General features: G+C 36.4%; 2 protein-coding genes across 3 annotated transcripts; one reads left to right on the top strand and one right to left on the bottom strand.

The window, feature by feature from the left end:
* Positions 1-10,682: 10,682 nt before the first annotated feature.
* LOC122274471 (uncharacterized mitochondrial protein AtMg00810-like) lies at positions 10,683-12,030 on the top strand. Its single transcript, XM_043083507.1, has 2 exons — positions 10,683-11,152; positions 11,331-12,030. Exons 1-2 carry the CDS (start codon positions 10,683-10,685, stop codon positions 12,028-12,030), a joined length of 1,170 nt encoding a protein of 389 aa, XP_042939441.1.
* Positions 12,031-26,983: 14,953 nt separating this feature from the next.
* Positions 26,984-27,700, bottom strand: LOC122319363. 2 transcript variants are annotated; one of them, XM_043137402.1, is made up of 2 exons: positions 27,462-27,700; positions 26,984-27,368 (listed from the first exon to the last, which is right to left on the bottom strand). In XM_043137402.1, the coding sequence occupies exons 1-2, from the start codon at positions 27,646-27,648 to the stop codon at positions 27,055-27,057; spliced, it is 501 nt and encodes a 166-aa protein (XP_042993336.1). In that variant the 5' UTR covers positions 27,649-27,700; the 3' UTR covers positions 26,984-27,054. The 2 variants fall into 2 exon arrangements, with proteins under 2 accessions (XP_042993336.1, XP_042993337.1); XM_043137403.1 differs by having other exon boundaries at positions 27,504-27,700.
* Positions 27,701-57,110: the final 29,410 nt, after the last annotated feature.

The following is a 57,110-nucleotide window of genomic DNA, read 5'->3' as shown; positions in this document are numbered from 1 at the left end:
TGAGCCTTGCAGAATTTCATTTGTGGTTTGGCTCAACTTGTGATTCAACTCAATGGGTGTAGAGACTATTTTGGTGCCAAGTAACCTTGCATCTCCCAAGATTTCAAGGGTATACTTTCTTTGACAGATATTGATTCTGGAAGATGACCTTGCAACCTCTAATCCTAAGAAATATTTGAGGGGTCCTAGGTATTTGATTTTGAATTTGTTCTAAAGGTAAGTTTTGAGTGAATCAACTTCTTCTTGAGAGTTACTTCCTACTATGATATCATCCACATACACTAAGTGTGTTGTGAACCCTTTTTGACTAACTTTAGTGAATAAAGAATAATGAAAGTGAGTGAATTAGAAAACTTTGAAAACCATTGCCCTGATGCTTGTTTAAGTCCATAGAAGGACTTACTTAATTTGCATACTAATTTCTCCCCTTCAATCTACTCTCTGTGGAGGTGGTATCCTAGTGGCAGCTCCATATAAAGTTCCTCATTAAGATCTCCATGTAAAAAGGCATTATGGATATCCATTTGAGACAAAAACCAATTGTGAATAGATGCTAAGGCAAGAAATATATGAACCGTGATGAGTTTAGCAACTGGACTAAATATTTCTTGTAAGTCAAAATCCTTCTCTTTGAGCGTAGCCCTTAGCTACAAGTCTAGCTTTGTGTCTTTCAAAAGAACTAGTAGATTTGATTTTCACTTTGTAGATGTATTTACAACCAATGACTGTTTTTTGGGGGGAAGGGAAGTAACTATCCAAGTGTGATTTTCCTTTAAGGCATTGAGTTCAACTTGCATGGCATCATGCCAATGCTTAAATGTCACAACTTCACTATAGGAGCTAGGTTCAGAGAATAATGAGAGGGAAACTAAAAAAGATTCATGAGATGGAGAGAGATGTCTGTAGGTCAGGTGATGATTGAGTGGATGAAGTGTGGAGGATGGAGAGGATGTATTAAAGGGTAGGGATTCTGCTATCTGGCAGTGGTATTGATGGAGATAGGCAAGTTGATGTTTGATAAGGAAGAATCTTCTTCTGATTATTTCTGATTTGTTATCATGTATATATCTTTTATTTCCTAGTTTATAGGATATTCTCAACTGTGTCAAATATGTGATACCCCATTTTTACGTGTATTTTCACTGAAGTAGTATTTTAATTTAATTAAAATATTAGTTCTTTTATTTCAAATTATTGTATTTTAATTGGTTTTATTTAGTTGTGATATTTGTTTTGTAGAGCTTTCTTAATATTAATTATCGTTTTAAGTTTAAATTGCTGTGTAATTTATTTTAGTTTGTTTTTGGATTTAAAATTATGTTGTTAGTTTTTACTAGTTATTTATTATATTTTAGCTTGATGTGGTGTTTAAATTACTTTAGTCGTTTTATAACTTTTAAATTTGTTTTCGTCGGATCAGTTTTTGGATTCCAAAGGTGAGGATTGGACCTCATTTCTTTTCCCCATCTTTTCTTTTTCTCTTTTCTATTTCTTTTTCTTTTCCATCTTTTCTTTTTCTCTTTTCTATTTCTTTTTCTTTTCCATCTTTTCTTTTTCCTTCCCTTTTTTTCTTTCTTCCCCGTCGTTCTTCTTCTACCGGGCGGTACGTTCTCTCTCTCTCCTCTATCGCCGTTTTGCTTCTCAGCCCAGACCGCCGCCATTCGGCCACCGTGGCCTATACCACCCACCCAGTTCTCTTCCCCTCCAACCGGTGAACCTCCCCACCAAGTTTCACTTCCATCTGAGCCGCCGTTAGCCGCCGCAAGCTCCTCTAAGCTGCACAGTTTTTGTGCATTTTTGCCACCGTCGTTCTATCTCCAGCCACCATCTCCTCACCACTTCATCACCTACCTCTTGCCGTCCTAAACCACCCATTTCCAGCTCCGATCCGTTGCCGGAGTAGCTCCCATGAGCTCATCCTTGTTTTTGCCATTTTTCACTTCCACCGCCACCCACGGCCAACTCTCACTTCCATTAGCTTTATAAACACCTCTAGGCCATTCCCTATCAATCCCAAATCTTGGTTTGTCCCCGTTCGAAAGTGGGTATTTTACAACCCACGGCCACAGTGTATTTTACACTGTTATGTTGCTTTTTCTCCGCCGTTTGCAGCTCCTTGATCCTTCGAAAATTATCATATAGCGCTGTAAGTATTTTCCAAACTCTATTTTAGATTTAAATATATTATTACTTTTACAATAATTTCATTGACTGGTTGGTTATTCCGGACTGAGTCCCAGGAGTCGGGGGTCGGATGAATTTGAGGACGGAGCTGTTTGGTTATTATTGATGTTGAGATTTGTTGGATAAATTGTGTCTTGAGGTGTGCATTGCTTGGTGCATTCATGTGCATGTATGAAATTGAGAAAAACTGGTTTTATCAGTGTAAATGGATTTTTGGGTGCGTGTGTATCACGACCCCAAACCGAGATGGGGTATTATCTCGGTGGAGCTCCTCTGGTCACTTGGCAGTGTAATATACTAAATGACATCCCATAAGTTGTCGCTGGACGACAACGAGAGCGGGCGGGATGGTAACGCTCTCGTACAGACTCCATGGCCCCTCTGCTGGCGAGGGCTAGAGGATGATTGGCTATGTACGCGTGGGGCGCGGAACTGGGCATCGCTCGTTATGAAGTCACGCGCATGGTCGTTACTTGTGGCGTGATGATGGGAGTCAGGGTGTGCGGATGACCCCTAGGGGAGGTCATGGTACATTCAGATTAATTGGATATTGTTTTGAAATTGGATTTGGGCCAAATGTGACTTTTGGCGTGAGTTGGAAGGTAATATGTTTTTGGGGCCAAATGGGATTTTTGGCATGCGTGGAAAAAATGTGGATTTATGGGATATGCGCATTTGACATTCTTTCATGCATATTATTGAGTTTAATTTGTTTTTATCTTGTGGCGTTTGGATCTTTACTTACCTATGGCACTATTTTGGTACCATAAATTTTGATGCAGATGTCGAGAAGGAGGAGGAGGTTGAGCCCGAGGAGGCGGCTCTGCCAGAGTTTTGATTTGGAGTTTTTATGCTTTGTAGTTTGGTTTTGAAATGATATTTGTGACTTATAATATTTATTATGTATGGTTTAAACGAATTTGTATCCGAACAAAAATTCTGGTACTTAGTTACAAGACTTTTATTATCTGTTGCATATTTTTATTGTACACTTGTTGCAAGTACATACACTTGGCACTTGGCAATAGGATGTGTGACCCGTATTGTCATCATCCCAACGCTTCGATTTCCACGTGTCCATACGTGGGAATTGGGGGCATCACAAGTGGTATCAGAGCAGTTTGGTTCTGGGTAAAACCACAGGTTCTGTAGGCGCAGTACCAGAAAGTTTTTAAAGTTGTGATTTGAAATTTATTTTATTTAAAGTTTGCTATTTGATATGTTTTATTTTATTTGAATTTATTTGAGTTAGCTTGTTTGTATTTATCTATTTAGTTATGTTATTGTATGCTAGTATATTTTATTTTCTTATTATGTTTTTGGTTTTGGTTTTATGTTGTTTGTTTTATTTGATATTTAAATGGGGTCAAAGGTTGTGTTGTGGCAGGAAGATGGTAAGGCCAAGAAAGCCTACTCAAGAGCCTCGGGATGATTTGCCGAGGGACAATGTCATAGCTCAAGCGTTAAGACAAATGACTGATTTTCTATAGCAAAATTTTAGGCCACAACAAGGAGAGCCTAGTAGAGCGGTGCAAGCTAGATGCACCTATGAGCGCTTTCTAGCGCATAGAACCCCATCTTTCATGGGAGAAGAGGATCCACTTTGGGCTGGAAAGTGAATTAGGGATTTAGAAAAGATATTTGAAGTCTGTGATTGCACTGAGGCGCAACAAGTGCTTTATGCTAGTTATTTGTTACAAGGTACAGCTTCTGAATGGTGGGATACAAAAAGAGTAATGTTAGAGTCAGAATTTGGGTCTTTTGTCGCTGTGTCCTAGCAGTGCTTCAAGAAAGAATTTAATGATCATTTCTTTCTCATTTCTGTGAGGCGGCAAAAAGCAAGAGAGTTTACAAGCTTGGTCCAAGGAAGTATGACCGTGAAACAGTACGCCCGAAGATTTATAGAGCTTGGGCGATTTGCTACCCATCTCATTGCCACAGAGGAGATGCAGGCCGAGCGCTTCCAGGATGGTCTACATCCTGATATACGCAGAATGGTAGTCTGCCACCAGATTACCACTTTTCAGGATTTAGTTGACTTGGCCACTCTTGCAGAGCAAGAAATTAATTTGAGTATGGGCTCTCCTCTAGGACAAAAGAGGCAAAGTTTTACTGGCGAAGGAAGTAGTTCTGGTTCACCTCAGAAGTTTGTTCAATGGACCGGGGCTCTACCACAAGCAGCCTCGGGAGTGTGTATGGGAGGACGGGTGCCAGTTTGTGGAAGGTGTAATAGAGCCCATGAGGGTGAGTGTCGGCTAAGTGGTAGAACCCATTGTTACCGTTGTGGCCAAGAGGGACATTTCGCTCGTGAGTGACCTGTTAAAGTTCAAGGAAGCCGTGGAGGTCGACGTGGTGGAAGAGCTAATCAAAGGCAAGTAGTGCAGGCTCGGGTATATGCTGTTACACCCGGAGAAGTTGATGATGAGGCACCAGAGACCCACGATGCTGGAGTGATTACAAGTATGAATCCAATTTTATTTTGGATTTGATATTTGGTGCGATTTGGTTTCTTCTTATTTTGGATTTCATTGGTAAATGTGATTGGTTCAGGAAGAGTCCATTTATATGAATTTTATGCTTGCACTTTGTTTGATTCAGGTGCATCTCAGTCGTTTGTATCTTCCACTTTCGCATGGATATGCAATTTGGTTACGGGACCCTTGCCAAAATCATTAGTAGTGACTCTCCCAAATGGTGAAGTGGTGTGGTGTTCCAAAGTTGCATTGGGTTGTCCTTTGAATTTTGGTGGAAGGTTTCTGGATGCAGATTTGGTTGTATTTAAGCTGCTGGGATTTGATATTATCCTTGGGATGGATTGGCTATATCGATATTCTACGAGTATTAATTATAGAAGTCGAGTAATTAGCTTTCAGCTCCCAGAGGATGATTATTTGGAATTTGCGGGAAGTAAACTAAAAGAAAAGCCGGTAGTTATATCAACAATTCAAGCGAGAAGAGAGATTGCTTGTGGAGCGGATACCTTTTTAGTCCAAATAATGTCTACGCCGTCTGAGAAGAAGTCATTGGTAGATATCTCAGTTGTGGAAGAATTTCCTGACGTGTTTGTGGATGACTTGTCTGGGCTACCCCCTGTTCGTGAATTGGAGTTTGTTATTGACTTGGAACCTGGAGCGGCCCCTATGCATAAAGCCCCTTACCGTATGGCACTAGCTAAATTAAAAGAGTTAAAGGTTCAGTTGCAAGAATGGGTAGATAAGGGGTTTATTCAACCAAGTACTTCGCCCTGGGGTGCGCCAGTAATGTTTGTTAAAAAGAAAGATGATACTCTCAGAATGTGTATTGATTATCGAGAACTCAATAAGGTAACCATCAAGAATAAGTATTCTCTTCCACGGATCGACGATTTATTTGATCAGCTTCAAGGAGTAACTGTATTCTCGAAGATTGATTTGAGATCAGGATACTACCAGTTGCGGATAAGAGATAAGGATATACCCAAAACTGCTTTTAGATCGAGATATGGGTATTATGAATTTAAGGTGATGCCTTTTGGGTTAGCCAATGCCCCTGCAGCTTTTATGGATTTAATGAATCGGGTATTTCAACCTTATTTGGATTCCTTTGTGGTGGTTTTCATTGATGATATTTTAATTTATTCCCGAGATTTTGAAGAGCATGCTTATCATCTTTGTCTAGTACTTGAGAAATTAAGAGAACACCAGTTGTATGCAAAACTCAGCAAGTGTGAATTTTGGTTGGAGGAAGTCAAATTTCTTGGGCATGTGATTTCCCGAGATGAGGTGGCTGTTGATCCTAGCAAGGTGGAAGCTATTTTGTCATGGCAGTGTCATATGACCGTGCGTGAGATTCGAAATTTCTTGGGATTGCCGGATATTACCGAAGATTTGTGTGGAGGGATTTTCTCTTTTATCTGGACCTCTCACTGCTTTGATTAGAAAGAATGTAGAATTTATTTGATCAGACAAGTGTGAGAGAAGTTTTCAAGAATTGAAGAAGAGATTGACAACTGCACCAGTATTGGCACTTCCAGAACCGCATAAGCCATTTGTATTTTTCAACAATGCGTCTAAATTTGAATTGGGATGTGTTCTTATGCAGGAGGGATGGGTTGTTCCTTATGCATCTCGTCAGCTAAAAGATCATGAGAAGAATTTTCCAACACATGATTTAGAATTGGCAATGACCGTGTTTGCTCTTAAGATTTGGCGGCACTATTTGTATGGAGAAGTTTGCGAAGTCTACACCGATCATAAGAGTTTGAAGCACTTGTTTTCTCAGAAGAATCTCAACACGAGGCAGAGGCGATGGCTAGAGTTAATCAATGATTACTAGTGCGACATCAAGTGTCATCCAGGGAAGGCAAATATAGTTGCAGATGCTTTGAGTCGAAAGTCACACTTGGGAGATGAAGCTGAATCGTCAGGATTGGATTCTTTACTTTGCGAGATGAGAAGACTTCTTATTAAAAGTTCACAACAAGAGAAAGTGTTATCTTCAATTCTTGATATTCAAATAGTTGATTTTGAGGAATTGAAGACTCTCCAAAGGAATGACTCGAAGTTGTTAGATATTAGAAAAAGAGTTAGAAAATCTGGAGGGCCATTGCATTATAGTATGGATAAGGATAGAATTCTTTGGTTCCGAGATCGTAGAGTAATCCCCAAAGATTTGGACTTCAAAGAGCGAATTATGGCAGAAGCTCATGCGGCCCCTTATTCAGTTCATCCTGGTAGTACGAAGATGTATCGGGATTTGAAGAAAAATTATTGGCGGGAAGGGATGAAGAAGGACATCGCCTTGTATATTGAGAGATGTCACACATGCCGTCAAGTCAAGGCCGAACATCAAAGACTTACTGGTATGCTCCAACCCCTCCCTATTCTTGAGTGGAAATAGGATGATATTACGATGGATTTTGTAGTGGGCTTACTGAGGACTCCTAGTGGAAAGAACTCAGTTTGGGTGATTGTTGACCGGTTAACTAAAAGTGCTCATTTCTTGCCTGTTAATAACACTGATTCTTTGGGTAAGTTGACTCGCTTGTACGTAAAAGAGATAGTGCGGTTACACAGTATACCGAAGAGTATTATATCAGATCGGGACCTAAGGTTCACATCTTAGTTTTGGAAAAGTTTGCAGGCAGCATTGGGTACTAAGTTGAAGTTTAGTACTGCATATCACCCTCAGACGGACGGCAAATCAGAGCGCACAATTCAGACCCTTGAAGATATGTTGTGAGCATGTGTTATGAAATTTCAAGGAAGTTGGGAAAATCACTTGCCGCTCATAGAATTTGCTTATAATAATAGCTTCCATGCATCCATCCAGATGGCTCCTTATGAAGCTCTTTATGAGAGAAAGTGCAAATCGCCATTGTGTTGGGATGAAGTCGGGGAGAATAAAATAGTTGGGCCCGAAATAATTCAAGAGATGCAAAGTGTGATACCCCTTTTTATGTATATTTTCACTGAAGGTGTTTTTAATTTAATTAATATATTAGCTCTTTTATTTTAATTTAGTGTATTTTAAATTAGTTTTATTTTATTTGATATGGTGTTTAATTTATTTTAGTCGTTTTATGTTTTTTAAAATCGTTTTCGTCGGATCAATCTTTGGTTTCCGGAAGTGAGGATTGGACCTCATTTTCTTTCTCCATCTCTTCTTTTCTCTTTTTTTTTTTTTCCCTTTTTCCTCTTTTTTTTTTCTTTTTCCTTTTCTTCTTTTCTTCTTTCTTTCTTTTCTTCTTCTTCTTTTTCCTCCTTCCTCCCGCGCACGAGCTCTCTCTCCTCTCTCCCGTTGCTGATCGGTCCTCAGCCCAGAACCACCACCGCCGGCTGACGTGGCCAACACAGCCACCACCGTTTGACTCCCCTCTGGCGGCGCACCACCCCACCAATTTCCAGCTCCATCCGTGCCGCCGATCACCCCCTACAACCCATCTAAGCTGCACGGTTTTGAGCCATTTCTAGCGCCGTCGCTCCACCTCCGGCCACCATCTCTTCACCACTTCATCCCCTACATCTTGCCATCCTAACCCACCCATTTCCGGCCCCGATCCGTTGTGGGAGCAGCTCCCACGAGCTCAACTCCGATCAGCTCCTTTTTGCACTTCCACCGTCACCCACGGCCAAAGCTCACTTCCTTTAACTTCATAAACATCTCAAGGCCATTCCCTATCAATTTCGTGTCTTGGTTTGTCCCCATTCGAAAGTGGATAATTTACTACCCACGGCCACAGTGTAAAATATACTGTTATGTTACTTTTTCTCCGCCGTTTGCAACATCGTGAGCTTTCAAAAAATACCTTATAGCGCTGTAAGTATTTTCCAAACTTCACTTTAGATTTAAATATATTTTTGCTCTTACAATAAATTATTTTACTGGTTGGTTGATTCCGAACTGAGTCCGAGGAGTTCGGGGGTCGGATGGATTGAGGACGGAGCTGCTTGGTTTTGTTATTTTGTGATTGGTTGGTTATTTGTGCCTTGAGACGTGCATTACATGGTGCATTCACGTGCATTTTATTTAAATTGAGAAAATCCTGTTTTATTTGTGTAAATGGATTTTCGGGTGCATGTGTGTCACGACCCCAAGCCGGGATGGGGTATTATCTCGGTGGAGCTCCTCTGGTCATTCGGGAGCATAATATACTGAATGACGTCCCCTAAGTTGTCGCTAGGCAACAACGGGAGTAGGCGGGATGGTAACACTCTCGTACCGACTTCGTGGCCCCTCTGCTGGTGGGGGTTAGAGGATGCTTGGCTACGTACACGCGGGGCGCAGAACTGGGCATCACTCGTTACGAAGTCACACGCATGGTCGTTACTTGTGGTGTGATGATGGGAGCCAGGGTGTGCGGATGACCCCTAGGGGAGGTCATGGTACATTCGTATTAATTGGATATTGTTTTGAAATTGGATTTGGGCCAAATGTGACTTTTGGCGTGAGTTGGAAGGTAATATGTTTTTGGGGTCAAATGAAATTTTTGGCGTGCATGGAAAAAATGTGGATTTATGGAATATGCGCATTTGGCATTCTTTCATGCATATTATTGAGTTTAATTTGTTTTTATCTTGTGGCGTTTGGATCTTTACTTACCTGCGGCATCATTTTGGTACCATAGATTTTGATGCAGATGTCGAGGAGGAGGAGGAGGCTGATCTCGAGGAGGCTGCTCTGCCAGAGTTTTGATTTGGAATTTTTATGCCTTGTAGTTTGGTTCTGAAATGATATTTGTGACTTATAATATTTATTATGTATGGTTTAAACGAGTTTGTATTCGGACAAAAATTCTGGTATTTAGTTATAAAACTTTTATTATCCACTACGTGTTTTTATTGTACACTTGTTACATGTACACACACTTGGCACTTGGCAATGGGATGTGTGACCCGTGTTGTCATCATCTCAACGCTTCGATTTCCACATGTCTGTACGTGGGAATTGGGGGCGTCACAAATACATTTATCTATTTCTTATTATATAGGATCTTCCAGCTGTACATGCATTCTATATACTGAGAATAGATCACCTTCATATTCTTTGAGAATTCTAGCCATATTATACACAGGTCATTAAACTTTCATATGGTATTAGAGCCAGGTTCATGTGTTGGATGTACCATTGGCAAGAGCCATCGTTTACCCTTTTCTCCTATTCAGTTGGTTTTTCCCATTAAAACACAAATCTGATTTTTTAGATACTTTTACCAATTTTCAACGTTATGTTGAAACTCAATTTTCTTCCAAAATTAAGTCTTTCCAATGTGATGGTGGAACTGAATTTACAAATAATAAATTTCGCTCTCACCTCACATCTTTTGGTATTTTGCTGTGCATTGCTTACCCTTATACACCGAGTCAAAATGGGATTGTTGAATGTAAACATCGACATGTTACTGAAATGGGTCTCACCATTATATTTCATTTGTGTTCCATTGCATCTTTGGGTTGAGGCCTTCTCGACAGTTGTTTATCTCATCGATTGACTTCCCTCGCAAACTCTTGATTGCAAATCTCCCTACGAGCTCCTATTTGGTAAACAACCCAACTACTCTATGCTTCACACATTTGGATCTTTATGCTTTCCTTATTTTTGAGATTATGCTCCTAACAAATTATCTCCCAAATCCTCTCCTTGTATCTTTTTAGGTTATAGCCCCCTTCACAAGGGATTTCATTGTTTTGACCGCAAGGCACAATGTCTTTATGTCTCTCGACATGTCCAATTTTATGAAACTATCTTCCCTTATGCGGGTGATGATATACAACCACTTCCCAGCTCAACACCTTATAATACTTTCTCTTATTTTTTGGACTCTAATAATAATGTGTCTCCTGCTTCTCTTATTTGTTGTTATCTTTTCCTGTTTCAAGTCCTATTTGTTTGCCATGCAATGATGGTCTTAGTGAATCCTTCCCTTGGACATCTCCTGTTGTGTTTACCGTCCCTTATCCTATCCTAGTCTGCCTCTACCCTTTATTTCCATACTGACGACTTCTACCAACACTCACCTAATGGTTGCTAAAAGGAAAGCTGGTATATTTAAATCTAAGGCCTATCATGCATTGATGATTTCACCTTCTTCTAAGTTTTTTCATGTCCTTCTTGCCCTACAAGAGCCTCGGTGTTTCAAGTTTGTTGCCAAACATCCTGAATCGATCTTGGCTATGGATGATGAAATACAAGCTTTGAAGAAGAATGATACTTGGGATCTTCTACCTCGCCCTCTAAATCATAATATGGTTGGTTGTCGTTGGATCTTTAAGACCAAACTCCATGTTGATGGTTCCATTGAGCATCATAAGGCTCGTCTTGTGGCCAAGGGCTTCTCTCAGATTCCTGGCCTTGATTTTGAAGATATGTTTAGCCCTGTGGTGCATCCTGCTACTGTTCAGATTATCCTATCCATTGCAGTCACTTCTAGATGGCCCTTACATCAATTAGATGTTAAGAATGCCTTTCTCCATAGTCATATTCTGGAAAAGTATACATGGATTAATCACCTGGCTACACTGATCCACAGTTTCCTCAACATGTGTGTCATTTGAAGCGTGCTCTTCATGGACTCAAACAAGCCCCTCGTGCTTGGTTCCAAAGCTTTAGCTCTTTCTTTTTCTTTTTCTTCTTTTTTTTTTTTTTATGAAACTTGGTTTTCTTCTTAGTCAGGCTGATTCCTCTCTGTTTGTCCATTATACCATGTCAAGCACAATTTATCTCTTGCTATATGTCGATAATATGGTGCTTACTGGCAACAATACTGCTTTGATAAAGACTCTTATCACACGACTGTTCAAAGAACTTGCTATGAAAGATTTGGGTTCTCTACACTATTTCCTTAGTGTCGAAGTCCAACCTAATTCTCACGGCTTATTTCTTAGCCAAACCAAGTATGCTCTTGATCTCCAACAACGTGCTGACATGGTTAAGGCCAAACCCATTACCACTCCCTTTGTAGTTGGTCAACATCTCTCAATCGAAGGGAAGCTATTTTTGGATCCCACCCTTTTTTGGTCTCTTGCCGGAGCTCTAAAGTATTTGACCATTACTCAGCCTGATCTCTCATTTAGTGTCAATTCCATTTGCCAGTACATGCATGATCCAACTAAAGATCATTTTTTAGTACTCAAAGGCGCAGTCCATCATGGTCTTCAACTTCACCGCACCCTTTCCCATGAGTTGCTTGCTTATTCTTATGTTGATTGGGCGAGTTGTCCTGATACACATTTATTTACCACCAGCTATGTTATATTCTTGGGTGCTAATCTTGTTTCTTGGTGCTCTAAGAAACAATCCACTATTTCTCGCTCCAGTGCTGAAACTGAGTATAGGTCCTTAGCCGTTGCTACTGCTGAAGTTGCTTAGATTGTTCAACTACTCTGTGATCTATGTCTTCTATTATCTTCCCCTCTGAAAATATTATGCAACAACAAAAGTGCTATTTTTATGGCGGTCAATCCTGTCACTCAGCCTCGATCTAAACATATTGTGATTGACTACCATTTTGTTCATGAATTGATTGCAAATGGTTCCTTAAAAGTCACCTTTGTTCCCTCACATCTCCAGCCTGCTGATTCTTTTACCATGGGAGTCACCAAGTCTCAGTTCCTACTTTTCTGTAACAAGCTTCTCGTGATTCTTTTTGCCACGCTTAGCTTGAGGGGGGTTATCATGTATATATCTTTTCTTTCCTAGTTTATAGGATATTCTCAACTATATCAAATATGTTTATTTGTTTCTTATTATATAGGATCTTCCAATTGTGCATACATTCTATATAATGAGAATCGATCACCTCAATATTCATTGAGGATTCCAGCCATATTATACATAGGTCATTAAACCTTGATAATGTCTATCTCTAGTGGACCTTCGAAGAGGGAGGGTGGCATGCAATTCATCAGGATGGGTTGAAAGATGAATTGAATCAGAAGGGGTAGCAGGCAGGGATGTTTCAGGATGAGGCGATTCAAATTGGGAATCATGATTGGATGTGTCAGATTGGAAAACAGGAGAGGGTGTGAAGGAGTCATCTGGCGGTGCAGGAGGTAAAACTAGATTTTGAGGAAAGGAGTAATGAATGTCTAAAAAGGGATGAGAGGAGAGACTAGAGGTAGAGGTGGAGGAGTGGAATGGAAAGACAGATTCATGGAAGATTATGTTCCTAGAAATGAAGGTAGAATGAGGCCCTGTTTAGTTACAAAAATGAGATGAGATGAGATGAGATGCTTTAAATAGTAATGAATAAAATATTGTTATAATACAATTTTTTAATATTAATTTTGTATTGAGATTTGAAAAAAATTAAATTGTTTATTATATTTTGTATGTAGATTTGGAAAAGTTGTAATGATGAGTTGAGATCAGATGAGATGTTTTAGGTTTTGATAACCAATTGGGGCCTGAGTCTCTATGACAAAGCTTGTAGCCTTTGATATTTGCAAGGTATCCTAGGAAAACGCAAGGTCTAGCTTGAGGTTCATACTGGTTTTGTGGTGCTTAGGAGTGCTAGCATAACTTAGGTAGCCAAAGACACAAAGATGAGCATAAAAAGGTGGTGATGAAAAGAGCATTTCATGGGGAGATTTATTAGAAAGGAGCGATGTAGGGATCCTATTTATGAGGTATGCTACGGTTAAGATGGCATCTCCCCAAAAAGGGGTAGGCAATGCAACTTGAAAGAGGAGTGCTCGGGTAACATTCAAAAGGTGTTGGTGTTTCCTCTCAACAACACCATTTTGTTGAGGGGTATACACACACGATTTTTTGTGAATGATGTCATGGTACTTATAAAAATCATCCATATCGAGTTCAAGGCCATTGTCAATTCTAATCTTCTTAACTTCGCTATTGAATTGAGTGTTTATGAGGTGAAAGAATGATTGTAAGATAGTTCTTGTATCTGATTTTAGTTTCATTAGAAAAACCCAATTGACTCTTGAATAATCATCTACAATATTTAAGAAGTAATGAAAGCCTTGAATTGATGCTTGAGAATATGGCCCCATACATCACAATGTATTAAGTCAAAAGGAAATGAACTAGTAGATACACTTGAAGGAAAGGCAAGATGTTTCTACTTGGCCAAATGGCAGATTTTTTCAATGAGATTGGTCCTTAGACTTTACATTAGCAATATGAGAATGAATTAAATTCATCCCTTTGTGAAGATAAATTTCCTAATCTAAAGTGTCACATATCAAAATCTTGTTGTATGGCTGCTTGATTGACTCGAGTTTGATTAGAGAGAGTTGAAAAAGAATTGATGTTGCTGTCTTGAGAAGAAGGCAGTAGATAATACAGGCCAGCATGAACCTTAGCAAATCCAATCTTCATCCATGAAGAGAGGACCTGAATGAAGCATAGATTTTTTTAAGAAAAACATACATGTATCTGGTCTTTGAGTGAGCTTACTAACTGAGATGAGATTGAAGGTGAATGAAGGCACACATTGGACATCAGTTAGAAATAGTGAGTTTGATAATTTAACAGTGCCTGTGTGTGACTTGAGCTTTTGTACCATTTGGGAGTCTTTCAAAGGCTTGTATGCAAGGAGAGGGTTTATCAAGAAAAGAGGTGGAGCACATCATATGATCAGTGGCGCCTGTGTCCATGATCCATGGTGTGCTATAAACATCAGAGTGCTTAGACTGAGAGGATGAGTTGTGTTTGTAAGGATTCACAGTATTGAAATGAGAATAATTAGTAGTTATGGAAAGAGTGGAGAGACAGTGATGGTTACCTGCTAGGTTTGAGTAAGGTGTGGTAGAGGAATTTGGTTCTGAAGTTGCTGGTTTGATAGGATCAGGAGTAGGCAGTATAGGCTTGGTCTATCCCAAGTTTAGTTGGAGAAATTGAGCATTGAGAAGATCCATAAGGTGTTATGCTTGTGCCTGAGAGAGGTTCAATTGAGAGACACTTGGAGTAGGTTCTTCATGAGGTGAAGTAGTGATCTGAGCAATAACCTGATTTGCAAAATAAGGTACAGCAGAGGTTCCTCCAAGTTTGGGTTTGTTAAACTTGAAGTTTGGTGGGAATCCTACCGACTTGTAGCATTTATCTTTTGTTGTCCAATCTTGCCACAGTGGTGGCAACAACTTTGACTTACCCATTTTCTTTGAGAAATTTTGGTAGGCAAGTAAGGCAAAAGGTTCTGAGGTGGGTAAGGTTGTATTTCTTGCTTGCCTTTGTCTTTCCTCTTGTAAAATTAGTGAAACGTTTTTATCCAATGAAGGAAGGGGACTTAGCAAAATGATCTGTCCCCTTACAACATCATAATTGTTGTTTAAGCCCATTAAAAACTTAAACATATAATCTCCTTATTGGACTTCACCAATATTTTTCAAGGCATCACAAGTACACTTTCCACAAGAACAACATGGAAGAGGTCTATAGCTATGTAACTCTTCCCATATAGCATTAAGTAGTGTGAAGTAATCACTTACAGAGAGGTGTCCTTATACAATGCTACTAAGCTTGTGTAGAGGTGATACATTCAAGCTTCATGAGGTTGTTCAAAACGTTCCTTAAGTTTGTCCTAAACCTATTTAATTGAAGTCATGAAATACATTAAATGCAATGTCTTTTGAGACAAAATTCAAAATCCATGCAAGGAGGATGTTATTGCATCTTAGCCATGAAACATAGGAAGGGTCTGACAAATCAAGAGTGGTGATGGTGCCATCCAGTAAGCCTAACTTGTTCTTGATGGGAATGAAAGTAGAAATGATCTACTCCAAGAAATGTAGGTTGAACCAATTAATGGAAGTGAGACAATGACAGTGTTAGCATTGTCACTATGATGTAAAAAAAAAAAAAAAACCAGACTATTTGGATCCTCAACAAGGGAAGGAGGAGAAGAAGAAGAGGAGGATGTCATGATTTATGAGATGAAGTTTGTATGCAAAGTAAGGAAACACAACAAGAGAAATTTCCTTCTTAGATAACATGTTAAAAGAAGAATAAACACTCGAAATGGAGAAGTGATGTGGAGAAAAATCTCATTCTAATTAATTGTTAAATGATAAAAAGACTATTGATATATACATTACAAAAAGCAGGAAAGAAAGAGTCCTAAAATTAACTTTTGATCTTCTATTGAGTTACAAGTAATAATTTGTAGCTATATGGACAACATGGATAGGTAGTGCTTTACATCAAGTTTCATGACATTTTTGCTATTGTGCATTCCGTGTAGCCATGTATTTTACAATTAATGTCTTGCTTTTTTGTGCCAGTGCTTTTCTTCTTTTGGCTGCTGCCTTCTATTCCTTGTGTGTTGCAATGTGCTTTATATCTACTTTTGTTGTTGCATGTATTTCTTTTGTACTGTAGTTTTGTTGGTTAGTGTCCCCATGTCCTTTTTTCTTGTAATCGTTCTCATCATATTTTATTTCATGAGAGTTTCAGTTAGTGTACGTGATGCAGAGGGGCTGTGTTGGGTACTGGTTGCATGGTGATATGTGAATGGGACAGGAGAAGGTGGCTAGGCCTCAGTACAATTGTCACTAGCATGAATGGTGATATGTGAATGGGACAGGAGAAGGTGGCTAGGCCTCAGTACAATTGTCACTAGCGTGTAACAGTGGCTTAATGGGTGGTGCAATGGTGGGGCTATATGGTTGCTCTATTTTGGTGAGTGTAAAACAAAGAATGTGGTGGCTTGATGTGTTGCATTTGATTGGGGAACATTCAACAACTCATAAGCTAGCTAAATTAGAGTGTTCTAGAAGTGCCTAAGGTTTATGAATTAAATGAATAACTTTCTTCACTTCTGGAATTTTATTTTATTTTTTATTTTTATTTTTATTTTTTTTATTTTTTGCTTTCAATATCAACTATGGGTTTACTTCCATCAAGCTAGTCAGCTATTCAAATCTTCAATGTTCAAGACTCCATTCAAATCTCCTCAAAATCTCTCTAGAGTTTTAACTTTTAATTTCTCAAGTGCCCATTTGGACTTGTGGCACCCTTGATCACCAACAGAAATCCTCCATAATGTTATTAAAGTCAACAGAAATCCTCCATATTGCTATTAAAGTCATCTAGCTGATCAAAATAAGAATAAAAGTAAATCTCTCAACCACAATGGACAATAAATCCCAAGTCATCACTCTTCAGGTGGGGTCAGTCCATCATGCTCAAACTTGTCCTCTGCATCGAAGTCTACGGTTTATTTTCATGAAACCGTAGGTAGAAACACCACAATGAGATCTTATAATCTCAGCAAGTGAAACCATAGATCACAACCAAGAATTTTAAATATGATGCATACAACGTACAAGGACAACAATTGTGAGAAAAGACCAAATTACCCCTTATTTGTAATTTTTACACAAATGCTACATCATTTGACCCATTCATGCCAAAATCTCATTACCATTTTGAAAGCATTCATTTAATTACGGTGTGCGTCATGGTCTCCCCTTGGGACCATCCGCACACTCTGGCTCCTTTCGTCACATCATGGATAACAATCATATGTGTGGTTTCGTAACAAAGATTTCCAACTCCCTACCCAGTGCGTATATAACCAAATATCCTCTAATCCCCACCAGTAGAGGGGTCACGAAGTCATACTAAGAGCATTATTTTCTTAGCCAAGCCTGCTATCGCCTAGCGACAGCTAAATGGACGTCACTCAGTTTTACATGCTCTAGAGTGGCTAGAGAAACTCCACTGATAATACCTCATCTAGACTTAGGGTCGTGATACACACGCACCCTTAAAATACGCTTTTAATCATTTGTCCCCAAAATAGTTTTATCGGCTTCAAATACAACATAGCACAGAGCACAATTAATAAAACCATGGCAAGCCATAACAGATTAAAAATGCAAATGCACGACAGGCAGGTATCAGATGGCATGGTATAATACAATCAAACAACATACAGTTCATCATATAGACATCATAGTTATCACAATTCCAACAATTTCACAATTTCTAACAACACTTGATTCCCAACACTCCATCTAGCCATTGGCTAACAAATCTAACACCAACTACGATGTTAAAACCCAACACTTTGCAAGGCCCTCTGCCACCAGCAAAACACAACCAGACTTCATCAAAACACAATTTTTTTAGTGTTAAAAAATTGAGATTAGTCTAGAGTTGTACTTACTATATGGATTGAAAATTCTAGATGATCGCGCATATCGTCCAAGAGGTCTTGTGAGTGGAAAAATCTATGAATAATTAATAATGGTTACAAAAAGGAAATAAAGCAACATAGGGTCACTTGGCTTACAAGGGTGGCAATGGTGGCGCGGAGGAGGCAGGGGATCTAGTCAAACTAGAGAGATCTACAACTAGGCAAAATCACTGGAGATAGATTCTACTTTGACAAAGGGTGGAGGAGGGGGGATGCTCGTGGTGGAGGGTGGCGGAGCTCGGTAGGGCAGTGGCCAAAAGTGGGCCTTAGCCCACAAGTTAGGTTATTTTGAGGGATGAGGAGGTCGATAATGGGAAGGGGAAGGTTAGGGGGTGGTTGAATGACCACAGGAACGTCGTTGAAGGCGGTGCTAGGGAAAAAGTCCTCCTAAGGCTACAGAAAGGGAGATTCAAGGGTGAGGAATGCGATGGGACTACGAGTAGAGGGAGGAGAAGGTGTTTGAGGGGTGATTTGGGGGTGAAGAGTCTTGGCCTATTTATAGGTCGAGGGCTAAGGGTTGGAGATCACAACCGTGGCTACGATTGGTCGTGGGGGACGGTGCGTGCTTCATAAGCATTGCACACGTGGCAAGAGACGTGTGGTGGGCAACGGCGATGAGCAACTGCCATGGCCGAAGGCCTCGCGGGTTGTAGAAAATGGAAAGGCGTGGGTTAGGCTAGCTCACAATGGCCGCAGACACAAGAGAAGAGCTTTGCCCCATGAACATGTGGAGGTGGTCAGCTGGTGGTGAGGGGGGCATTACAAGCCACAGGCGATGGCACATGAAGAAGAAAAAGGAAAAAGAAAGAAGGAGAGGGGCGGTTCATGCGGCACAGACAGGAGAAAAGGGGAGAGAAAAACAAAGGTTTCAAAGTACACAGGTTAGGCCCTCATTTTCACCCAATTTAGTTCAACTCGGCCCAAAACCCTCCAAACAGTGGCGGAGCCACGTTGGGGCCTGGGGCAAATTTAAAAAAAAAAATAGATATATATATGTTAATTTTTTTGATTTAATAAAATAATATTAATTTATCATGTACTGGCCCCTCATCTAAAAATTATTTTGGCTCATCCATAAAATTTAATCTGATATAAAAATAAAATAAATAAAACACGCATCTCATATAAAATAAAATACATAATTTTTATTATAAAAAAAAATTCTAACAATAACTAGTAGTATTTCTAACCTATTTCTATTTTCTATATTGAAAGAGAAATAGTTAAGAATTTTTATTTAGATTCAATACTTAATAATTTTATTTGTTTAAAAGAACGTAAGTTACAATTTTAGACACTTTGTATTTTTTTATTTAATATATTTGTATGAATATTTTTATATTATTTAAATGATAAATTGTTCTTGACATATCAAATATTTTTTTAATACATAAGTTGTATTAAATATATTTTTTTTACTGTAAATCTTCCTCTCAGATTATTATATATCATAAAAAAAATTATATAAAAATAGAACAAAAAATATTTTATATATACTGTTCTAGTACTTTTATTTGGCCTCCCTTAAATAAATTCCTGGTTCGCCACTACCTCTAGAAAATAAAAACCCATTATCCTTAAATTCTAAACGTACTAGAAATAATGTGAATTAAAATTTATATAAGATAATTCGTTAGCGTAAGTAAGCTAGCACTTTATCATAAATAATGTAAATCGATCTCATATTATATAACTATGATCTCATGCATGCCACTTGAGTTACAGATCATGAAAAATATTTTTATTTTTTTCCAATTATGCATGTATCATTTTTTACACTATTTGTGCTTTTCATGAGGAATATATATAGATCAACGGCTGATTCATTAATTACTTAGTTGATCACTTCATTGATCATGAAATCATGTGTCTCATGATTTATTTGTTAAATTGGAATTGTGAACAAAGCTAGTTTTACGTACATACATTTCTCCATCTGCAGTACGTACAAGCATCAGTAGTACTCTATCTATGCATGCTTCTTAGTTTTGTGAACACACAGACAATAATGCCAAAGAGTTCCTTGTCTGTATCGTCGGGCAACGCATGTGTCCATGACGGCCTCATTAGGAAATTTACCTAGCAAATACGACAAGTACGTAATAGATTGGAAACAAGCGATCGAGGTCGATCCCTTGTGTTCTATTATGTCTTTCCGTTGTTTTTGTTTTGTCTTCTGGATTAAGGCATTTCTGCACGTGCTGATGATCTCCTCCTATCTTCTTCTAACCACACACCCTACCAGAATATATATATATATATATATATATATAGGCGACCGACAATTTCTCCGGCCCATGTTTCACACTTCGCTGCTACAATTTTGCATAAAGTTGGTCACAGTACTCTCTCACATAGTCGCATTTTTTTTCGAAAAGTCACATCTTACACACACTTATATAAAGAACTAGTAAGAGGTTACATACAGAGCACGTGTCCGGTGGGGCTAAAGACATTATTCCGAATTTACAAACAATGATGTTTTCAAAACACCACGAGAGGCTATTCCTGCCCATCGGGTGAGTAGAGTGTTCACACCCAAGGTGAGCAGAGATTGCTAGAATGTTGGGACGAGTGAAGAGTGCTCGAACCACAGGGAAAAATATTACCGTTAACCAGAGTGAGTAAAGAGTGCTCTGTACCCCAAGCGCGTAGAAGTGATCGCCCCGACTATATGGACACTTCCACAAGACCCTATAGGATGGCATGCCGCAAGTTTCTTCATCACCTCTAATTCCTAGAGGACCCTATGTAGAAGATCTCTTCAATACATCATAAGATAGAGCTCTATTTATTGACCCTTCCTCATATGACTTTGAATCAAGGTATTCATGTGGGGGCAAAGTCATGACTTGTTCTTTATATTTATCAATCTTCAATTTTTGATTCTCCAGCATGCATGTAGTGTTCGTCCAAAAGAAAAACAAAATCCAAGCAAAATATGCTAGAAGCTCAGGGCTGAGCAAAGTGTGTTTGAAGCTCGAGGAGAAAAGAGTGTTGGAACCTAAAGCAAAGCAAACGGTGCTGATGAGAGGAATGGTTCTCAAACCCCGAAGTGAAAGGAGTGCTCACATCCTATAGTAAAATGGCAACACTGCTCGCACCCCGCTAGGGAAACCCGAGCACATCAATTTGTGCTAGAGCCCAAGTCCAACCAAAAAGTACGCGTACCCATGCAAGTGAGAAAAATTACTCTGACTACAATCCGTTGCCGCCAGTTGCAAATATTTTTAGAAGAGTTTTGTTACATATAAGTACAGTTGCGCACTAATCTATATATCAATATTAATTTATTTATATTTAAAATTTAAATTAATACTGCTTTTAATAAAATCTACTTTTTGACCAATTACATCATATTGATGTACAGATTAATGTACAACTATGATTGCAACTATATTTTTTCTTTTAAAAAAGTTGAGCTCCTAAACAGTACTGTCATGGGTTAATGGTTCTAATAAATAGTTCCTATGACGGCACCAGAGGTAGGTCAGGGATAATCAATTCAATCTGGTCCTTTTTCTCTCTTTTTTCTGATTCTTGAAACGTTTCTATAAAGTTGAAGTGATAACTTCTCCCAGTAGCATTTCTATTTTTTTTAGATAGATTTGTAGGCTTGTGTCCGTTTTATGATTGATTGAGATCTGAGATGGAGATCTGTGGTGGTCGATTGGCTTTTATGACACCTCCAACCTCCTCCGCTCGCTTGAGATGGAATGGAGATTTTTAAACTCAGTCTGCTTATCAAATTCTCCTCAATTTATTTCATCTTATTATTACACTTTTTTAAAATTTCTATACATTTTTTCAAATTTCTATATAAAATATAATAAAAATTTTAACTTTTTTAAATCTCAACACACTCATAATATTTAAAACGAATATTCTAATAATAATTTATTCAACTCAACCCAACATCCACACCCAACCTTAGAGTGTCGGTATATGCAACAAAAAGTTACATATCCCCATTAATGATAATTAATATATATATATATATGATGTATCCTAAAATACAACTAACAATACGCAATAATAATAGCGAAAAATGAGTGACTAAATAATACTTATGCTAGAATAAACTAAAACGTCACAATATAATTAATAACTATCATAAGTTCAAATCATAAGCATATCCTTAATACAAATACTTTTAATTAAGGGTGTAAATCGGTCCAGTCCGATTCGGGGAGGTGATCGACCGAAATTTTCTGCCTATCATTTTCACTAAACAGACCATCCATAGGGATGGGACCAGTTCAGTCGGGTCCAATTGGTCTAATCTAATTATTTTTTTAATTTTTTTCTTCTTTTTTTCAACAAATAAATTAATAAAAAATTATTTAAATTACTAAATTAAAAAATTAAGTAAGTTATTAATGTAAATTATGTAACTAACTCATTAAAAAATTATTTTATATGATCGATAATAATAAATTAGATGAAAATTATATCATTAACTTATATAATTACTATATAAAAATAATATATTAAATTATCAAAAATATTTTTAAAATGTATATAGGAGTTTAGTCTGGTCCAGTCTGGTCCAAAATTAATAGACCCTAGGACCAGACCAAATGGTTTAGATCCACAATTTATAAGACCAAGACCTACTGATTGGTTCTTCCTATCTGGACCAATCGGCTTACACCCCTACTTTTAATAATAAATCTTCACGATTTTATCAACTGCTTCATGTGCTCGAAATCACAAAGGGTTAGAGTTATGAATATAAAAATAACACCTAATCTTTTGTTGAGATTCAGATCCTCTTCAATCAGTCGGATTCATTAGTCCATTTGGTCCGTCCTCATCGAATCCTAACACAACTTCTATCATTCCATATCATTCCGACTGGAATGATAGTGGGTTCACAAGGGTGAGATTTACTTGAAATCTCAGTAAGTTACACAAACAGCGTGCACAAAGATAAATTATGTATGACGAATGATAAATATAAAACGCATGCTATGCAGAAAATCAATATTTGTCTCTCATCCAAATTTCTCAACATTTTTAAAAAAACTTAGCTCAATATTTTCTTACAAAAAACATTTTTCAATGCAACTTTTAAAAACATAACATTTCATCCTCGTTAAGTATTATTATCAATAAATCACATTTATACTTAACATCACAATATATTGTATCATCACAGTTCCTCATATGCATTGTGAGTACCTGCTAATGACCGTAGTACAACTCACGTTGAAATTACATTGTCTGCAGACTCATTCTCAATACATTGGTAACATAACATAACATAATATCATCATAACATCATAACATATACACCCACCAGCTTTAGGTGTCATAACCATTGACTTCACTCCGGTGTTCTTTAAAAGGAACCCATTCGAATCCCATTGATTATTATTTGTCAACTCAGTGGTTACCACTCCATTTTTAATCACTCTAAAGTGGACGGAAGAATTCCACTAGGAAAATTCTTCATCCTAACCTTTGGGGTTGTGACAAAAATCTCTTTTCATGTAAGGTTTTTAAAATATTTTCATGACATTTGTTTGTGTGCTTCTTGTGAAAGATGAAAGTTTTGTATAACATGCTCAAATGATGAAGAAAAATTACATATGTCATGTAGGCAAGTAGTCATGTACTCATTATATCATATAACATGATGTTTCATACTCAAAATGACAATTATAATATAAATGTGACATTTATCGATAAATCATAAATAACTTATTAAGATGTCAGTTAGAGGCCAATTTACAAATTATATGAGTTTGAAAAATCATAGCAGCTGTAGACAAGGTTATACTAAGTTAGGAATTGAGTTTCTAAGGAAGAGGTTCATAATCAAAAGGGTTCAAATATAAGTATTTACAAAAAGACCCCTAAACTTTCCAAAATTGCCACTAAAGCTCTAAATTTTCACTATTTATAAATAAGCCTCAAATTTAACCAAACTTCATAAACCGCATATTTTCCATATTCTAAAACCATCTATGCCTTTAGAATTTTAAAAATCATAGTGCAACTATGTTAATTACACTCAAACCGTTGTATGAAATCCACAAATTATGTTAATCACACTCAACCCATGGCATGAAATCCACAAATGAACCCCCATGGTGCATGTGTACTCAAATCATCAAGTGTCACTAATAAGTACAACCTTAATGATAAATTAAAAACTTAGGTTCAAATCCTACAAGTTTTTCCTAACACTTAAACATGCCTCAATACTTTAATCACCACTAAATCATCCATTAAGCATAAATGATGTTTCTAGTCTTCTTCGCCAAGAAATGTTTCAAAAACTAAATTAAATCATGCATTTCCTTTTATCCAAAAGGTTTTCTTAATACTGATTCCTCAAGCCTAGGTAGAAAGTAATCAAAACTTTCATGATTTAACTTAAACTAGTCAAAACCGATGAATGATAAATGATCAACACAAGTTAGAATTAAAATCTATTATGGCATACTTCTAATTTCAAAACTAACCCTTCAATTAGAAGTGTAAAATGGAAGACAAGGCTTTTGGGCCTTGTTGTGCCTGAGGGGCCTTGTTGTGCTTGAGGGGCCTTTTGTGTAAATTTCATTGATGTAGGCTTTTGGTTGTGCGGTATGGAGTGGGCCTTAAGTCCATATTTGAGGGCGCAAAAAAGGCTTCAATGGCCAACTAAGATTGGGCCCACAAAGCATGTTTTTTCTTTTCAAGGTTGGGCCTAAAATCTTTACTACCACTAAGTTAGGCCCAAAGGTTTCAAGTCCTTCTCATACTTGGGCCTTATTCCTAAGACTCTTCAAGAAAGGCCTATTATACCATATATCCTAATGGGTCTAGGCTTTTAAGGTTTGTAACACACTCGCCTAATAAGCTCCTTAGGCCATGACCTTAGAGCATTGGCATTGGCTTCATCAAAAGCCAAGCCAAATGTATAAAATAATGAATATACGTAAATCGGAGCTACATTGGATTAGTCAAACATATTAATGAGGAGTTTTGAGCTACAGTGTTTCTTAGTTTTCCTTCAAATTTGAAGGGCTACTATACACTCATCAACTGGTTATTTTATTACACTTTAATTGCCAATGGCTCTTCTTTTGTACTTCCCTCTCACATTTTTCCTCCCCGCATTTTCTCTCCCCCTCTCTCTTTTTCATTTTTTACAATGCACCGAAATATTGCTTTCGAATTCTTCACACAGAAACCATAATCATCATGGAACATTGGTGTCTAGAATCAAAGTTTCGCACGAGCTTCTTCTCCAAAGGCACCTCGTATGTTTTCTCTCCCCCTTTCTCTCTTTCTCTCATTTTTAAGCTCTGCAATGATTCTTCCTTCCTTCAATTCTTCACGCAAAATCATTCTTGGCTTTTGTCTAGGTTAGCTCAGATCAAATTCGCACGTTGGGTCATATAACACCCCCAACTTCCACCTACAGACATGTGAAAATCGATGCGTCGGGATGATGACAACATGGGTTGCTCTCTTTTTCATTTTTCGCAATGCACTGAAACATTGCTTTCGGATTCTTCACATAGAAACCATAATCATCAGAGAACATTGGTGTCTGCAATCAAAGTTTCGCGCGAGCTTCTTCTCCAAAGGCACCCCGTATGTTTTCTCTCCCCATTTCTCTCTTTCTCTCATTTTCAAGCTCTGCACTGATTCTTCCTTCCTTCGATTTTTCACACAAAATCATTCTTGGATTTTGTCTAGGTTGGTTCAGATCAAATTCGCGTGTTGGGTCATGTAACGTCCCCAACTCCCACGTACGGACACGTGAAAATCGAGGAGTCATGCATCCCATCGCCAAATGCCAAATGTGTATATATGCAACACATGTACAATAAAAATAATGTAGCGGGTAATAAAAATCAATCTACTAAGTACCAAAATTTTATGATTATAGGTCAAATAAAGAAAACCCATGAAACTTTGGTTTACACCAATATTATGATTATAATGTGAAAAAAATGATGGCCCCAAACATGGCTGGAATATGTCCTATCCATAATGGACAATTTTGATATTTGGAAGATGCATACACTCTAGCCTTCAAAACAGCCTACCTTTAAACAGAAAATATATCAAATGTCTTTAATTTGTAGCTAAATTCTAACTAGCTTATCAAAAAAAAAATCTAACTAGAAGTTTATACAAACGGATGGCAATGCCAAGAGATTTTACCAAAAAGTTTTTATTTTAGCCAATATTTTAGTTTGTAGAAACCAACTCAATGACTTCACATTTTAAAGTTTTGGTGCATTTGTCATCACTACCAAAGTGGTCAGCTTGGATTTTGGCCCTTTTTTCCTTTTAATGATAGGCCTTAAAGGTATCTTTTCTTCTTAGAGTCACGACAAAGAGGTAGACAGTTGTAAGATATCAAAGACAACTCAATTTGCAAGATCATTTTTATACTGTTTTTGTGTCTTTGATCTGTATTTTTTTTTCAATTGCAGGCATCTATTTATCCTTAGTTGAGTCAGAACTGTAGGAAGAATTGTTTTCTTCCTCTATGGCAGCAACTTTCTTCCTTCTACATAAAGTGTTTTGTGAATTGAGTTTAATGCACAGATTCATATACAACCTGCTATATATGCTAATCTTAAAAGTTGAATTGTATTGCATTGTTTATTGTGCTGCCTTGTATGTGCCACTTTGTCTGACAACTTTATAATTACAATTCTTAAAGGATGGACAATCCATTAAAGGAGGACCCATTCTTCACCACTCTCTTACAAAATTGAGGAGAATGTTCTAATATCACTCCAATATTCACGCAACATTCTAATGTTGTAGTCAAAGCAACCACCCTTCATGGTGAAAAGAGGCCTCCAGTAAAAAAAGTTTAAAGAGGTGTATTTTTCACTATAGAGGAGGATAATGTACTTGTTTCTGGTTGGCTATACATTAGTATTGATGCCATTTGAGGAACTAATCAAAAATCCACTCAAATGTGGGAGAGGATCTCTGATTTTTATCACAAATATAAAAAACTAAATATTGTGAACCGTTCGGTAGAATCAATCATTGGTCCATGATCCAGAAATGCACAAATAAGTTTTGTGCATATCTAGCACAAGTAGAGTCATTGCATCCGAGTGGTGCAACTGAACAAGACAAGGTATGTACCATTTTCCTTTAATAATGTATTTATTTATGTAACAGGCAACAGCTTTCAAAATAATAGTTTGTTCATTTATATGACCAGAATACATACCTTTCCAAGCACTAGGACAATTCTTTCATTTCTAGTGCATGCAATCAATGCTACCCAACATTCCTAAAATCCCACGCCTTTGTCCAACTTCTAGTAACCTCACTATATCATTTCTGGTTGTAGACCTCAAGTACTCACCCCCAAAGATTGACACGATCGCCTTTACAAATTTCTTCATATTCAATCGTGTAATGCTTTCTCCAATTCTTACATACTCATGCATAAGATCTGCTGTTACCCTATATGCGAGCATTCTAATTACCATGGTCATCTTTTGAAGGGAAGACAATCCAAGCCTCCCACTAGCGTCTCTCTTTTGGACAAAATAATCATCATGAGTCTCAACTGCAAAATGTATGCATAAAAAAGGATCACAATTCATTCGAAATCGCCTTCTAAAAACATTTGACAGATATATTGGCAGTTGAGCAAAGTAACCCTTCCAAAGGCTTTCATGTGGATTGCATTGGATGAACATACGAGGTTGAGAATTAGGACAACGTGAAGAAAATGCTCCCTCGGCTGCATGTGGTTGTATATGTAGGGCCATTGCTTCTATCATAAGATCCTCATGATCAACATAATCTTCATCTAACATATGAAGAGTATTGAGAAAGGGATCCATTGGGAACTTAGAGAAAAAAAAAAGTGAAAAATTGGAAGAAGAAATATTAGTTTTTGATGAGTGGGAAGTAGTTAAATGATGGATATATTTATAAAGCTTAATCCAAGACTATGAGCTACACCTAAAAATCTTGGCAAAAGAAGGACGGTTAGCTACATCTACAAGTTGGTTTGAAGAATTACAGATATGAAAGTTGGGTATTGTGCATGGTGGAATGAATGTGTTTGACCAAGGATAGAATTGTAGATGTAAAGTTTGGGTAGAGAAGAAGGGTGGTTTGTGGAAGTGTTTGTTAGTTTCAAGAATTGTATATATGAATATTGGTTAGAAGCAATATAGGCATAATATAATTGTTGGATGAACAAATTGTAGATGTGCTTGTTGGTTCCATAAATTATTATATATATGATTGTTAGGTAGAAGAAGGGTTGGCAAAATGTGTTTGTTGGTAATTAGGTTGAGGAAAAGAATTAGTTGGAAATAAATAATTTAAGTATCAAATTAAATTATTAATGTACATATAGTTAGTTTAATTGCAAAATATGAAAAAAAAATTAATATTATTATTAAAAAAATAATATTATATTATTATTTTGATGAATCCAATGGCTAATCTAATGTGGGATTATGGATAGGAAGGTTTTAGATTTATGAAAAACTTACACTTTTCATCAAATTTTGAAGATGGCTTTGATGAAGCCAATGTGGATGCTCTTAGTAGCCTTAATCCTAGTTAATTAGGAGTTGGGCTATTTGAGAATAAGAACATTTTTGGATTTTTGAGTTGGAAAGAGGGTTGTATACTTTGGGTTTAGTCCGAATTATTAAGATTCTAGTGCAATATTGGCTTTGAGGAAAAATGAAGATCTTTGGATCTTGATTGGTTTAGTAGTATTGTTTTGGCGAGTTTTTAGTACTTAATTAATTTTGAAGAAATTTGACAAGAGGCCAATGTTAGAATGACAAATGGGATATTGAAGATTTTGCCACTTTATTGGACTAAGTAATTTGGGTTAATTTTTTATGGAATCAGGAAGGCCCAAGAGATTGGTTTATTAAGGGCCCAAGCTTTTTGGGTATAAAGGCTTATGAGAGACAAAAGCCTTAGGCCCAACTTGATGGACATAAGACATTAGACCCTACTTGATGGACATAAGAATTTAGGCCTCTAATTCACTAAATGTGATGGGCTAAAAATAGGTACCAAAAGCTTAGACCAATTTGAGAGTTATAAGTATATAGGCATTTCTTGTAGAACCTTAGAAATTAAGCCCAATGTTAAGAAGGCTTGAAGCCTTTGGGCCTAACTTGGTGAGAATGAAGGCCTTTGGCTCAACCTTAGAAAGACTTGTCATTTGGACCCAAACTTGGTAGGCCTTTGAGGCCTTAGTTGAGCCCTCAAATCAGCACATAAGGTCCACTCAATAATCCACACCAAAAGCCCACACCCAAGAGACTTACACAAATTGCCCTACAAGCCTATCAAGCCCCAAAAGCCTTCTATTCCATTTTTACACTTCTAATTCAAGTCCACATATGCCATACCATTATTCTCCCTCAAGCTCAAGAAGTGCCACACGCCCCTAAGGTTCCCACTTGACCATGGTTAAGTTTCTAATTTGAGTTAAGAAGCATTAATTAACTTATACATGATTAATGGTCTCTAAACCATGTTTTAAGTTTAATCTTTCTTTAATTTGTTTCCCACATTGTTGATCTGAAATTTGTTGATTTCATCATTGATTTAATTTTTTTTTAGACTCGTTTAGAAGTTTAAACTTGACCCAACACATGTAAATATTAGCAAAGCCATGTCAATACCCAAATGATTAATAATCGGCACCTTGATGTATCACATGTGCACTTCATCAAATCAGCCCTTAGCCCACACCTTTTCCATCATATTTTCAACTGTAATTACATCAATCACACATCATCTCATCACTTATAGATCGGGTTAAGTAATCTTGATCTATTAGTTGTTAAGTGTTAGAATTACATGTTAGGCTTTAATTTATGATATAGGAATGAGGTTTTGATTGAGTCTAATTAAGGTTTAGTATGCTAACTTCAAAACCGGGTTAATGGGGAAGTATTGATTTCATAAATTAATTTAAGTTAAATTTTTAGCTATGGCATGTCTTAAAATAATTTTATTTGATTCATAAATGTCTTAGAATGGATTTTCAAGGTTTAATTTCAAAGTTAGAAGTATGTCATAATAGGCTTTAATTCTATCTTGTGTTGATCATTTAGTATGCATTGGTTTTGATTAGTTTATGCTTAACCTATGGAGGTTTTGATTAATTTACCTAGGCTTGAATAATGTGTGTTTAAAAAATTCTTTTGATTGGGATAAGAATGTAAATGCATGATTTAACTAAGTTTTGAAACATTTTTGGGTAATGAAAGCTAGAAACATCATGCATGCTTAATGGATGAATTAGTGAAGATTAAGGTCTTAAAGTCATGTTTAAGTGTTGGGATCAACTTGTATGATCTGAGCCTAAGTTTTTAATTTGTCCCCAAGGTTATAATTACTATGGTCACTTGACAAATTTGAGTACACATACACATGCATCCATTGAGGTAAAATAGATGAAATCACACATAGGCCTTGATTAAAATGTATGCCACGGGTTGAGTGTAATTGACGCAGTTGCACTTTGATTCTTACAATTATAAAGGCATAGATGATTTTAGAATATAGGAAATATGAGGTTTGTGAATACTGGGACCCAAATGAAAATAGTCAAGATTTAGGGCCTTAATGGAAATTTTGCTAAGTATAGGGATAATTTTGTAAATACTGAATCTTTGAACCCTTTGATTATGAAAATCTTTCTTACAGGTTCAAATCCTAACTTAGTATAACTTTAATTACAGGTACTTCGATTCCCTAAACTCGAGAAGTTTGTAAGTTAGCTTCTAAATTACTCTTAAATAATTTATTTATGATTCTTGTATAAACGCCAAATTCATATAAATGTCATTTTGAGCATGAAACATCAAATAATATATCATTGCGCATTTGATTACTTGTTTACATGACATTTGGAATTTTCACCATTTTTAGTATATTGCATATAAATTTCATTTTCATATGAAAGCTTGCTACATATGCACATGTCATGAAATACATTTTTCAAGAATAAGCACGAAAATGAATTTTGTCACAAACCCAAAGGCTAGGATGGGGAATATTCTAGTGGAACTCATTTATCCACTCTAGAGTAAGTAAAAATGGAGTGGTAACCATTGGGTTGACAAAGAACTATCAACGGGTTTCGAATGGATTCCTTTTAAAGAATGTCGGAGCGAAGTCATATATCGCATCTAATGCTAATGGGTGCATATGTTATAATGAAATTTTATGATGATGACATGTTATGATACCAATGCATTGAGAACGATGTCAGTAGATAAAGACGTAGTGTCAACATAAGTTGTTCTACAATCACCAATAGGTGTTCACGGTGCATATGGAGAACCATGTTACTACCATACGTATGTTAATGATGGCTTAAATAATGATGAAATGTTATGTTTTGTAAAGTAATGAGGCATGAAATGTTCTCTTTTGAAATATCATGTTTTTAAAACGAGAAAGTGAAAAACGTTCTCTGAAAGAAATGTGCATTGAAGTCTTTCTAAGAAATGTTGAGGAACCCAGATGGGAGACAAATGCAGATTTTTTACACATATCCGTTTATCATTAATAATGCATATCTTATCTCTGTAAAAGTTGGTTGTTTAACTTACTGAAATTTCAAGTAAATCTCACCCTTGTGGACCAGAAGTTGTGTCAGGATTAGCATTAGTGAACAAGATGAACCGTTGGATTCAGATGGTTGAGGAGGAGACTGATTTAGAGAGACGGTTGGACTTGATGTTAACTTTCGTAGCGATGTCTCTATATACTATAAAGAGGATGCGAGAGTTAGTCTGATTATGTAGATTCTGCTTTATGGAGATTCTATCTCCCATGTTATGTTGAACTCAAGGGGACTTCTTAATTGAGGAAGTACTTATTTATGGTTTCAAAATCATTAGGATGTTTAGTTCATTCTAGTATAAATTGTTTTTTAGTCACCCTTATTCCACTATGATTATTGCATACTGCTAGTTGCATACTAAAATGCATTGCATATTAATTGACATGAACCCTGTATGTGACCATGCATTACATATCCCGATACTCCAAGTCTTTGTTGCATCCCAAGCAGGGGTTTAGGGGCATCACAAGGTTCCTATTCTTGACTCAACACAACTTTCTTAAACACTCTCGGGCTCCCATCTAAAACTATCCATAACCTTTTTTCTTAGCCCAAAAGAAATTCCAAGTGTCACTCCACTATTGGTCTTTTGGCAACTAAACAAAAATAAAATAGTAAAAACCTTCCAAGATTTCTAGCAATGTTTAAAGTGTGGTTTCAATGCTAAGAAAAATCCAAAAGTAAATTTTTTCCAAAAATGATACCCAAGATTAAGGGGGCTAATGGCCAAGTCTTAATGGGCTTTTTAGACCAGGTATTACAGCTTTGATTGCATAAATTTTCGCTTTTGGAGATTCTTGGTTCTTGATAGTTGAAGAGATTTATGGTTTTCATCAGCCAGTTTGATTTAGATTAGGGCTATTTTTGTCTTATTGGAGTATTTTAGCTCATTAGGGTATGAAGCAGGAGACTTTTAGCTTAACCTGAATCTATTGTTGGAACACTTTGGTTGGATCAATATCTATATCAAGAGCATTAATTTGAGTCCAACATAGTATTTGTAGAATGAAATTTTACTTCAAATCATCACATAAATTCTTTTTTAGTAGGCCATAAGCTTGTTGTTTTATTATAAACAGATTAAGATATGGGTGAGCAGTCGGACCAGATTTTTTCTAGTCCAGTCTGGAACCCAGAATCCAAGTGAATCCGCCGACCCAGATTTGGTTATGGATACCAAGTATTAACCCGGTAATTCGTATCCTATTTTATTTAAAAAAAAAAATCGTAAGAGGCTCTTATTATGCATCCAAAATCTTCCACCTTCTAGAATACTCTCTTCTCTCTCTCTCTCTCTCTCTCTCTCTCTCTCTCTCTCTCTCTCTCTCTCTCTCTCCCCTCTTTCTGGCTAGAGTTTTGTCTACCATCATGTGTTTCAGTGCATAGAGTCAGGCCCATGACCGACCTCTAAGGCACTCTGGTGTAGGCTGTTCTTTTTTTTTTTTCCTTCCCCTTCCTTTGGTTTGGATCTTGGTTTTGTTTGGGCTTGTTCTATGGAAAGATCTGTCTTCATCCCGATTAAGGAATATTAAACCAAATTAAGATCTATTTGGGTTTTATTATAAATAGATTAAGATATGGGTGTGCATCCAAACTAGATTTTTTTCCAGGCCAATCCAGAACCCTGAATCTAGGTGAATCTACCCACTCGGATTCGATTATGGATACCGAGTATTAACCAGGTAATTTGTATCCTGTTTTATTTTAAAAAAAATCGTAAGAGGCTCTTATTACACATCCAAAATCTTCCACCTTCCAGAATACTCTTCTCTCTCTCTCTCTCTCTCTCTACCTAGGGTTTTGTCTAAAATCATGTGTTTCAGTGCATGGAGTTGAGCCCATCACTGATCTCTGAGGCACTTTGGTGTAGGCTGTTCTTCTTCTTTTTTCCCTTCCTTTGGTTTGAATTTGGGTTTTGTTTGGGTTTGTTCTATGGGAAGATCTGTCTTCATTCTGATTGAGGTAAGAGTAAGCCAAATAAAGCAAAAAGTTCAACCCAAAAATTGTATCTCCACTTAGATGATAATAATCACCAGAACAATGATGTATATTTATGTTTTTTTCTGAGTTAGATGAGGGAAGTTTGGGGATCTTGAAAGGCATACTAGCTCAGAGACACCGGGTCAACTCAGGCAAGTTTTCCTGCCCAGTATCCCATGATTCCCATTCTTCTTCCTCCCTAACAGTTAGGTTTTATTAGATTTCATGTGCTTGCAATTTGTTTGCGCCCCATTATTTAACTATTTGGTCCCAACGGTTCCAGATCTAGTGCATGCATTCTTGAATTTTAGGCTTTTTATTTTTTGGTTTTGTTTGCATTGCAAGGTTGATTGTGTGGTGTGTTTTGAGTTTCATTTATGTCATTCTGCCTGGGCTGTAATTGAGAGGCCATTGTTAACATGGATGTATGTACTGTTTTTTATGAATTCTCTTTGTTTAGGATTTTGGACTCCTTTCCAGATACAAGAGTTTCCAAACTAATTCTGGATAAACCAAGAATATGGAATGAATTCCTTCTACATGCTCTGTTTTCCCCCAACTCTATATCATAAATTCTCGAAAGCCCATTTTTGCAATATAATTTCTCAAACATATGTTATCTTTTCCTTTCTCTGTTTAATGCTACACCACCTTTGCTTGTTCACAAGTATGTGATTTTCTATTACATTTCAACTTCAACTGCCACTGACTTTGTTTTTTTCTTTGAAGTGTTCAGAATTCTTTTAAGTGTGATATTTGAAATTCTCTGAGATCAATAGAGGAGGAAATTTGAAGATGGTTGTACTCATGGATATAAATCATTGTGATGAGAAATTCACATATTGTTTCATTGTAAAATTGATGTTTTGCATTGTGATGTAAACAAAGTGATATGTAGTATATTGTGTCTTGATGTCTATTATTATTTATTTTTGTTATATATAAATTTTAAATGGGCAATAAAAAGTTAAAAAAATGGATATAAAAATATTCATTATGTAAAAAATAATAAACATAAAGGCCTATAAAAAAAAGCCTTTTGAAAGTGTTAAAAAGACTAAAAAAAGAAAAAAAATCCGTATTTATTGAAGAATATTTAAAAAAGAAAAGGCAAAAATTCGAGATTTATTGAACAAGCAACAAAAAAAAAGTCTGGCTAATAGACAAACCTGGTTATCCGATTACAACCAAATATCCGGGTTGAAATTTGGATATCTATCCAGATTTTAACCAGATCTATTTGGGCGGATATCCGCCCGCTTTTAAATAACCCGTATATGGATGCCCCCGGATAACCGAATTCGGATCCGGATGAACAACCCTCAATTACGATAATCATGTTTTCTTTTCTAGAGTTGTTGTATTAAATAAGTCTGTCAATCTTCTAGGACACCACCCGTCCCCTTAGATATACTGTTACGCGTAAGTACCTATCAATCACAATAATAGCAAAACTATCATATATACATAATTAATGGAATTCAAACATCAAAAAATAACATATTAATATATTATAGAAAAAATTTTCAATTCTCTATCTTTTAAAGGTCCTTAATAATATTCATTTATCGAGTAATAAATAGCTAGGTACACTTTTTTTCTATACCATGCATCTAATTACAATAGCGATTATGTATAATTTTAAAGAATCTTAGTATTCTTATACGTAACTATTTTCACAGCTCTTTCTCTATTATATTATACAAGTAGCTATCTAACTGTACAGTATCTTTTCTTGTTTTATGTTAAGTTTTCCCATTAACTTTTATTTTTTTGTTAACTCCTCTTTTTGCTGATGCTCGATATCGTGCTGTTCGTTGAAGAAACCCCATTTTCATCCTCACAGTCCACCATTGATGCCAACTGGTTCACATCCACCCCATGACGAGATTGTAAAATGGTCTACTTCACTGCTTCTATTCCAGTAGGGGTATTTGCTTGCGACAACATTAATATAATTGGTGAAGATTGGAAACATAGGAAAGTGCCAAGGGTCAAGCCTGTAAAAGACATCAACAATATTGGTAATACTTATAGGTAGGGAAAACACATGTGCCTCATCAGGACGAGGGGCCAGGAAAGGGCACTCTCCTCTCTCCATCTTGTAGATGAATTGGCCCTCTATGGAGTAGATGTAACTCACGGGCCCACAATGGACCATCGGTTTCTCTCCTTTCCTATACACCCACACCTTGAAAATCTTCACCATCTCTATGTAGCTTTGATGAAAGGCATATGCATTCCTGTAAATGCATTCGCTAGGGATATATATTTCCTCACTATCAAAAGTATAGTTCTATAAACGAATTGCATTGTGGCTATCCGCTTGAGCTCTAGCCAATCTTTTCTTCGATCTTGTCCATCCTACTCCTTTTCTTGATATTACGGCTAAGAGGACTATGGCTACAGGGATTATCGTTAGAAGTTGAGAAATGTGAGGAATCTTGGAAAGACTCTGCCTCCGCAGGAGAAGGTGCGGCTGAAACTTGTGCTAGGGTTTTGTAGTTGGTTTGTGTGTGTGTATATATATATATATAAAATATTAGTGCTCTGTAGGCTGGATGCTTCTCGGTTCAAAAAAAAAAAACTACAAGAGGGCAACCATGTTTTGTTTTGGACGGAGTGTGCATTCGGGAAAAAGCTGAAACAAGAATAGTGATAGGGGTCATGCTATGGAGACCGATGGTCTCCTGATAGCTGACCGATTGTTTTATTTATTTATTTATTTTGGTTTTTTTCTTAAATATTAAGAAATATTTTTCTTAATATTTAAGAAAAAAATATAAAAAATCAATTCCATACATTTTTTGACATATAAAAACAAAAAATACAAAATACAAAAAAATAAAAATATTGGAATTGACCTTTAATTATGTGGATCGAGAGGCAACCAAGTTGTTGTTTTAAAAGGTTTTATCGTCTTCTTGTATAAAAGTGGTGTTTTTGTACCTGAACCAGTTAGCATTTTTTCATTATTGTCAACTCTCCTATTATTATAATACTTTTTATGTTCAATTATTCTAATCACTGTATAAGGAAAGACATTGATGTGAACCTCAATTGACTCGCTTTGAGACCCAACAACAATATTGGAAAAACAAACCCAAGAAAGCCAAACTCAAGTCAATGGATAAAGAATCTAGACCCGTTGAGAACTTGTTTTAAGAACCTAGATTCTATTAAAATCTAGACCCGTTGAAGAATCCATCGCAAGAACCCAGATTATAAGGAGGAACGCCACAAAGGTTGTGATTTACTTTTGATAAGTTCAAAAGTTCAATTAAGAACAAGAAGAGTAAACTCAACTCACAATGAAAACTTAATATTGTCTAACCTCTCCAAATGAGACTACAAGTGATTTAAATAAACAATATCTAAAAACCCTAGTGAATAGTGTGGTGGTACTGTAGCATGAACAGAGCCGCGCTACAGTACTTCTAAAACCCTAGTTCAAATAAAATAATAAATTTTCAAATAAGCCCTAGTTCATTAGAAATAAGATGTGTGGGCTGGACATCCCCCAAGCCCAATTATTCAATATTAATTCCTATGACTAATAAAATAAGTCATTTTAATTAAATAAATAAATTCATGACCTTCAATAACAATAGGCCCAAGTCGTGTCTTCCATAGTGTATCATATGAATGAAAATTGGATCTTCTTCTCTCAAGTCGATCCCGAATATTGGGCTCTTGCTAGACTTGACCCAAGTGGATTGCACCAATCCCTGCATTGCTTCCTTTCTCTTCTTTGCTCTCGCTTTTGTAATTGATCCTTAAGACTTGGTCCGCCTTGGGGCCCATTAGACATCCACTAAACGAATATTTTTTTTAGTTATTTTGAACAAGTGTTCCCCACCAGTGCACCCACCCCCATCCACATGAACAAATGTTCCCAAACCCACCCTTACAAATGTGATACACCCATATGATAAGATTGAGGGTAAGTTGTGTATGAAATCAAATATTGTTTTAGATGGAGAAGTTTTTCTCCTTTATAAGGTTTCAATGTGGTTCCAATTGTATCATTGACTAGTTCTTTTGGAGTATATACCATGTGGTTTGGGCATTCCACTGGTGTGTTACAATTATGATACCCTCATATGATAAGATTGAGGGTAGGTAGTATATGGGATCCACATTATTTGGGATTGAAAAGTTTTTACCTTTTATAAGGTTCCAATGGAGTTCCAATTGTATCATTGACTAGTCCTTTTGGAGTATAGACCATGTGGTTTGGGCCTTCCATTGGGGTGTTACAAATGGTATTAGAGGTCCCAACCAGAAATGTGGGACTTAAGTCGTGCTACCTACAATAGACAGGCCCGATGAGGACGACGAGAATTTAAGGAGGGTAGATTGTGATACCCCCATATGATAAGATTGAGGGTAGGTGGTGTATGAGATCCCACATTGTTTCGGAAGGAGAAGTTTTTCTCCATTATAAGGTTTCAATGTGGTTCCAATTATATCATTGATTAGTCATTTTTTAGTATAAGCCATATCATTTGGGCCTTCCATGGGGTGTTACAACAAATCTCCACTAATTAAAAAAATATAATAATTATTTTTTTCCCACTTGTGGATGAGCATGCATGTCTCATGTGCATGATGTGTCCAAAGAAAATGATCATTGGTGTTGGCAATAATCAACTACCTAACCATGAGCCTCTTGTACTGTTCTTTGACAATTAATGGGGAAAAAAATTAAAGCAATATATAGTGCTTAGATTACTATATTACTTATTTTTGTTTTAATTGATTAAAAGCATCGATATTGTTTTTTTTTTAATTTCCAAATGATTATAAACACTATTTTGTCTTCAAATTATTGGTATTAATTATTTTACTTTTCGTGTATTAAATTAGTAAATATTAATGAATAACACTATAAGGATAAGCACGTGCAAAATATCCTTGAACATTACAAGTGAACATTTATGTGTTTCAAGCTACATATCAACAAAATATGGTGTATCAAAAATCATGCTCAATTTTAGTTATAATTAGTTAGATATTTTGTTAGGTGAAAGTAAAATTTTATTAATCGGTTTAACCCACCATTCAATTTTTTAACAAAAGTTGAGTACTTAAAATATTAAATAGCATAAATTAAGTAGTGAAATAATACTCCATTTCTCAATGCATGCACAAATAATACAATTTATTTGTACTAACATATATATTATATCTCTCACAGCACTTATTATTTGTATACGTTGGCTTTCTGGGTTTTAATTTGTAGACATAAGAGAGGTTGATGTCCCTCTCTCTCTCTCTCTTGGTTCTCTCGAGTGCAAGTAGGGTTAGTGCCGTTGTTTCTCGACAATCGGCTTCGTCTCACTGGTTGAGATCGTGCATCTGTTTCTGTGAAATAGTGATAATGGGTGAAGATGACCAAACAAAACAATGGGAGAAACTCCGTTTATCAACGGAGGAAACAACCGTTCTCCAAGTCAAGACTGAGGGGCTTCATGACACATCTCTCTGAGGAAAACTCTGCATCATTGGCAGAGTACTCTCTGAAAGGGGAGTCAACAATGAAGCGTTTAGAACCACCATATCGCAGATATGGCGGTTGGAAGGCAGGGTCTGTTTCAAGGATCTGAATGAAAAATGTTTCCTTATAGAATCCCAGAGTAAAAAAGATAAAGAAAAAGTACTCAGTGATAGTTAGTGCTTTGACAAGAACTTACTAACCATCCAAGAGGTGGATGAATCGATGTCTATCAATGCTGTTAACTTCAACTATGAACCATTCTGGATCTAGTGCTATGATGTTCCCCTGGCTACTATGAATGAGAGAATAGGGAAAAAGATTGGGGAATGTCTCAGACACTTTATCAGAGTAGATGCTGACTCTGATGGATCTGCGTGGGGTCGTTGCCTTCGCATCAGGGTGGCTGTAGACCTCCATAAGCCTCTCCTTCAAGGTAAATGGTTAGGTTTCGAAAATCAGAAGATTTGGATTTCCTTTAAATATGAACGATTATAGAACTTTTGTTTTCATTGTGGGGTCCTGTTTTTCAAAGGAAAAGAATGTGTAAGACCATACTATGAAACTCAAAATGAAGGAAAAATACAAATGCAGTTTGGCCCGTGGCTCAGGCATAGCCAATGAATACCTCGATATTTGATAGATGTAAATATGGGGGTAAAGGGGATAATGATGAAAAGAACGCCTATAAACATGTAGGGGAAAAAGATATTAGGGGTGATAAACCTGCTCAGCAGGAGGAACACAAGAAGGAAAACACTACTGAGAGTGTAGTGAATGAAGAGAGGGAGATGGAACATAAGGGTCTCAAAAGGGTAGTAAGCTTAGTGGCCAGCACACAAGACCTTGTGACACAAAGCCTTAATGCCCATGAACCCATAATACAACTTTATGACCAACATAACATAAAGTGAGAACAAAAAATACATGGTGGTAAGGAAGGGACCAAGAAGGAAGTATATACACCTAGCCAGGGAAAAGCTGCACATGAACCTGTAGAATTTAGTTGTATGATGGACCTTGACCCTGAGATAGATCGAAATAACAACCATGCCACCAATGCTAAGGATCTGTCACTTAGTACAACCCAAGCCACCAGTCAAAAGGTGGAATGCCCACAACCAGAAGTCAAGCCTAGTCTTACTGAAGATCTCCTGCACTGTCACAGAGGCCCAATGTAAATGATAGGGCCCCTACACTTACCAGTAGTCCTATGCAAGACAAGAGCAAGAGTGGTAGATGGAAAAGAAAGGGCAGATACAAGGTGCACACTAATAGTACCTTGAATGAGATCACCAACATACAACAAGAATCTGGCCAAAAGAAAAGAAGCATGCGGGGTGGAAAGGAGGTGTCTCATCCCATTAAAAAGACAAGGTCCACTGGAGGTGGAATTGAGAACCAAAATGACAAGGTAGTGGCTGGATCCCAACACTGCCATCTTAAATGAGTCTCCTGTCATGGAATTGTCGAGGGCTTGGGGACCCTCAAACAATTCGAATCCTTAGGAAACTCTCTAAGGAAAAGTGCCCCAATTTACTTTTCCTTGTGGAAACTAAATCCAATAAGACTAGAATGGAAACAGTAAGACAAGCTCTAAAGTTTGATGGGTGTTTTGTGGTTGAAAGTGTGGGCCTAAGTGGAGGAATAGCAATTCTATGGAAGGAGAGGTGGCAAGTCAGAGTCATTAATTACACTAGGTGGCACATCAGTGCCATGATCATGGATAAAACTGATTGTATGCCTGGCAATTCACTGGATTTTATGGGCATCTAGAAACAAGCAAAAGGAGTGGGAGTTGGGAACTACTGTAGATGTTGAAACCTGAACCAAAGATACCCTGGGTATGTGCAGGTGACTTCAATGAAATACTACACCAGAGAGAGAAAATAGGAGGTCAGGGCAGGCCTTACAAACATATTGAAGAAATTCAGATAGGCTCTACAACAATGTGGTATTCGAGACCTCCCTTACTCTAGGCAAAAGTATACCTGGTCCAATAATAGAAGGGGGAAGGGATTTACAAAGGAAAGGATTGATAGAGCTATGGCTAACAAAGAATGGCTGGAACTATTCCCATTTGCACTATGTAATGTGATGGCAGCAGTAAAGTCAGACCACTCACCCTTAAACATCTCAATACTTCATAATAGTGGGAGGGGAAGCAGGAAACAAAAGATTTTCAGGTATGAGGCATCCTGGGAGCTCAGAGAAGGCTATGTATCTGTGCTAGAACAAGCTTGGAAAAGAAATGGAATGGGAGGTGATTTAGCTGAAACCTTGAAAATGAAGTTGGAATTCTATCAAAAGGGATTAACCAACTGGGACAAGTGTCACAACCAAGAAGAACAGAAAAAATCCACTCAAATATGGGCCAAGATCAACCAACTACAAGACAATGAAGTTGCAATTGCAAAAGGATGCTGAACTATCCCTGGCAGAAAATGACATGAAGTGGAGGCAGTAAGCAAAACAACACTGACTTAGAAATGGAGATAAAAATACAACCTACTTCCATATGCAAGTAAATCATAGAAAGAAGACAAATGTCATCACATCCATAGTTGATGGAAATGGTAGAACTGCTGCTGAACAAAGGGAGATAGGTGACATATTCACAGGTTCATTCTCTTCTCTTTTCAATTCTTCAATGCCTACTAACATTGATACCTGCATCAATGTCCTTAAGCCAAAAATCACACAAGCAATGGTGGAGGGGTTAGTCCAACCTTTTACTATGGATGAAGTCAAAAAGGCCATTTTTCAAATGAATCCATTAGGATCCCCTAGTTCTGATGGATTCCCAGCTCAGTGCTACCAAAAATATTGGGAATTGGTGGGTAAAGAGGTATGTGAATTTGCCCTGGGTGTTCTGAACCAAGGAGGCTCTCTAGAAAAGGTCAATAATAATTACATTGCCCTAATTCCAAAGGTTAAAAGCCCAAAGAGAGTAACTGATTTCAGACCCATTAGCCTGTGTAATGTCCTATACAAAGTGGTCTCAAAAACCTTGGCAAATAGGATGAAACTCATTCTGCCTCAGATCATCTCAATAAATCAGAGTGCATTTGTACCAGGGAGGCTTATTTCTAATAACACTCTTGTAGCTTATGAAGCTCTCCATTTAGTGATGTTGCCCAGATGACTAACACAAGAGAGGGGGTGAATTGAGTTGTATTAAAAAAATAATAATTATAAATCAAATATATAATATAAAATATAAACAAAATATGAAATAACAATAAATATAAAGAGTAAGGGTAAGAGAGAAGCAAACTCAGTATGTTAACGAGATTCGGCCCACTGCCTACGTCCTCGCCTCAAGCTACCCCTTGAGGATTTCCAAATTCACTATTCAACCTCCTTCAGGTGGAGATAGAAACCTATTACACCTTTGAACAACACCACTATAAAGGATCCGTGTAGAACACCCTCTACACTTGCAATCACCTTACACGTGGTGATTCAACTATTCCCCGTGTAGAATACTTTCTACACACACAAGGGTTATACACACCCTTTTTCTGATACAAGAGCTGATAGTGGGTAGGTTATCAGAAAACACTCCTCAATGAGTGAAATAAGAACAATACAGCGCAAACTGTATCTCTCAAAATGAATAAGGATTAAGGCTCAATGCTTAGAGAAGAGAATGAAAGCTTTAAATGAATGTTGTATGCTCTTGGTGTTGTAAATGTGAAGCTCTCAAATGATCTATTTATAGGCATATGAGACTTCATATTCAAATTAAAAAAGATTCACATGTCAAAAACAACATCATTCACTTTTTCAAAAAATTCAAATAAAAGGTTCTTCTTTTTCGATTGTCAAAGATAACATCATTCACTTTTTCAAAAAAATCAAACCTAATATTTTACTTTTGGCATATGACAAAAGGAGCACACTTTCCTTTTCAAAAAATTCAAACCTAATCTTTGACTTTTTGCATATGACAAAAGGAGCACACTTTCCTTTTCAAAAAATTCAAACCTAATCTTTTACTTTTTGTATATGACGAAAGGAGCACACTTTACTTTTCAAATTTTTCAAACAAAATCATCTACCTTTTGTATAAGTCTAAAAAAGCATCAATCACTTTTGAAAATATTTAAATAAAACATGCACATGTGAAAAATGTATTTTAATGCTTTATGATAAAATATTAATTTTGAGCATTAATCCTAATTTTGAATTTTAAGAGATTTACAACATTACTCTATGACTTTAATGTGAACTTGTTTTCTTCTTGCTCATACTTGGTTCTTTGATGTGCTTGACTCCATTGTGTAGACAACTTGAGCTTGAAACTCCTTTATTCTTTGAATTCATTTGTTATCATCAAAATCCATGTGTAGATTTATAATCACATGAAACTTGAAACCTTGGGTTCAACAATCTCCCCCTTTTTGGTGATGACAAATACTTGATAGAACTTGAAACCTGTATTAATACTTAGGCTCCCCCTGAAAATATGCGTTAGTTTTTCAAGAAAAAGTATAAATATAATTCCAAGCATAAATAACAAGTTTAGCAATTTAAACAATGTTAATGTTCTAGTCTAAAACTTCTCCTCTTTTGTCATCATTAAAAAGGATCGGCAGCAAGTAAATGGACTGAAGAAAACAATGCGTTTAATAGTCACTGTAGATAGTTGAAAAAGGAGCCGTCCGTGACCCGACAAATGCTGCAAAGTCTCAAGGCCTAACTCTATGAATTTAGTGCGGCTGGAGATTTAAACAATCGCCTGATGTTGTTGACAAAAGTGATTGAAGGCTCTGAGTTTCTATAAAAAAAATGAGTATTTTCATCTATTGGATGCAAAAAAAAAACATCGCTTCTTGACCTGAGTTCTGTTTTTCCACAACGATAGAATGGCTAAGCAATTCTCTTCCACTAATGTTCCAGACTTGAATCAGGAACCCTTGACGCATCAATCATCAATCTTCTCTCCTGAGGCCGTCAATACCATGATAGGAGCAGAGAACCGTTTTTCTAGTAAGGTTGATTCTGAGATTATTGCAAAATCAAGAATGCTCAGTAGTCAATATGCTGCCTCTGTTACGATCATGTCTCGAAGGTTAATGGTGAGGGTGAGTGAGATTGATCATCTTAACATGCAAATATCTGAGTTACAACAGAAGCTTGCTAATAAGGATACTGAGAATAAAAGGCTAAAGTAAGAAAACCAAGAGTTGAAAAAATTTGCAGATTGGAATGCTCATGATCTGCAACCACGAATAGAGGAGCTGGAGCGAGAAAGGGTTCAGATACAAGGTCAACATCGGCAGATAACAGCAAAGGTTCATCGTTTACTAGAAAAATATGGACAATCTACTGTTAATCTCGCTGGCTTAGTAAGAAAACTTTTGACAATGTGTGTCCAGCATATCTTGTATTTCTTTTGACTAAATAAGATTTGAAGAGACAATAGTTTGTCTTATTCTTTATGCTATCTCTATAAAATCAGTCCTGAAGTTCATCCAATCCGCATCAAGTTTTCTTCTCATCTCTATAACTCATCTGCATTCCTTCAACATTCTCGTTTTAAGCCTTCTATTCTTTTCTCAATGGCTCATTCTTCCAACATTTCTCTAGATCCATCCATGAGGCATTCTGCATCTCAACCTCCTGTCCTTTCTGCAGCTGCCATTGGTGCCATGTTGCAGCAGGAAAATAATAATCTGACTAATAAGTCAGATTCTGATGCTATTTATGACTTGGTGAGTCTTGGGACTCGCTACTCTTCCTCTATTGTTGCTTTTTCTCAGCGGCTATAAGCCAAAAATCATGAAGTTGAAAAGCTCAAAGAACAAATTGTTGTACTTCAAAGAATTGTTCAAGAGTCTCACACAAGGGAATGAATCATTCGGCAGAAGAATAAACAGTTGAAATCTTTATTAGATTCTTCATTCCACTTGTCGGCTCCCATGAATAAGAATGACATGATATTGTATGAAGAGAATGAGCGTCTCAAACATGAGGCTAAGAATCTCAAGTTTATGTAAAAGTATTTAAAAAATCTATCTCTATTTTTATTGACTCTAGTCTATCTTTTAAGAGATATTCATAACATGCATCATACCTATTTCTCTTCTGATCATACATAATCTATCTTCTGGTAAAGGCTTTGTGAAAATATCTGCTAACTGATCGTGTGTGTTTGTGAATTCTAGTACTATATCGCCTTTCTGCACATGATCTCGAAGAAAATGATATCTTATTTCAATATGCTTAGTTCTAGAATGTTGTATTGGGTTCTTTGAAAGATTTATAGCACTTATATTATCACATTTGATTGGAATGTGATTATACATGAGTTTAAAATCTTCAAGTTATTGCTTCATGTAGAGAACTTGAGCACAACAACTACCCGCAGCAACATATTCTACTTCAGCAGTAGATAGTGCAACAGAATTTTGTTTTTTACTAAACCTGAAAACTAGTGCATGACCTAAGAAATGGCATGCTCCACTAGTGCTTTTTCGATCTATTTTACAGCTAGCATAATCTGCATCTGTGTAGCTGATTAGATCGAAAAATGTGTGCTTAGGGTACCATAACCCTAGGTTAATTGTACCACTAAGATATCTAAGAATGCGCTTAACTGCAATTAAATGTGATTCTTTTGGAGATGATTGAAAGCGTGCACATAAGCACACACTAAACATAATATCTGGTCTACTGGCTGTTAAATATAATAAGCTACCAATCATACCTCGATATATCTTCGAGTCAACTGGCTTACCGGATTCATCTTTATCAAGTTTAGTTGATGGGCTCATTGGTGTTCCAATTTCCTTAGCATTTTCCATCCCAAACTTCTTCACTAATTCCTTAATATATTTTGATTGATTGATGAATGTCCCATTTTTTGCTTGCTTAATTTGCAATCCGAGAAAGAATGTAAGTTCTCCTATCATGCTCATCTCAAATTCTTCCTACATAGTCTTAGCAAAAACTTGACACATATTTTCATTAGTAGCACCGAATATTATATCATCAACATAAATCTGAATCAAAAGAATATCATCATTTTCATATTTAATGAAAAAAGTTGTGTCGATTTTTCCTCTTGAAAAACCTTTTTCAATCAAGAAACCACTGAGTCTCTCGTACCAAACTCTAGGAGCTTGTTTAAGTCCATATAGTGCTTTTGTGAGTTTGAAAACATGATTTGGGGAAATATGATTTTCAAAACCTGGAGGTTGCTCAACTTATACCTCTTCATTTATAAAACCATTTAAGAAAGCACTTTTAACATCCATTTGAAAAAGTTTGAAATCTTTATAACAAGCATATGCAAGTAGCATTCGAATAGCTTCTAATCTTACGACAGGTGCATATGTCTCATCATAATCGATTCCATCTTCTTGATTAAAACCTTGGGTTACAAGTCGAGCCTTATTTCTAATAATGACTCCGGACTCATCTTTCTTGTTTCTAAAAACCCATTTTGTTCTAATAATAATATGATTTTTGGGTCTAGGAACAAGTGTCCAAACATCATTTCTTTCAAATTGATTCAACTCTTCTTGCATAGCTAGAATCCAAGATTCATCAAGAAGTGCGTCATCAATATTTTTGGGTTCAATTTGAGATAGAAAAGCAGTATGATTGCAAATATTTCTAAGAGATGATTGAGTACTTACACTTTGTGAAGGTTCTCCTAAAATTTGTTCCACTGGATGATCTTTCACAAATTTCCACTGTTTGGTTGCATCTTGTATTAAATTTTGATGATCTTTCCTGATGGCTCCATGTTGAACTTCCTCTATTGTTTTCTCTTTGTTGAGATTGAGACTTTCCGTATTATTTATACCTCCTGTTTCTTCATCAATAGATTTCTTGGAGAGTAAAGAATTAGATTCATCAAATACTACATGCATAGATTCTTATACAGTCAAAGTCTTTTTATTGAATACTCTGTAAGCCTTACTATTAGTAGAATACCCGAGAAAGATACCTTCATCAGATTTTGCATCAAATTTACCTAAATTATCCCTGTCATTCAAAATAAAACATTTGCATCCAAATACATGAAAATAACCAATGTTGGGCTTTTTCTCATTCCAAAGCTCATAGGGGGTTTTATCTAACTTAGACCTTAGCATAACTCTATTTATAACATAACATGCAGTACTTACCGCTTCGGCCCAAAAATAACTAGGCAAGTTGTTCTCATTGAGCATTGTTCTTGCCATCTCTTGAAGAGATCTATTTTTCCTCGCTACTACCCCATTTTGTTGAGGAGTTCGAGGAGCAGAAAAATTATGCACAAAACCGTTTTCATCACAAAATGTTTCAATATTTTTATTAACAAACTCTTTTCCCCTATCACTTCGGATACTTGAAATAATATAGCCCTTTTCATTTTGAATTCTCTTGCATAACTTGGTAAAGGCATTATGTGTCTCATCTTTATGAGCAAGAAAGATGACCCAAGTATATCTAGAGAAATCATCAACAATAACAAATGCATAATATTTTCCTCCTGAACTTGCAACTCTATTTGGTCCAAAAAGATCCATGTGTATCAGTTGCAATGGTCTAGTAGTGGAAATATGTTTCTTAGTTTTAAAAGAAGTTTTTGTTTGTTTACCAAATTGACATGCATCACAAATTTTGTCTTTAAGAAAATTTGTTTTTGGTAAACCTCTCACAAGATCATTTTTTGAAAGTTTGGAAATAAGTTCCATATTGGCATGACCTAATCTTCTATGCCATAGCCAACTAGTTTCATTTTGAGCTAAAAAGCAAATAGCATCTTGTGAGGTAATTTCTTCAAAATCGATTGTATAAACATTATTGTTTCTAAAAGTATTAAAACAAATATTACAATCATGATCATTCAAAATAATGCATTTATCCATTTTGAAAGTAACTGTAAATCCTTTATCACATAATTGACTTATGCTCAAAAGATTATGTTTTAAACTTTCAACAAGTAGAACATCTTCAATTATGAGAGAAGATTCATTACCAATTTTACCTATTCTCACGATCTTCCCTTTCGAGTTGTCTCCAAATGTCACATGTCCTTCTTCTTTAGATCTAAGATCAAAGAACTTAGTCTTGTCTCCCGTCATGTGTCTTGAACATCCACTATCTAAAAATCACTTGTTTTTACTTGTGGATGACTTCATGCATACCTATAAAAACAATTAAAATGATTTTTCTTGGTACGCAAGTTCTTTGGGTCCTTTATTTATTAGTATTAGAAGAAACAAGATTTTTAGGTACCCATATGGCCCTAATAGTCATTGTATGATTTCTTCTAATAGGACAAGTATGATAATTATGACCATTTCTATTACAGAAATTGCAAATAGCATGTGACATAAATGAAGAACTTGAATGATTATAATAATAATTTTTTTAACAAAATTATTTTTATGAAAAGAATTTTGATTATTGATTTTTGATGTAGAAGGATTATCAAAGAAATTTTTATAAGGTTTGTATTTTTGTTTTGGCATGTATCCCAAACTTGCCTTATCAAAAACACATCTTTGACTACCAAGAAGTTTTTCAAAATTTCTTTTTCCATTCATAAAGCTTTCAACAATATTTTCTAAATCGGTTTTCTTCTTATTCAATTCAAGATTTTCATCTTTCAAAATGATACTTTCTTTTCTTAAAATATCAATTTCATTTATTAAAGAAGAATTTTTCTTTTTCAAAGCAGTATATTTGATACCCAATTTTTCAAATTCCTCATAAACCTCTTCTAAAATATTTTTCAATTCTTCATATGAAAGATTTTCAATATTATCAAGATTTGCTACCTCAATGTCATCTTTAGCCATAAGACAAAGATTTACTGATTTTTCATTGCTTGCTTCACTATCTGAGCTACTTGAATCATCATTCCATATAGCTTTCATTGTTTTCTTACCCTTCTTTCGATCTTTCTTTAGCAGAGAACAATCTGGCTTGATATGACCAGGTTTATTGCATTTATAACAAATTAAAGTGTCATTTTTACCTGAATCTTTCTTGAAAAACTTTTTGAAGGATTTCCTCGGAGGAGTTCTATTTTTCTTCAAGAACCTCTGAATTCTTCTTGTTATCATCACAACTTCTTCATCTTTATCGTCATTTTCCTCATCTTCATCACTTTCACTTTCATGAGGAACAGTTTTAAGTGCTAAGCTCTTCTTTGGCTTTCCTTCTTCTTCTCCTCTTTTCAATGTGTACTCATGAGTGATAAGTGACCCGATGAGTTCATTGACTTCAAGCTTCTTGAGGTCTCTAGCTTCAAGAATCGCTGTAACTTTTGATTCCCAACGTTTTGGTAAAGAGTTGAGAATTTTTCTTACTATCTCCACCTTGGAATAAACTTTGCCAAGAGCTGTCAAGCTGTTTATGATGTTAGTAAAACGAGTGTGCATACTAGAAATAGATTCATCATCATTCATCTTAAACATTTCATATTCATGAGTAAGAATATAAATTTTTGATTCCTTGACTTGCGAAGTTCCTTCATAAGTTACTTCCAAGTTATCCCAAATTTCCTTTGCCGTAGCGCAATTCATTATTCTATTAAACTCATTTCCATTAAGAGCATTATATAATAAATTCATAGCAGTTAAATTTAAAGTATAAAGTCTATCCTCTTCACGATCAAACTCTTCTTCTTCCTTTTTGACCTTTAATCCATCAACTACTTTTGTTGGAATATAAGGTTCATTTACAATACATTTCCAGATTTCTCTACCTTGAGCTTGAAGAAATATTCTCATTCTAACTTTCCAGAATGAGTAATTATCTCCACAAAAGAGTGGAGGCCGACTGCTAGATTGACCTTCACCAAATGAAGCTGCAATGTTAGCCATAAGATCTTAACTCAAAAGATAGTTAATCTTATAATAGAGCTCTTAGCTCTGATACCAATTGTTACTGATCATAGGCCGCACCTATGCCACCTAACAATTATACCTACCAGACTAGCCGGCCACCGTCTCTACCGGTGCACCGTCACTCATGGTCGGAGAGTCTTGTTTCGGTGACACAATCACAAGCGAGAGTTCCCATGAGTGATCTGCCTGTATGAACAGTACAGGTCAACTAGCTCTGATACTAATTGTTGCCCAGATGACTAACACAAGAGGGGGGTGAATTGAGTTGTATTAAAAAAATAACAATTATAAATCAAATATATAATATAAAATATAAACAAAATATGAAATAACAATAAATATAAAGAGTAAGGGTAAGAGAGAAGCAAACTCAGTATGTTAACGAGGTTCGGCCCCACTGCCTATGCCCTCGCCTCAAGCTACCCCTTTAGGATTTCCAAATTCACTATTCAACCTCCTTCAGGTGGAGATAGAAACCTATTACACCTTTGAACAACACCGCTATAAAGGATCCGTGTAGAACACCCTCTACACTTGCAATCACCTTACACGTGGTGATTCAACTATTCCCCGTGTAGAATACTTTCTACACACACAAGGGTTATACACACCCTTTTTCTGATACAAGAGCTGATAGTGGGTAGGTTATCAGAAAACACTCCTCAATGAGTGAAATAAGAACAATACAGCGCAAACTATATCTCTCAAAATGAACAAGGATTAAGGCTCAATGCTTAGAGAAGAGAATGAAAGCTTTGAATGAATGTTGTATGCTCTTGGTGTTGTAAATGTGAAGCTCTCAAATGATCTATTTATAGGCATATGAGATTTCATATTCAAATTAAAAAAGATTCACATGTCAAAAACAACATCATTCACTTTTTCAAAAAATTCAAATAAAAGGTTCTTCTTTTTCAAATGTCAAAGACAACATCATTCACTTTTTCAAAAAAATCAAACCTAATATTTTACTTTTGGCATATGACAAAAGGAGCACACTTTCCTTTTCAAAAAATTCAAACCTAGTCTTTTACTTTTTGCATATGACAAAAGGAGCACACTTTCCTTTTCAAAAAATTCAAACCTAATCTTTTACTTTTTGTATATGATGAAAGAAGCACATTTTACTTTTCAAATTTTTCAAACAAAATCATCTACCTTTTGTATAAGTCTAAAAAAGCATCAATCACTTTTGAAAATATTTAAATAAAACATGCACATGTGAAAAATGTATTTTAATGCTTTATGATAAAATATTAATTTTGAGCATTAATCCTAATTTTGAATTTTAAGAGATTTACAACATTACTCTATGACTTTAATGTGAACTTGTTTTCTTCTTGCTCATGCTTGGTTCTTTGATGTGCTTGACTCCATTGTGTGGACAACTTGAGCTTGAAACTCCTTTATTCTTTGAATTCATTTGTTATCATCAAAATCTATATGTAGATTTATAATCACATAAAACTTGAAATCTTGGGTTCAACAAATGACAACAAGGGTGAAAGGAAAGAAAGGATTTATGGCCCTCAAGTTGGATATGAGTAAAGCATACGATAGGGTGGAGTGCGCTTTTGTGGAAGCTGTGATGACAAAGATTGGGTTTCCTCCTCAATGGGTGAATCTGGTTCAGAGATGCATCAACTCAGTGTCCTACTCAATTCTGGTGAATGGGGAACCGCAACAGAGTTTCACCCCTACAAGTGGCATTCGTCAGGGAGATCCCATTTCACCTTATATTTTTATCCTATGTGCAGAGGTTTTGTCAGCTATCTTGCATAAAGCTGAAGAGATGGGGGAAATTACTAGTGCCCCCATAGGAAGAGGCCCAATCAAAGTGAGCCATCTATTCTTTGCTGATGACAACCTGTTATTTTGTCAAGCTTCACCAAAAGAACTTACAAAAGTGATTGAGATTTTGTATGAACAAGCTTCGGGTCAGGTGCTCAATAAGGATAAATCATCAGTTTTTTTCAGAAAGAATACTCTGAAAGAGGGACAGGACGTGATCCTACATCTAGCAGGGATAAAATCTAATGGATCCTTTGAAACGTATCTAGGCCTCCCTGCAGTGCTAGGAAGAGCAAAAGTAGCAGCTTTCCATTCACTCATAGATAGAACTTGGTCTCGAGTAGTGAACTGGAAAACCAACCACCTTTCTTCAGCGGGAAAAGAGATATTGCTAAAGGCAGTGCTCCAAGCCATACCTACTTACTCAATGGGGATGTTCCTATTGCCACATTCCATCACTCAAAAGCTTAACCAACTCATGAGGAAGTTCTGGTGGGGCTTCAATGAAGACTCCTCAAAAATTCATTGGGTCTCATGGGATCAACTAAGTTCAACTAAGGACACCGGTGGGCTTGGGTTCAAGGATTTTAGAATGTTCAACCTTGCAATGCTAGCAAAACAAAGCTGGAGGATGTTACAAGACCCCACCTCACTTGCCTCTTCTGTTATTAAATAGAAATATTTTCCCTCAGGAGACCTATTAAAGGCAAGATTAGGCTCGAGCCCTTCCTATGTGTGGAGGAGTATACTGGCTCGCCTACCAATCCTCAAATCTGGGCTTAGATGGAGAGTGGGAAATGGCAACAGCATCAATTGGTGGTCTGACAAATGGATACCATCTCTTCCCTCCTTTACAGTTACATCTCCAAGAGCTATGGACTGCTGGTGTGAAAGAGTGAGTGACCTAATTGATCCTAGACAGAGAAGCTGGAAAAAAGAGTTGCTAGTGGAAATGTTCTCAGAACTAGAAATCCAAGCCATATCATCGATCCCAATCAGTTTAGGAGGGAGGGAGGATAAATTGTTTTGGCCATTCACATCAAATGGGTTGTACACTATCAAGAGTGGATACCATCTTCAAAGACAAGTAGAAGCAGAAGTGGAAGGGGAACACTCGAGTAGGCAGTTGAACTCAATAGTGTGGAAGAAAATTTGGCAGCTGAAAGTGATTCCTGCAGTAAAACATTTCATTTGAAAAGCTTGTAGTGAAGCCATCCCCACCCTTGCAAACCTAATAAAAAGGAGAGTAGTGGAAGATAATACGTGCATAATATGCAAGTCTGAACCTGAAACCACTAGCCATGTCTTGTGGGGTTGTGAAGCTGCTAGAGATGTATGAAACCAGGGGTGCATAAAGATCCAAAAAATGACTTATCATAGTGACCAGTTTTTCAGAATCTGGGCCAAGCTGGCCAAAAAGCTAGAGAAAAGTGAACTTGAGGAAACAGCAGTTACTATGAGGGGCATATGGACTCGAAGAAATGAGCTAGTACATGGGAAAGAGTTCAAACACCCAACCAGTTTGTCTAAGGGAGCTAAACTAGATATCCTAGCATTCACAGAAGCAAACCTGTCCAAGGAGATTCCTCAGTAGAGAGCAAAAATGAGAGCACAGGTGTGGTCCAAGCCTAATCTAGGAACTTATAAAGTTAATTGGGATGCTGTAGTAAGAGTGGACACAGGCAGAATTGGGTTGGGTGTCCTGGTCCGAGACCATCAAGGGTATGTCATTGGAGCTTTAAGGGCTACCAGACCACTTAACGGGAGAGCTTATGAAGCAGAAGCACATGGCCTGCTACTGGCAGCAATCTTTTGCAAGGAACTGGGAATCAATCAGTTTTTGTTGGAGGGGGATTCAAAATAGGTAATCAACCAACTACTTGGACAAGAGACTGACTGGAGTATGGGAGGGTGGTTAGCTAAAGACACAAAGCAATTCTTGGCAAGCGTGGGTGAGTGGAAAGCAGTTCATGTCTAGAGAGAAGCTAATAGTGCAGCCCATAACTTAGCAAAATCTGATGTTTTGCTGACAGAGGATGTGTACAACATTGAAGAATGTCCTACGTGCATTTATTCTATTGTATCCTCTGAAATGTTATCTGTTTGATTAATGAGATCAGATTTACTTCAAAAAAAAAAGAGATTGATGTGCTTTTGATTTTAAGGTTAGTGGGTATCTCTATTTCATATATATTTTTCAAAAAGAACAAAAAATGATAGGGGATAATATGATCTCACCGTCTATAATTTTTATTGATTTACCACGTTTTGATTTTTTTGCATTTATATTATTTACTTTTCTATTGATCATACACAAACATTAAATTCATATCACGTAAGAGCATTTGCCATATTTAGATAACATTGCAACACAGACTTCACAAAGAGAATAGGTGATTCAACTTGGTACAAACCTTGATTAACTCAAGCAACAGCATCACCAAAAATTGAATGTGCTCTCAATTAATCCCATAGAAAAAGAGACAAAATGATCAATTATTCCCAAAACAAGCAAGTAGTATTTTCATGTGCTGAAAAAATATTTGCATTGTCTGTTCTACTTTTTGAAAAACTAGGACTTTAATTTGTCTATGTTACTCGACTCTACAAATTGTATTAAACTATGTTCTATTTTGAATAAATCTTTTTGTTTTCTAATCTTTTCAAATATGTAATTATTATACTTCACTAACTTATTATTATCAAAAGATATTTCCTAAAATTTGTTTTTTTATTTTTATGCATTAAGTTATACATTATTTTTTTTTTTTTGTGAAAAATCATATTTTTTTTATTAAAAATCTTATCTCACCCAACTAGATAAACGTGCTTTATACGTTGCTCCGACCTAGTATAATGATCATGCCTTAAAATAAAGATAATTACATAAAATAAGATTATTTTAATAAATTATTTTATAAAAATATTTTTAATTTAAAACATAATTGTATAAAGTGTTATAAAAAGGTTGTATATGTCATATATCATTTTCCAAAATAGATATCATAACTAGATGATTTTTAATGATAAATTAGTCTATTTGAGAAACCTAGAAACTTTTTCATACAGTAGTTTGTAAAATAACACCCTTCATGAGAAAACACTTACAATAGTTTCGAAAAAATTGAGCAAGGTAGGCTAGCGCTCAATCTTCTCGAGAGTTCCTCTTGCTTCCTCTCCAAGAAAAGGTTTCAAAAGTGATCAAAAGCTAGTGAAATTGACAAAGATGAAACATATACATTTGGAGGGGTGAAAGGAAGCATGTGAGTGACACTTTGAGTGATATGGTGTCAGCCAAACCGTGGGTAATACCATGAGCTACAGCACATGGTTTTTAGTCAATGAAGAGTCCTTGTGAATGGTGGTGGTGAGGTGGCTTTGGGCCTTTCCAATAAACACTATTAGGGGCTAACTTGGGCAATGAAAGGACATCTATGGCAGGGGAAAACTCCCACCACAAGCCTTGCCTTGGTGGTATAATTTCATAGGCTTTAATGGACCTTAACCGAATTGGCCTTCATTTGGGATTTCAATGGGGTTTAGGTTTCTATCAAGCCCAAATCTAATTTTTCTTTATCCAATAAACTTACAAAGGTTTAAAAGAATAAATAAGAATATAATAACATGAATTTGAGTGGTTAATAGTATGTTAAATGATTTAATCAAATGATTAAACTCTAAGCTACAACCGGTTTCAATTAAGGTTCAGAGGCAAACTTATGGGGTATGAGGAAACCATTTGGGATTTCAATTTTCATCAAGATTTTAGAATTTCAATTGGATTCCAATTTTTAGGGTTTCACTGGGGTTGAAATCCTCTTTTGTTTGACACAAATTAGATGGTTGGATAGAATACTATTTGGCTTAAGTGACATAATCATAAATCTTGATTTCCTTTACATTTCCATCTTATATTTCCTCTTGGTGTCAAGTGTCCAATACTATTCATCAAGTGTGGCTAAGATCTTATCAAATTTCTAAAATAAAAAACTTCTTTAACCTAATTTAGATATTCCACACTATGATCTTGAAAATGTTGGATTGAGTGCTAACGCCAAAGTTGCTATTCAGTCCAAAAAAGTAAAAAATAAACTTTGCACTGTAAAATCTAAAATAATCATATGTAGAAGCATACTTCTTTTCATGAAATTCAACTCCTAAGTACCTCAAATAATTTTTCGAACAGTTGTTGTCCAAAAAACAAAAGGCCTTTTATTGTGCCATAAAATCCTAAATATATTCATCTGAGACTAATGGCACAAACTATTTCTCATTCTCACACTCCTAAGTAACTCAAATAAATAAAATCACATTTTTGGCACCATAATGAGTAGTAAAACTAACCGTGTTGACAGACTAAAACCTACACGATCAATCGATTTGTGAAAACTTCCAAGATTTCCATAAGGTTCATAAACTAAAAAATTGATCCGTTAAATTTCTTGCGGGCTATTACATCATGCTCTTCTGACACTTAGTGTGCTTGAATGAGAGGCCTTTGATCTTGGCTGTCCATTTGCCCCAACTATAGTTCAAAGGTTAACTATAGTTGTGGTCCTGCCTTCAAATTGACTAAGTTACCCTTAATGCATTCCAGACTAATTACTACAATTCGAATAAATGAGGGAACTGCTCCCGTGTGACCTTGTCGCTTTCCTAGTGAACTCTTAGTTCCCTAAGCTTCCCCAGTGCACTCTCACCAAGGGTATGGTTTTGGACCATAGACTCTATTATTTCCAGTCTATGATTCATATTGGTCTTTCTTTATAGGTGAGGTTTAGTTACACTTGAACTTGATTAGAACTTACTATGCAAGGTTGTTGGTTCCTAAAACTCCTTAACAAAAATGCATGGAACACATCATGCACCCCTTCACATTCTCCTGGTAATGCCAACCTGTATGCCACTGGGCCTATTTTCTCCCATATATAATAGGGCCCATTGTAACTTGGACTCAGTTTTCCGCCCAAACCTTTTTACTCACTTCATGGGTGACACTTTAAGGTACATATAATCTCTTTCCTCAAGGTCAACTCCCTTCTCTTTATGTTGGCATAACTTTTTTGCCTGCTTTGTGCTGTTGCCATTCTTCCTCATATAAGTTTGTGGTCCTATGAGCTTGCATTTTTTAACTTCATCCTAACATAATGGTGACCTATACTTTTATAAGGCCATCTGGATGGTTGTCTGGTAACTGTTATTATATGCAAATTATATAAGTGAGACATGCTTCTCCCAAGGGCCCTTGAAATCCAACACACAAGCTCTCAACATATCTTCTAGTGTTTGGATTGTTGTTTGACAGTCCTCGATTGCCTCAATCTTACTTGGATCCACTATGTCCCCTTCCTTGGATATCACATGACTGGGGAACTTGACTTCTTCTATCCAAAACTCACACTTACTAAGTTTGGTGAATACTTGTTGTTCCTTCAATTTCCTCAATACTAACCTTAGATGACTCGTATGATTGTCTACATCATTGGAATACATGAGGATATCATCTAAGAACACCACCACAAATGTGTCTAAGAATATCCTGAACACCCTATTTATGAC

The sequence above is a fragment of the Carya illinoinensis genome, chromosome 8 (genome assembly GCF_018687715.1).
Source record: "Carya illinoinensis cultivar Pawnee chromosome 8, C.illinoinensisPawnee_v1, whole genome shotgun sequence".
Classification (NCBI taxonomy): Eukaryota; Viridiplantae; Streptophyta; class Magnoliopsida; order Fagales; family Juglandaceae; genus Carya; species Carya illinoinensis.
This window is presented reverse-complemented; position numbering and strand designations above follow the sequence as displayed.

What these genes read in the sequence shown, in the direction of transcription:
- LOC122319363 (XM_043137402.1), bottom strand. Translation starts at nt 27,648, where the DNA reads ATGGATCCCTTTCTCAATACTCTTCATATGTTAGATGAAGATTATGTT. An exon ending in ACATGAAAGCCTTTGGAAGG is followed by an intron (nt 27,369 to 27,461) that starts GTTACTTTGCTC and finishes TACATTTTGCAG; the next exon opens with TTGAGACTCATGATGATTAT.
- LOC122274471 (XM_043083507.1), top strand. Translation starts at nt 10,683, where the DNA reads ATGGTTGCTAAAAGGAAAGCTGGTATATTTAAATCTAAGGCCTATCAT. An exon ending in CATAGTCATATTCTGGAAAA is followed by an intron (nt 11,153 to 11,330) that starts GTATACATGGAT and finishes TTTTCTTCTTAG; the next exon opens with TCAGGCTGATTCCTCTCTGT.